General features: G+C 32.9%; 1 protein-coding gene, 1 non-coding gene and 1 pseudogene across 3 annotated transcripts; 2 read left to right on the forward strand and 1 right to left on the reverse strand.

Annotated features, from left to right (window-relative positions):
* Positions 1 to 5,901: 5,901 nt before the first annotated feature.
* Positions 5,902 to 6,008, reverse strand: LOC128042648 (small nucleolar RNA R71). The gene has a single exon (XR_008198163.1). It is a non-coding gene; the product is annotated as a small nucleolar RNA R71 (small nucleolar RNA).
* An 18,036-nt stretch (positions 6,009 to 24,044) lies between these two features.
* LOC105800286 (uncharacterized) lies at positions 24,045 to 39,631 on the forward strand. 2 transcript variants are annotated; one of them, XM_012631330.2, is made up of 17 exons: positions 24,045 to 24,278; positions 24,372 to 24,455; positions 25,349 to 25,489; positions 25,586 to 25,656; positions 26,896 to 26,989; positions 29,656 to 29,733; positions 30,557 to 30,623; positions 34,464 to 34,549; positions 34,684 to 34,734; positions 36,153 to 36,200; positions 37,155 to 37,275; positions 37,387 to 37,567; positions 38,547 to 38,684; positions 38,755 to 38,867; positions 39,111 to 39,182; positions 39,278 to 39,361; positions 39,467 to 39,631. In XM_012631330.2, exons 1-17 carry the CDS (start codon positions 24,135 to 24,137, stop codon positions 39,481 to 39,483), a joined length of 1,590 nt encoding a protein of 529 aa, XP_012486784.1. In that variant the 5' UTR covers positions 24,045 to 24,134; the 3' UTR covers positions 39,484 to 39,631. The 2 variants fall into 2 exon arrangements, with proteins under 2 accessions (XP_012486784.1, XP_012486769.1); XM_012631315.2 differs by having other exon boundaries at positions 39,278 to 39,631.
* A 17,598-nt stretch (positions 39,632 to 57,229) lies between these two features.
* Positions 57,230 to 66,381, forward strand: LOC105763497 (UTP--glucose-1-phosphate uridylyltransferase-like; annotated as a pseudogene).
* The last annotated feature ends 5,708 nt before the right edge of the window (positions 66,382 to 72,089 follow it).

Below are 72,089 nucleotides of genomic sequence, written 5' to 3' on the forward strand. Positions count from 1 at the left end.
CATGATGATAATAAATTAAGTTTAATTAAAGTAATTGTCCTAGTTTATTTATGTTATAATTGATACAAATTGTGTTAAATTTTGCTAAAATCTATTTCATTCATATAGTCCGCATATTAGGATAATTTACATTAGGGATCATTGCATCTAGTTTATACCACTTCTCAACTATATTTTGTTTTATTTTTCAAATTGTTAATATAATTTTACAAATTAAGTGACTTAGCACAAATAGAATCCCTATGGAGATGATAACTTGATACTTACTTATTACTTGATAATGGTTGTGTACACTTGCACAAACCCCAGCGTTACAGCCGGCCATAATTTTAGTAAGCTGAGCTGATTTTTCCTTGATTTTGGTCAATTTGAGCGCCACAACAACTCAGGACTGAGACTCTGTCAAGTGCATATCTTCAGGTAAAATCTCTAATTTCTCCAACTCTTTGGTAGCTGTCGTTTACGACTACAGAATTAAATCCGCTATTCAACCTACATTAACTGGTAATATAGGGTAAATAGAGAATCGTCCCATGAAGAAGCTTGCGTTAAATCTATTTGAAGAGAGTTGTGATTAAGGAAATGTAAAATGCATGCGAGAAAGAAAAAAATGGGGGTTTATGTTTCTACGTTTGCTAAAAATAATCTAAGGTAGCGAATAAGTTTTAGTTCAAATTGTGAATGCTGAAAAATTATCAAATTAAAGAGAAAGAATGCTTAGTTATCGACGCCTAATCCACCAAGCACAAGTCCTTTGTGACTTTAAATTATTTTAACAAACTAAATCAGCAGCAAGGCTGAAAAATCACTTACAAAGCGACTTCCTATCTCTAGTAAATTTTATTTAATTAGAAAACATTCCTAATTGAGAATCTACCTTTAATTATCTCTTCGTTTACTAATTAAAGGTGCATTAGTATTTTAGAGACTTCACCTTGCATTAATCAAAGAAAAAATCCTCCAGCGGCTTCTAAAATTAAATCCGTAGTTGCTTTAATTAGCTGCAGACCAATTAATCATCACCAACTCTAAGTCTAATTAAGAAATTCGATCACTCAAGTTGCACTTAGATGATTGTGAGAAAATTCCTAAATTAAATAGGTGATCAATCTAATTGATTTAGAAAAATTCCTTAAACGATAAAAACAAGCAATTCAAGAATGCCAATTTGAATTTAAAACAAAATAAATTTTCAGATTCCTTGTGCTAGGTTTCATAAGTGCCTAACTAAGCGTAAGTAATTTAGCCACTCATAGCAGGTAAAACAAGGCAAGAATCAATTGTAAACAACATGAAGTACGAACTGAATCTTGGAAGAGAAAACTTCTCAAATCGTCGAGCTTCCCTCCTCTCTACTAGCTAAAATTTTGGGCTGCTACTCCAACTGCTTGATCGGCTTTCGCTGGTCCAATGAGAGATTTTGCTTGCTCGAGTTCCATGCCCTTCTGCTCTGTTCTTCTCTGTTTTTTTTACGCCTTTTTCAGGTGTTGGTCACCTCTATTTATGGAATAATAATAACCTCCAACAATTCAAAACAAAATTTGATCTTATCCCCCTTGATCCTAGCTGAACCCGTCGCATAAAAATAGCTCCAGCCTACTAGAGTTTTACTTTAATTAAACTTCTCAAGGCTAATTTGATTCCCTTGATTCGATTAGAGTCGGCCACCGCTAGCAAGAAGGAAATTTGTAGAATTAATAATAATTCCCTTGCCGACCGGTTGTACATTCGGCCTGCTGCTCTTCTATTGGACCGAATTTTCTTCTTTTGTCCCAATGTCAATTTAATTTCTTCAAAACTAGCATATGATCATCTTCATCCAGTAGCTTTATTCATGCAAATTAAATTCTAAATTGACCCCATACGGACATCCAAATGTCTCTGACCTGCGAATGGCTTAAAATTTAACATTAAATTATTGAATTAGAGCAAAAATACATTATTACGGCATGGAATGTACTTGATGTAATTTAGACTAATTTAAAATTCAATTGCTCAAAGATTAATCAATAATTTAAATAATTTACTTGAATAAATCAAGCTAAAAATTTAACTTAACACTCTTCAAGGACCTTGTGCAATTAAACCAAAAAGTGGTTTATGGACAGCCATGTGCAGCCGAATTTTGGGTTGACTTGGTCTCCAATTTGGACGATTTTATAATCCAGCAAAGCTATCAAACCTGTCCAAAATAAATCAACAAGTTAGAGGACCAAATAATTAAATTTATTCAATTTAATTAATTAATTAATTAAAACCCAAATTATTAATGAAATATTTTAAAATGAATTATTAAATATAATTTTATATTTTATTATTTAATTTAATCATACATGGCCCACTTTATGTCTTAAAAAATATAATATATTCAAATTAATATAAAATAAGCCATTTATTGCATGAAAACTATATAATAAAGCATAAAATCATATTTTAATAATTTCTATGTCCTAATTTCATATTTTCACATATTTCATTAATTTATTAAAGAATTACTTAGTTTTAACAACAGGTTTAAGCAAAAAGGTGATAAACAACAGGTACAAATGTTGATTTTGGAGTACATGAATAAGCATTTCATAGTTACACATACTCTCAGCATGTTTACTCTCGGCATGAATAAGCATTTCATAGTTCAGTATATTACAAAGCATACAAGCATTAAGGGTCCTAAATGTAAGAATCCATCAATAAATTATACAAGTAATTTGATTATCCTGGCAGAATACAAATGGTTGTAAAAGAAATTATTTAGTATGATTTCAAATCATAAATAAGTCTACCTAGATCACATGGGGATTTTCGACTTGTAACGTTCTGAGGCTTGGGACAGGTATGAAATTCAAAAATAGTAAGCATCAAATAGTTTCAAGCACGAAAATAGTTTGACACATCATATTGTCCCCTATTCTCCCCCTTAATGACCCTTTCTCGCTCACCGCCTTATTTCTCCTTCTCTCACCTTCCTTATTTCTCCTTGTAGGAAATCTTAGCATCATATAGTAACTATGCTAGCTCACGAGTTTTTGTCCATTAATGAACGAGTTTTTTTCTACTATTTTGATTTTTTGACTTTTCTTTCTTTTTTATAGTACCTCATTCAAAAATGATTTTATCTTTCACGTACTTTTTCTACTTGTTTAATTTCCTTTTTGAATTCTTTTCTTCTTTTTGAACTTTTAGGCTAACCTATAATCACTATATGATCTGTTGTAATTCGGTGTAGCAGATTAAATTAGTTTTCGCACTTTAGGAGGTTAAAATTAAGCATTATTATTAGGATTTAATTATGTTTTAGTAAGTTTTTATTAAATCCAATAAAATGTGCAAATTGAGTCTTTTAATGACCTTAGGAGCCGAATGAGGCCTAAAGCTGAGCAAACAAAATTTATAAGTGTGCAGGAGACCATTAGAAGACATATTAAACGGATATTGGTTTGTATGTTGCAACATGGAATGCTCAATGTCGCAGCCTAGAGAGCAGAATGGAGAAATCATGAAACTACCTTCGATGTCGTTACACAGCCTAATGGTTTGGCGACATATCCCTGTAGATATCCCAAGAGGAGTATACTAACTCCTATGTCACGACACAAGTCCTGGTGTGTCTCGACATTAACTTTTTGGTCCAAACAATCAAACTTAAAGCTCGGGAACGTTAGCTAACCTAGGTTTAAGGATGAAGACCACATAAGATCTGTAAATAGGCTCCTTTATCACATGTAAAAGACACAAATTACTTAACTTAGTTTTCTGCTTTTAATTTCAATTTATTTTTTCTTCTTTTCTAGGTTTTAGAATTATTTTCAAGTTGTTCTTGTTTATATTGAAAGATCTAATTTGTGGAGACAATCAAACTCTATGGATTTGATTTATTCTTAATACAAATTAAGGGTTTTATTATACTCCACACTTTAATTTATTTATCATGTTTTCTCTATACATCAATTCCATATTGTTTATGAAAAGCATGAGGAACTAATTCTTCTGTGGGGGATTAGTGAGTGGAGGTATGATCCATTAATTGCTTTGTAGGGTTACTGAATGGATCATCTGTTTAGGAGATGAAGAACTTATAACCCTAAGCCTGACAACTCTAGGAAGTAATCAAGGTGGGAATTAACCCAAAATTGGTATGGCCTATCCATAAACACCTTCACCACAAATCAATCTGGACTTTGAGGTCAGAAGATAAGTAGTTCTTACTGACTCATTATTTGAGTGGAAGATCGAAAGATCCTGCGAAGATAGCGACTAGTTGATTGACGATGAACCCAAAGTGATAGCTAATGGGAAATAGCAAAGCGAGCTAATCACCCATAATTAGATTTGATTTATCCTATTCTTTGATCTCTTGAATTTTATTTCTTTCTGTTATTCTATTTTGTTATTATAAAAAAATCTTAAAAACTCTCCTTTATTTTACCATCATACTATTATTCAATTATAGTACTAATTAGATCCTTCGGTGTTTGAAGCGTAGATCTACTTTAAGACATAGTTTCATTCAATGGTTTTTTTTTTATAAAAATGCATGTTGACAAACTCTAAAAATAGATGAATGTACAACATGTTCATTAAATTAATCTAATTCTAACAAGGTTAGGTTAATGAGATTGAAATTGAATGATATGAGCAAGTGTTCGACCGAATACTTGTAGCAACCTCTAGACATAGAGCATCCTTCATATGGAAAGAAAAAATAATAATGCAAGGTACCGTGCTAAAGGCCTATAGACATATATCGCTTAAGGCAAGGTAACTTGAGGTCTTGTTCTCGAAAAAAGCATACCATTTTAGAACTCTTCTGAGCAGTAAATTGAGTATGGTTTTGCCGAGGCATTATTGTCAGTAAGGGTAGATTCTTAGGATCTGACCTTCCAAATCAACATTTTAGACCATCTATCCTTGGTCATTGTGTCTTTTCCATAGCATTCTTAGTTGTTTACTTGTTCGTTTGCGTATTATTCACATAATTATTCTCAAATTTGCCATTGCATTCTTATTCTTATCTGGTCATATCATTTTCCACTATTGCACACATCATTATTCCTTCAAATTACCATTGTATTATTATCATTATTATTGCCATATTCATTATCATAACTAAACCATTTTATACCTAACTGATCCCTGTGGAGACGATCCCACTTATCACTTTATTACCTGATTCAACGTGTATACTTGCACGATTCACATATCATTTCACATGACACAAGTTCTTTGTGTCGTTGTCAAAGATTGGAAATTGATGAAATTTGGTTTTGTTATTTTATTTTGTTTTCTTAGTTTTAGCTAACTTAGATGTATTTAATTTTGATAGGATTTTCATCAATGCATGTGAAGAGGCATTCTTGCTAACTAAGAGTATCCTGTTGACCCAAAGATTGAAAGAACTTTGCGAAGGGGAAGAAGGTAGTTATGTAATATGGCTAGGGAAGGGAATGATTTTGGCCTGAATGATCCTGGTCTCATTGATGATCCAATTGGTCAGGATGTTAACCCTCCTCTTCATCATGTGATAAATGATTGAGATAGACCAATTCGAGAACATGTTGTTCCAATGTTGGATAATTTGAGTCCAAGAATAGTAAGACCACGCATATAAGCTTAGCAATTCAAGTTGAAACCGGTAATGTTTCAAATGTTGCAAACAGTGGGATAATTTGATGGATTACCCACTGAAGATCCAAGACTGCATCTAAGACTTTTTCTAGAAGTCTGTGACTCGTTTAGACAACAGGGTGTTCCTGTAAATGCTTTGCGGCTTAAATTGTTCCCATATTCCTTGAGAGATCATACAAGAGAATGGGTGAATGCTCTGCCATCGGGAACATGGCATCATGGAATGATTATTGCCAGAGATTTTTTCTACGATATAACCCACCAAATATGAATGCCAAGTTTAGAAATGTCATCACATCTTTTCAGCAATCGGAGGATGAAACTCTATATGAAGCATGAGAACGATTCAAAGAATTACTTCAGAAATGTCTGATGCATGGATTGCAGCACTAGACGTAGATGGAGATATTTTGTAATGGGTTGAATGGGCATACAAGGATGGTAGTTGATGCTTCTGCCAATGGTACCTTGTTGGATAAATCTTATAATGAAGCATATGAGATTTTGGAAAAGATTGCCATCGTCTTCTTCTTTCTGTCTCTACACAACCGTTACCCTCTTTTTTTTTCTCTTTTTTTTCTATCGCCCCCTCTAAGGTTTGCTTTTTTGGCTTTTATAATCATTTTCCCTACGGAAAATCCAACAGCCCATGATTTTCTTCCCTCTTTTTCAAGTAGATATATCTGATACAAGTTCAACAAGGCTTAAAACGGGTACGCTTTGAGTGCTGACTAGGCATCGTCCCGCTTTGCCACAGCATTCATGTTGACAAACTGTTCAACCCTTTGCCCCGGCAAACCTCCACTCCTTTACTTTTTGTTCCTCATCCTGCACCTGTCAATCCACCACCACACACAACCCTTCCACAAGCAATTAAAAATAATTAACATTTAAGTACAACCCAAGCTCCTAATGTAATGTCAAAACTAGAAAAATACTAACTAAAATGCAACTAAATGTACCTAAGTACAACTAATTAGCTAGATCTAAAGCCATGAAATATGAATCTTTTCAAGAGTTATCACATGTTCCTAACCAATCACTTGTATTTCTAGAAACTCAAGCACACAATTGACAAAAAAAATCAACGAAAAGCATAAAAATTTAAAACAAATTTTCTACGTTACCCCCCACACTTTAGACCACACATTTTCCTCAATGTATAGCCCCTATAAAGATAAGGAAAGAAGTTACCTAGTTGGTCGTGATAGCTCCATAGGCTATTGGTAGGTGCCTCCTCCTTTGATTGTTGAAAGTTCACATTGTTTGTGTTTCTGCCATGTTGGGATTTTGTACAAAAATTCATAAATATATCAATTGAATTCTAGTAATTTATAAAACATAACTATTTACAAAATCTAAAGAATTAACTTAACTTTCCTAATAGAGTTTAAACCTAAAGAAATAAATCCTATTAAATTATATATCATTTTAATGTATTATTCATCTTCCTCTTGGAGTCCTCTTTTTCTCCTCTCCTCCTTTTGTTTCCTCTGTAGAATTATGTATTGCTTATAGACATAATCTCCTAGCAATTTCTTTAGGGGGTTCATCTCTTTGTCCTGTTGCTCCATAGGCACTACTGCTCTTTTACATAATTCTATGATTAGATGAGGAAAGAATGTTCCTTTTTCTGATTTCGTGCACATTCAATCATATTACGATTTATCTATGTACCAATGCATACTTGTTTCTTTTGCAAGATGACATAAACTAGAATAGCTTAAATTGGGCTAATAAAAAAAAAGATCAATTGTAGGCCAAATCCTTGACCACAAAAATTTCATCCATATTTTTGCTTTTGGAGTCATCAATTGGTTGAATGTCTCAAGTATTGTTGTTCCTGATTGATATGTCCAAACTTCTTTTCCCTCTATTAAAAATCCCAAAGTATCTTCCATATCTACGTTCTTGAATTCTTTGAGATCTGCTTTATACAAGTAATCATGATAATAATATGGAGCATCATAAAATTGACTAAAACTTCTTTCAGTTACCAAGACATTAATTCCTCTGAATTTAACAAAGGTTCGCATTGCATAGAAGGGTCCTATTGCTTCTCTTTCTTTTAGCACAAGATAAAATTCCTGTACCATGGGTATTACTGTAGGTTCTTCAGGTGGTAAACAAAAGTTATTCCACTCTCTTTCTATTGCAATCTCCCACATGCCTTTAAAATTTCTCATTAATAGATCAAAACCTTGTTCTTGGATGAATGTATAAGGTTGGAGTTGCTATAGATATTCGTCTATGCAGCTTTCCTGGAATTCAACAAATGAAGATGTTATAGAAGAATTTTTTTTCAAACCTGAATGGGTTGTAATGGCTCTTCTTTTACTTGTCACATTCTTGAATAGTGGCAAAAAAATCTTGTTTTCTCCACAATGATGTGTAGGTAATTGATCAGTCATAAATCGATGTAGCAGATTCAACTAGTTTTCACATTTAAGGAGCTCGAATATAAGCATTTTCGTTATATTTTAGTTAAGTTTCTTTAGCTTTACTTACCTTCAATAAAATGTGCAAATTAAGTCTTTTATTGACCCTAAGGGCTGAAAGAGCCTAAGGGAGAGCTAACGTACATTGCGAGTGTGCAGGAGACCATTAAACTACATTTTAGACTAATACTGGATGCTATGTCACAAAATAGGAGGCCAGATGTCGCAACATAGAGAGCAGAATGGAGAGAGTACGAAATTGCCTTCGATGTCACGACACAGGTTGAGGGTGTCGCGACATACCCCTAAAGACATCTCAAGGAGGTGTATACTACCACCTCTGTCGTGACACAGGTCTTGGTGTGTCGCGACATCGACTCTAGGATGGAAAATAAACATAAAGTAAAGGGGTTTAGGTCTAGACAATCGAACTTAAAGCTTGAGAATGTCAACTAACCTAGGGTTAAAGGATAATAGCCACCTGAAGGCTATAAATAGGCTTCTTTGGCACATGTTATAGACAACATTCCATTAGCCTAGATTCTTCCTTTAGATTTAGTTTTGTTTTCTTACTTTCTTAGGTTTTTTAGAGTTTAGTTTATTTTTCTTTGTTTTATTTCAAGAGATCTGAAACGTGAAGGAGATTAACTTTTGTGGATTCGCATTTATTATCAATATCAATCAAGCTTTTCTTAACCTTTCTACTTCAATTATTTCATTATGATTAATTCTTTCATCTATTCCATGTTGTTTATGAAAGCCATGAGGAAATAATCCATCTGAAGGGGATTAACGATCGGAGGTATGATCTATTAACTATTTTGTAGGGTTACTCAACGAATCAACTGTTTGGGAAAGGAAGAACATGAAACAAATCATGGGCCTGAAAACCTCAGGACGTCATCAAGGTGGGAATTAACTCAAAAATGGTATTGTCCATTCGTGAACACCTTCACCCCAAGCCAGTGTGGACTGTGAGGTCAGAAGATAAGTAATTCTTACTGACTCGTTATGTTAGTAGAAGATCGGAAGATCCTGCTAGGGTAGTGACTAGTTGATTGACAAGGAACCTGAAGCAATAGTTGCTGGGGATTAACGAAGCGAACTAATCACCCATAATCGAAATTTGATTTACTCTACTCTTCTATCTCTTGAGTTTTAATTATTTTATGTTATTTTAGTATTATTATAAAATCCATAAAAAAACTTTTTTATTCTTTCGTACTATAATTTATTTAAAGTACTAATTAGATCTTTTAGTGTCTAGGTTAGAATTGATCTAGTGCTCACCTCTCTTATGTATGATCCTCGGAGTATTCACATACTTCGTTGTAAAACTATACAACTGGATCCATATACTTGCGGATACTGATTTGTCATTCTATATTTTATTATAGTATTCACACTTTGGATGTTAGTACGCTCATAGGCGGTTAACTGCTCACACAAGCTGACAAGAATCTAAAAAAAATGCTAGATTCTAGCCATTGTTATGGTATCCACCACCGATACATAGGCCATGTGTCCCCTTTATGCAGATTTTTCCTTCCTTTTTAAATTGATTCATTTTAATCTGGATTAATTACCTACCTAGTTTTTACCTTTTGTAAGATTGATATTAATTCAAAATTGATTAAATTACATGCTAATTTGATTAATTATGAATTGTTGATAATTATTTGAGATTTTAAATTCTAATGTTAAGTGTTTCTATTTGCGTGTAGTGCCTTATTACTCGGGTTCGGCGATCGGACCGGGTAATGGATGTTACAGCCTATAAATACAACCCCTATTCCATGAAAAATTCTCTCATCGATATTATGTTTTTAAGTCTCTGTTCTGAACCAAGTTTGTAGCAACCAAGGTAAGCCTTTGTCCTGTTAGGGTTGATTGTGTAGAAAGCTAGGCTCGCTTGTATGTGTGAATTTCGTAAGTTTTGTCTGTTTAAGTAATATATGTGTTTATGTATGTTGCGAACTAGTCAGACCATTTACCAGTAAGGATAAAGGCAAAGAAAAACACATTTAAATTCTCAAGCTTTATCAGTGAGTGGTTAAGAATTATCATAAGTGTGCTAGCTATCATGTTTTTCCCTATGAATGCTCAGGGTTCGTAACGTGTGTGCGAATTGTTACGTTTTCCAAAAACCTTGTTTTTAAACTAAGTTCTAATGGTAAGATTTTTCTACAAAACCTTATTTTTAAAGTTCTAATACTCTGTTTTCAAAATATGTTTTCAAGTTATGTTTTTAAGCTATGTTTTAAAGATATGTTTCACGCATGCTCCTATGCCAGCCTCTGTTTTCAAGCATGTACTGAAAGTACAATTTTATAAGCTATGTTTTTGCGAGCTCTTTGATGCAAGCTCTATGTGATAAGTTTCTGCGCAAGCTCTTTTGTGAGCCCTTATGTTGGACATATTGGTATACCAAAGGATTGTGACTACTCACATATAAGTTTTGTGATTTTTGGCGTTGATGTAACAACCCGTTTTTCAGTGGTGTTGGAAATAGTGGTTTTGGAACCACAAATTCAACGAGTAAATTCATAAATTTTATTATTTAATATTTACGAGTCAAATATGGTTTTAAAAAGATTTTTGATGTGATAATTTATGCTATTTGAATAATTAATTAAGTTCAAGTGGTAAGACCCTAAACTCAAGTAGTTTTAGAAAATGAGGTATTGGGACTTCGATTCTATAAACCGAGCCATAAATATTTTTATAAATATTTACGAAGTGTTATTAAGGTTGTATTAAAGTTTCATTAAGAAATTTTAATGTCTCGATAGCTAATTAAAGAAAAATGACTAAGTTGTAAAAGATGTAAAACATAGTAATTATTACATTTAGATGATTAAATAGCTTCTTAAATAAATAAGGAAGGACCTATGTGATAATTTAGCCTTAATTAATAAGGTTGACTGACAACTTGAATGAAAATGATAAAATAAAATATGTTTAATGGCAAATTTTTAAATATGTAGAAATGTAACTTAAAACATAATGAAATTCATCAACAGTTTTCTTCATTCTTCATCTTGGATGGTCGAAACCTCCATTTTCAAAAGCTTGAAGTTTCGACAGCTTTAGGTGGACGCATGTAAGCCATTTTCACCCGTTTTTAATAATTTTTATATTTTTAAGATCGTTGCAACTAGGTCTAACTAGTCCGTACCTACGATTTTGAAATTGTTAAAGATATTGAATGTTTCCATTGATGAATCTATATAATTTTATTTATTAAATGATGAATTTGAAATGTTGGTTGATATTTAAAAGCATTTTGTTAAGTAATTTTGATGAATTTTTTGATTAGGGACTAAATTATTGAAATAGTAAAAATACAAGGATTTGATGTAAAATTGTTGCAAAAATGGGCTGTATTGGATGCCATGAATATTTGGTTGGCATGGGTTTGCATTAAAAATGATTAATTTGCATGTTTTAGGCTCAGTGACTAAATTGAATAAAAATGAAAAGTTGAGGATAATTTTGTAAAAATGTTAAAAATGACTAAATTGCATAAAATAATTTTTTTTACTATCTAATTAATGAATTGAATGAAATTATTAATTTAGATCAAGATCGAGTGAAAAATCGAGGAGAATGGAAAATTACCAAATAGCCCCTATATTTTGACATTTCTACAATTTGGCCAGGTAAGTTCGTATGGTTAAAATTTAACATTTATATACATAGGTGATTGGTATTACATGATATTATATATATATGTTCCATTGTTGGAAATGACTCATTATCTAAGTTATAATATTGAATTTGATGCTCGGTTTGAATTGAACGCGGGATAGAGTACATTCGTGTTTTGGTGTGCTATGGGGGTTTGGAGTGGAGATGGTATTGGAGGGAGATATCGGTATATTACCCATGTAAACCGAGGTTCAATGTTGTTGCAAACTCTCATGTTATACTTTCTATTTGGTGTGATTCGGGTGGATCAGCTCTTATGAGCTTCTATTGGCGTGTTTCGGGTGGACCAGCTCTTATGAGCTTTTGTTTGGCGTATTTCGATTGGATCAGCTCTTATGAGTTTCTGTTTGGTGTGTTCGGTCTATCTAACAATGTACTCTTATCCGTAAGTCGTTCTTCGAATAGAAAATCTCGGTAAGGTAATCTGTTTACTGAATTTGAAAGATTTGTTATTTACTAAATATTGATCTGAACATAAATGAATTCATCAGTTGAGATTGTGGATGATGCTTAGGTTTGTGCTAAGCTTATGGTTGCATTATATCATGTTTAATATTAATGATATACATTGAAATGGTAAGTGGACAAATAGAAATATGCTTATGTTCATGAAAAGGTGGTAAGATTCAAAAGGTGTATTTTTTTTAATAAAATGGTTTATCATGTGGTCAATTAGGTTATGTGTTGATATGGAGTTTAATTAAGGTTGTTTGGATGAAACGTGATCATTTTAATGAAAATGTAAGTATGAATGTTTTGTTGTGATTGAGGTGCCTAAATGACATATTGGTTGAATGGACTTATAGTATATTGAAATGGTCTCCTTATGCATATTTTGGCATGTTTTGGTGCCTTGATCATAGGTTCATTTGGCGTAATGGTACTTGTTGAAATTGGGTGAAAGAAAAGGCTTGATTTTGGCCTATTTCTTGTCCACACGGCCTTAGACAAAGGTGTATGTCTTAGTCGTTTGTGACACACGGTTAGGCAACATGGTCATGTGTCCCCTGTAGGTTGTTAATGTTTGCTTTTTGAAAGTTGCACGGCCTAGCACACGGCCTGGCACACATGCGTGTGAAGCCATTTTGAGAGTTACACAGCCTGGCACACGGGCATATGGCTTGGCCGTGTGACCCAAGTCAGTGAGTTACGCGGGCATGGACAAAGGCTGGGACACGGGCTAGGACACGGCCGTGTGTCCCTATTTCGAATGTTACACAGCCTGAGACACAGGCGTGTGTCTCAGCTGTGTGAGCCACACGGTTTGGTCACACAATCGTGTTTTCTAACTTTTTCCTAAACTTTCTAAATGTTTTTTATTTAGTCTCGGACTATTTCTATTGTATTTTTAGGGCCTCAAGGGCTCGATTAAGGGAAGTTATGAATTTATTTGAATAAAATTGGAATATGTATTGCATCGATGTATGAATTAAATGGTTTAGTGTTATGTTTGTTTGGTAATGCTTCGTAACCCTGTTCCAGCAATGGATACGAGTTAGGGGTGTTACAGTTGAGGCCTTGGGACATGTGGAGAGATATGGGAATGTCAAGCTATACTCCATTCAATGGGACATGTTAAGGACTCTTTGAGTCAAGCTGAGGCAATATAAGGAGATCTGCAATATCCAACAAAATAGATAAGTTAAGATAAGTAAGTTTGGGCAAGTGTGAAAACATATTTTATATTCCTCAACCATTTTGATAAGACAAGTATGTGAGCATGTTTCATGCTATACAAGATCAATTTTTAAACAAGATCAAGCTAAGTCTTTTTAAGTATGATTTTTCAACAAGCACATGGGAAACTGTTTTTACAAACTAATGTTTTCTGACAAGCAGAATCTACAAATTGGGTCTCGCACCTTCTCCACGAACCCAGCATGCGACATGATTTTTCAAGCTAAGTTCTGTTTCTGTTTTAAACTCTTTATTTTTAAGAATACTCCGACTATTCCTAATTTTCACTGACTTCGCAATGAACTGACCCACTCCTCTCTTACATTGCAGGTAAGTAGGTCACAAAAGGTAGTGGTGAGGTAGATGACTCGGTGAGACCCATTCCTAAACAGATATCGGTGAACTTGGGAAATAGGCGATGGGGTTTTATTTATGTGGGATTAGTTTGATTATAAGCTACATCTGATATTGAAACCATTTCCTTAAGTTTACTTCATTTTGATTTATTATCAGTTTTTTTGAACTATGCACTAAGATAACTGCTTGTCAATCTATCTCTTCCTGATATGAATAAATTCTGATGTTTCCATTATTTTTCCCTGCATGCGTGCAATGTTGTATTACTAATATAACATGCCAAACCCGACCCTTTAGAAGAATCTGAGTAAAACATGTCACTATAGAGAAATCATCAATCTTTAAAATTATTTTTGGCGTATACTCTGTAAACCTGGGGTTTTGTATTCAACATTTAATACAAATAATAAAATTAGTGTAAGCCATATGGCATATAAGCTTTAAAAATAAAATTTTTCATCGTATGAAATAACTGGAAAACCATTTCATATCTAAAATGAAGCTTCACAAAAACATAGTTTATCAATCATAGGTTTCGAACACAAATTCTTCTCAAATTACAATAAGACATCACCCCCCACAGTACAAAATAACAGAAGTCTCACAACAGTAGATGTCCTCTAGCGTAGTCTAACAAAATGTCTTCCTCTAGCAGTAAGCCTGAGAAGGAAAAAGGGAAATGGGGTAAGTTTAAAAGAACTTAGTGAGTTCAAAAAGAAGTCTTAACAATAACCACTAACACTTCAAGCAGATCATATCAAAGAGTCAAGCACAATCATATAGTTCACCAGATGGTGAGTACCATACACAGACAGTCTATTCGTCGATTTACTATTCTTTTGGCACATACACTACACTCATATGACCATCTAGATAAACCTTCTTCACACTAACCATGTACCCAAGTCCTTAACTAGATTCATATCATATATTCCATTCATATTCCTTTGTCTGTATCATTTGTCATGATTTGCCAATCTGGGTTGCAACATACATTTTCCCTACTAGAGGCTACACAACCATTTTCATGTATTGCGATCTACTAGTTTAATGTACATTCCATTGAAGGCATCGCCATGAATATTTTTCCTTCACATCATTTTCATGATTCAATCTGTATCATTCTTAGCAGAACCAGAAGGTAATAGCTTAAGCATGAAGAATGGTTCTTACACTTTAACACAAACATTATAGACCCGTACTGACAACTCTGAACAACCACTTTTCATATACACACACTTCACCTTTACAAATCATAAGTACTTAACTTACACGAATTATAAAACAGGAATACCACACACATGGAAGTATGAAAGAACTCCCCAGAAATACAACAGTCTATATAGCATGACCTTTTCCTTTATCACCCAGTCTACAGTGTCTTGAGCTAAAATATAAATAATTAAACTTATCAGATCATTACACCATCGAACCCAAACATGCATGCAAGAAACGTTAACATTTAACATGGAATTAAGAAACTTCCTTCCTTACATACGAATCTGATACCTATGCATGTAGAGTTAAAAATACGTAAATAACTATGAAACTAACCTAGGGTTCATCGGTATTTACTAGAAAGCTAAAACAAACGTAGGAGTTGGCTGAATACAGCGAACCCAACTTCATATAGGTTTTTGGACTTAAGCTTTTCAGAGAATGCAGAGAAAATCAAGAAGAAGATGGATGTAAAGAAAACACAATTTTTTCAGTGAAGACACTGATATCTTTAAATACCTAAGCATGGAGACAAAGTTTAGTGGAAGGATCATATTATTCCACTAACTCTCTTGATTTTTGTGGTTAAGTGCACTTACCATCATTTTAGTCTTATTAGCTACAGTATCTTAGTTACATTCTAACTAGTTCTCACTTGGCTAACTAAATTTTTTATTAAAATAATAAACAAATCTATTAACTACAAACTTAATGAATTCGCCTAAACTTCTAGGATGACGTCTACTCAACAAAAGAATCCCCCAACCCAATGATCTTGCCAAAACACAGGATTCATCAATTGGGACATACACAATATACTATACTTATACAAAATTAACACTTTACTTTCTCAGAACTACACTTAATACCATGACACAATAAAAAGTAATCAGATACAGAGACTTCACCGGGCAAGCTATTACAACTCTCGCCTAGTTAGAAAATTTCGTCCCCAAAATTCATACCTAAAAATAACTAAGGATACTGCTCTTTCATTTAGTTTTCTCTTTCCTATGTAGCTTATTTAGTACTATGATTTCTCCATAGAACTTTTACTAAGAGAATTCTTTTACTTCTCAGCTTTTTTACCTCTTTTACTAGAAAACAAACAGGTTCTTCTTCATAAGACAAGTTCAGTTCAACCTCTAATTCTTCAATCTAAACAACATGATCAGGATTGGATCTATACTTTCTCAACATAGATACATGAATCACATTGTGAATCTTTGATAGCTCAGGTGGTAGAGCCAATCTGTAAGCTATAGGCCAAACTTTTTCAAAAACTTCTTAAGGTCCTACAAACCTTGTACTTAGCTTTCCTTTCTGGCTAAAACTAATAATTTTCTTTCAAGGAGAGACTTTCATAAATACCTCATCCCCAGCTTCAAATGAGATTTCTTTTCTTTTCAAATTTTCATAAGCTTTTTGATGATCCTGTGCAGCCTTTAAATGATTTCAAATAACAGAGACTTTCTTTTCAATTTTTCATACTAATTCAGGACCCACTAATTTTCTTTCACTATGCTCTATCCAACAAATAGGTGTTCTACACCTTCTCCCATGAAAACTATTATTATAAGAAAACTTAAATAAAATAACATACATTTCCCAGTTTAGTCCAAAATCAATACACAGTTTCTCAACATATCTGTCAAAATCTGAATAACACTTTCAGAATGACCATCAGTTTGAGGATGAAATGCAGTACTAAACTGTAACCTAGTTCCCATAGATCTCTGTAACTGATTCCAAAACCTTGAGGTAAACCTTGGATATCTATCAGACACTATGGAAGAAGAAATTCTATGAAGGTGCACTATCTTAGCAATATACAATTCAGCTAACTTCTCTAAAGAATAAGTAGTATTCACAGGCAGAAAGGGAGCTGACTTAGTAATACGGTCTACTGTTACCCGTGCAAAATTCTTTTTATAAGGACTGAGAGGCAAACCTGATACAAAATCCATAGTAATTCTATATCATTTCCACTCTGAAATTTCTAGAGGATACAATTTACCTGAAGGTACCAGATGTTCAGCTTTGACTTTCTGACAAGTTACTTGAAATATACTCTGCAATTTCTCTTTTCATACCAGACCACCAATATCAGCTTTTCAAATCTTTATAAATTTTGACACTCCCAGGATGGAGTAAAAAGGTCCCTGATGAGCTTCCCTTAATAACTCTTTCCTTAGTCCATTCCCAACTAGTACACACATTCTATTAATGAATCTTAACTCACCATCATTTCCTAGACTGAAATTTGTTGCTTTGCCAAACATCATTCTCTACTTAAACATTTCACATTGAGCATCTTTCATCTGCTCTTCCAATATCTGTGAAAGAAATGTTGGTTTTACTACTAGTTCTGTTAGCAAGGATCCATTATTAGACATACTCATTTTTGCTCAAAGAGACAATAACACTACCTCAATTTTTCTACTCCAAACATCTGCCACCAGATTTGCCTTTCCTGGATGGTATTCAATGATCAAATCATAATATTTCTACAAATCTAACCATCTCATTTGATGCAAATTCAGATCCTTCTGAGTCATCAAGTACTTTAAACTTTTGTGATCAGAGAATACATGACACTTCTCTCTATACAAATAATGTCTCCAAATCTTGAATGCTAACACCACTACTGTCAATTCTAAGTCATGAGTTGGATAGTTTCTCTCATGAGGTTTAAGCTGACATGATGCATAAGCTATAACGTTTCCTTTCTACGTAAGTACACATCCTAACCTATTCAAAGATGCATCAATATAAATTGTATACTCTATCCTAGACTCTAGTTGTGCCAACACTGGAGCTTTTAACAATACTATTTTCAATTTCTCAAAACTCTATTGACATTTATCATCCCACTCAAACTTTTCTTTCTTTTTTAGTAACCGAGTCAGAGGTGATGCTATCATAGAAAAATCCTTCACAAATCTTCTGTAATAACCAGCTAATCCTAGAAAAATGCGAATGTTAGATGAATTTTTGGGCGTATTCCACCCAAGAGCTGCCTTTACCTTGATGGGGTCAACTTTAATACCATCAGAAGGGATAACATGTACCAGAAAATGTACCTCTCTAAGCTAAAAATTGCACTTGCTGAACTTAGCATATAACTGATTATCACGTAGATTTTTCAGTAAAATTCTTAAATGTTCCTCATGGCCAGTCTCATTCTTAGAGTAAACCAATATGTCATCAATAAAAACCACTACAAACTAATCTAAGTATGACTAAAATACTCTTTTCATCAAATCCATAAATATAACAGGCGGATATGTCAATCCAAAAGGCATTACCAAAAATTCATAGTGACTATACCTTGATCGAAAAGTTGTCCTAGATACATCATCACCTTTAATCCTTACTTGATAATATTTATACCTCAAATCAATTTTGGAGAAAATTGTAGCCCCACTTAACTAATCAAATAGTTTTCAGTCCATGGAAGAGTATACTTATTATTTATTATGACTTTGTTCACCTGGCAGTAATTTATACATAAGCGCATAGTTCCATTTTTCTTTTTTTACAAACAGAATTAGTGCACCCCATGATGACACGCTTGATCTAATAAAGCCCTTATTTAACAGATCTTGCAACTAATTTTTTAAATCTTTAAGTTCCAACGGTGTCATCCTACATGGAGTACAAGAAATAGGTCCTATTCCAAATTCCAGTTCAATCAAAAACTCTACCTTGCTCTCATGAAGCATTCTAGGAAGTTCCCCATGAAACACATCTACAAATTCTCTTATCGCAGAAACTTGACTAATCTCTTTTCTTGATTCAGATGAATCCATGATATAAGCTAAATAAGCATCTGTGCCCTAAACAATCATTTTCCTGGCGGACACTGCATAAATTATCAAGTTCGCCATTAGTCTATAAACCAGACATCAACATTTCTTTACCCTTAACATTTCTTAGGTGTACACTTCTAGTTTGACAATCAACCATAACATTCTGTCTCTAACCCCAATTTTTTATTAAACTCGTGGGAACTTAATAATAACAAATCTGCCAAAAATCTATATTCGCTAAAAACTAATGGACAATTTCTGATCAACTTATTCACCATAGTTCTTTGACCTAAGGGATTTGATACTAGCACATTCGTTTCAGAGTATACTACTTCAAGATTAAGACCCTCTATACCTTAGTACAAATATATGAATGAGTAGATCCTGGATCAATCAAAGCATAAATATTGTTACCATGAAAAGAAAAATTACCAGTTATTACTTCAGGCAGATCAAAATCCTCCTTAGCTTTCATCATATAGGCTCTTGTTGATGCTCAATAACTTAACTTACTAAGATTTTTCCTATGTGTTCCCTATACTGAACCAGATTTAATTGTCATTCCAAATCTACTCTCATGTTGAATCTTTTGAGAGCTTCTGACTGATTGTTCAATGCTTAATTCAATCTTTAACCATATAATCTTTAGACCCACACCCAAAACATGCCCTTAAACGCTTCTTGGATTCACCACCATGATTCCTACCATAATATTCACATTCACGTTCCATCATTCTAGAACCATCAAAACTTGCCATAGAATCAGGTGGTCTATTGAATCATTCACATTTGAAACTTATGAACTGTGAATCTTTTAAAAAGTTGAAAAAGTTTGATCTCTAGGTTTCTTAAAACTTGCTAGTGAGGGATAACTTCACCTACCTCTCTTTATCCTTTCACTTTCAAAATTCCTGCTCCTATCTCTAATGATCAATTTTATATTATGAACTTTTGCTGTCATTACTGCAAGTGTTTTACATTTAGCTGCTGCAACCAGTGCACGAATCTCATCCCTTAGTCCCCATTCAAACTTATCACAAATTTCTTTTTCAGTTTGAAACATGTTCTTTGCATAGCAACTAAGTTTAAGAAATTCCCTCTCATATTCAATAACTGACATTCTCCCTTGCCTCAAATACAAAAAATATTTCTTCATCTGTTCAACATAATCTGATTAACATATCTTTCTCTAAACTTTTCTAGAAAGAAATCTCAGTCAATCATTTGCTCAAGAGTCACATTAACCAAAGTTTCCCAGCATTGGTAAGCTTCTCCTTCTAACTGCGATATATCATATCTAAGACTATCATCAGAAGTACATTTCAATTCCTCTATCACCCTACACAAATGAGATAACCACTACTCAATCATAGTAGGATAATCACCTTATCACTAAAGAACTCATTGGCACCTCTTTTCTTACTTACTCTTACAAGGTCAACCTTAGGTGGAGCCATAGTAGGTACTAGACGAGTAGGATGTGTTAGGCGAGCCACTTTAGGCTGTGGTTGTTGTGGCTGATGTTGTTGAGGCTCTTGATTATTATGGCATCATAGTGAAAAACACATTCCTAAATGCATTCTTTACATTTTCCATATTATTAGCAGTAGTAGCTTCTTCCTGTGTAGATATATGACTTCTAGTTCTTTACACGTGGCTTCTCAAGAACCATTAGGCATTTCCTTATATTATTAAAAATAAATTCTAACTTAATACGAAAAATTAAAGACTAAGCCAAAGGTGTACTGTTCATGATGGGGTGTGACACAACCATCAGGTTTTCGAGAATCGGTTAAACCTTAGCTTTGACACCAACTTGTAACATGCCAAACCTGACCCATTAGGAGGATTCGAGTAAGACATGTCACTACAGAGAAATCATCAATCTTTAAAATCATTTTTGGCATATACTCTATAAAACTAGGGTTTTGTATTCAACATTTAATACAAATAATAAATAAGTGTAAGTCATATGGCGTATAAACTTTAAAAAGAAAAATTTTCATCATATGAAATATAACACTGGAAAACCATTTCATATCTTAAATGAAGCTTCAAAAAAATATAGTTTGTTAACCATAGGTTTTGAATACAAATTCTTCTCAATTTACAATTAGACATCACCCCCTTTAAGTCATGCATAATACAAAATAACAGAAGTCTCATAATAGTAGATGTTCTCTGGCGTAGTCTAACAAAATGTCTTCATTTAGTAGTAAGCTTGAAAAGGAAAAAGGAAACAGGGTAAGTTTACAAGAACTTAGTGAGTTAAAAAAGAAGTCTTAATGCTAACAATTGATACTTCAAGCAAATCACATTAAAGATTCAAGCACAATCATATAGTTCACCAGATGGTGAGTACCATACACAGATAGCCTATTCGCCAATTTACTATTCTTTTGGCGCATACACTATTCTCATATGACCATATAGATAAACCTTCTTCATACCAACCATGTACTCAAGTCCTTAACTAGATTCATATCATATATTCCATTCATATTCCTTTGTTTGTATCCTTTGTCACGATTTTCCAATTTGGTTTGCAACATACATTGGCCTTGCCAAAGGCTAGACAACCATTTTCATGTATTGCGATCTGCTAGTTCAATGTACATTCCATTGAAGGCATCGCCATGAATATTTTTCCTTAACATCATTTTCATGATTCAGTCTGTATCATTCTTGGTAGAACCAGAAGGTAGTAGCTTAAGCATGAAGAATGATTCTTACACTTTAACACAGACATTATTGACTCATATTGACAACTTTGAACAACCATTTTTTATATATGCACAGTTCACTTTTACAAAGCATAAGTACTTACCTTATACGAATTATAAAACACGAATACCACACACATAAAAGTATGAAGGAACTCACCAGAAATACAACAAAGTCTATATAGCAAGACCTTTGCCTTTATCACTCAGTCTACAGTGTCTTGAGTTAAAATATAAATAATTAAACTTATTAGATCATTGCACCATTGAACCTAAACATGCATGCAAGAAACATTAACGTTTAACCTAGAACCAATAAGCTTCATTCTTTACATACTAATCTGCTATTTATGCATGTAGAGTTAAAAATATGTAAATAACTATGGAACTAACCTAGGGTTCATCAATATTTACCAAAGAGGTTTGTAGGAGTTGGTTGAATATAGCGAACCCAACTTTAGACAGGTTTCTGGACTTAAGCTTTTCAGAGAATGCAGAGAAAATCAAGAAGAAGATGGATACAAAGAAAACACAAAGTTTTTCAGTGAAGACACTGATATCCTTATATACCTAAGCACGGAAACAAGGTTTAGTGGAAGGATCAGATTATTCCACTAACACTCTTGATTTTCGTGTTTAAGTGCACTTATAATCATTTAAGTCTTATCAAGTACAATATCTTAGTCTCATTCTAACCAGTTCTTACTTGGATAACTAAATTGTCTTATTAAAATAATAAATAAATCTATTAACTACAAACTTAATGAATTCACCTAAACTTCTAGGATGGCATATACTCAATAGAAGAATCTACTAACCACAAATCTCGCCAAAACACATAATTCACCAAAACACAGGATTCACCAATTAGTTCGTACACAAAATACTATACTTAAACAAAATTAACACTTTACTTTATCAGAACTACGCTTAATAGCATGACACAATAAATAATTACTAGATATAAAGACTTTGTCGGGCGGGCTGTTACAACTTAATTAGGTTAAAGAATGTTTTATTTCTATATGCGAGTCAGTTTTACTATAGAATACTGTTCATGCGAACCCAGTATGTTTGCGACCCCAACATGCATGCAAACCTTAGTTGTGATAATCTTACTATTAAGCGAACCTATAAAAGTGTGAGAACCCTTGTATGAATAAACTCTTTTATTACAAAGCTTGTTTGCATGCGAACCCATGATGTATGTATACTTGCGAACCAAGGCTTGATGTGTGCAAACTTAGGAAAATTTGCGAACCTCAGATTTTATGCGAACTTGTGTTTTGGTGTAAACTTATGCTTTATGTTGCATTGCGAACTCATATATTATTTGCGAACCTACGTTGTTGTATGAACCTTATTAATTACTTCTAAGTTTTTGTACTTTTATTTGAATTTGTTGAATTACTCTATTTATTTCATTTTTGTGAACCGTTAAGTTTTATTATTTAGATTACATGCGAACCCTACCTCTATTTGTTTAATAAGCTCGCATGTTTTACATTCTATGCATGATATTATTTCGCTGCTATGTTTTAACTTAGCACTTTATAAGTCAGATATATGTGGTGTGTTGGAGGTTAGGTGGGGAGTTAACAGAGAGTCACTTCGGTGGTTAATATAGCTCTCCAAATTCGGGTCGAACCTACTCAGTCGGGTTTGGGGTGTTACAGAAATTCTCTAAGGCGCCAAAACAAAACGGAAGCAAACTCAAAAGAGAAAAGAGCAAGAAAAGCACAGAAAAACCACAAGAAAGCAACACACACAAGGTGTTTAAGTAAATGTTCTCAAAGTATCTCCATTATTTTGAAAGATTACCACTAAGTGATTATAAATGAGGGAGAAAGCTCTATTTATTGTTAAGCTCCTCTAGATCCAATGATGATTGAATTACATCAGCAGTTGAGATTTGTGCCTATCTACAAAATGAGAGTATTAAGAGATTTAAACTCTATATTTCTTTTATCCCTTAAGATTAACAATAATTACCCTGCTAACTCTAGTTTTACTAGAGCATTTCACTGAGCCACCAAGGCATCAAGTAAATAAGATTCTCCATATGTTTCATGAATCGAACCAGTTCAAATGGGTCAAATGAGTCTTATTTAATTAATTGATCTCCATGGGACGTTCTGTGCACAATGTTCATGAGTTTTGATCTACGACCCATGACACTTGAACAAATATAAAACTAATTTTAAAGTTAAACACAAAATCAATTTATTCTATTTATTCGGTTCGGGTTATCAAAACCAAAACAAAACCTAATTAACAATTTAAACTAATATAGCTAATCAAATTAACAAAAAAATAATTTTCCAAAAAGATTTTGTTTATTCGATTCAGTTGGATAGATTTAAAATGGGTTTGGATCTATGACTAGTTAAAAAACAACCGTTATAATAAAATTAAATATTGTAACATAACACCAAAAAAAAAAAACTAAATGTAACGTTACCAATAACCCATCCAAAGGCACGATGGAAATTTTGCACACCCTTTTGCGTGACCCGACTCCCGCAGTAATATAGGCATGGGGCTAGCAGTAGGCAGGCAGATAGAGCAAACAAATGGTATCTAAGTTTCCGGCGAAAGCCACGGCTGCTTTTTGCCTAATCACTGCGGGTTGCTTCTCATCTCAAGCCAATCTTCTCCCCTTCTCCGACTCTCCCGTTTCCCAAGGCATTCTTCGCTCTTCTCGTGCAATCTGCACTGTCCGACTTCTCTCTCTTTCTCTCGACCTCTCTTACTTTTTACTTTTTCCTTTTTGAAAATTTCTAATTATGATTTGTTGATTTGTTATGCAGGTTGCTATCACCGTTGCTGACTACAAGTATTCTTTATATGGGCTTCCGAACGACTGCGATGAGTATCGTCGTCTATTATCTGAGGTTCCTTTTGATATTCGATTAAACTAAATTGAATTATTATTATCATCGTTGCCTTTCTATAAACTAGAAATTCCCTGCAAATTTACCCTAAAACCATTTTCTCCTTTTATCAAATCTGATTTTGGTTTTCCCTATTTTCTTTTACTTTTTAGCAACGTTCGAGATATCAAAAACTGAATAATAGTAAGCATATGCCTGGAGCTTTTGATGCCGAACAATGTCTTGTAATGTATGTGTTCTGTTACTCTTAGGCATGAAATTAAAAGCGAACATAAGAAATTGAATTAAGCTCCTTTAATTGTTGCCTTCATCTTCAACTGAGTTACCTCTTCGTGGGAGAATGTTTTTAAAGTGCATTTCCTCCATGACTGGATTGATAATACAGGGCTAAACTACATTTGCGATTTGATTATCCAACTTCAAAAAGTTACAAAATACTCACTAAATTATTCGAAAGTTTTCATTCAAGTCATTAGGCTATTAAAATCGCAAAATTATATACATTGATTTGAACTCTTCTGAAAAACCATTATATAGTTATTTCTGTTTTTTCCTCCACTTGTAAGAGCCAAGGAAACTGTAGTTACGAAAATATATATGTGTAAGAGCTATTGTGGTACCAAAAACTGAAATAAATTAGATACATAAAGAAGAAAAATATAACCTTGTCATACATGTTCACACTTTTATAATGTCTGTGAAAGTAATTCAAAGAAATGTTAGTTCCAGTCATCTTTATATTTTTTCCTCAAATAGTCAAAGAAACAAAATAAATTTCTTTGTATAAGATTTTTTTAGACTCCAAAGGCTGTATAGGTAAGCTTCAGCTTTGTTGAATGTTTGATCTGACGTATGCACTTTATGCTGAATATATGGTTTTTCACGCTAATTAGGTTCATTTGCGCTCAGCTAAAAGATTGCTAAAATTATGTGAAATAAACAAAGGTTTTTATGTGAAAGCTGGCCAGTTTGTTTCTTCCCTTCGTCAGATTCCTAAAGAATACTCTTTGACCCTTTCCTCGTTGCAGGATCAGGTGAGTTAATCTCATTTTCTTCTCTGCATATAATGTATCCCTAAGAGACACAACTTATAGGTTCTCATTCTAATTTCTATTCCTATGTTACTCTAGGTGGTTCCTTATGATTTTAAGGTCATAAAAGAAGTATTAGTCAGCAATCTTGGCCAGGATCCGTCAGAGCTGTAAGTTGCATTTCTTTAATCATAGTTTGGACTCATATAATTGTTTATATCTTTCCTCGAAGTTTCTCGTGTTCAATCAGCATGACCCTGTTGAGAATTAATAAATGCGTATTAGGTGCTGACATGTAGTGCAGATGGTACACTACTTGCCAGTGCTAATCATAGTTTGGACTCATATAATTGTTTATATCTTTCCTCGAAGTTTCTCGTGTTCAATCAGCATGACCCTGTTGAGAATTAATAAATGCGTATTAGGTGCTGACATGTAGTTCAGATGGTACACTACTTGCCAGTGCTGTCAAGGTGTATTTCTAGGAATTAGGGTGTAGTGCAAATCAAGAAAAGTGCAGATGGTACACTACCTGGTTTCATTACTTTTTAGTGTCTTTTTGTTAGTTGTTCTTTTAATAGTTAAAAAGGAAGAATAGCTTTCTTTATAACAACGGAAGTATGAACCTTGGGTCATGTAATGCAAAATTTTTTTATTCAGATGGAAGTGAAGGAAAACATTAAGCCTTTTGGTCCTGATTTCTTGTTAAATATGATAAATTTATCTTTTGTACACATCACGTTATGGAATGAAGTCTTTATTGTTTACTAATAAAATCATAAGTCTTATACATATACCTACATTTATGTACAGTATATATAAAATCATTAAATTATGAGTTGTCTTTATAGCAAGCCATTTAAAATCCTGAATTGTTTATATTTTTAGCCAAATGCATCTTGAATCTACTTAAGAGTCCCTTTACCATGTATCTACCTATTGCAAAGCTTCCTCAAAGAATTTGTATTATATATAAACCTTGTCTCTTTATGCAAATCTGTAACAATTTAAAATTCAAACCCTTGTAATCTCAACTATTGCTAAGCTCTCGCCTCCCTAGAAATGTGTCCTTTTGGGTAAAGTGAATTCAAAATGAAACACTATTTTGGCCTTTATATTTAGGTTGGGCCTCCCCACTTGTTTCTAATTTGGTTTTAAGTTGCAATCTTTATGGTTATTTTTTTGCCTTTGAAGGTCTGACTAGTTAAGCTTTTAAAATAGTATAACTTCTTTTGTAGGTATTTGATAGAAATAGAACTAACAGTTGATTATGGAACTGAACATCTTGCTATAAGATCCTGTAGAACAAAAAAAGAAAAAGGGAGAAGCAAAATTTTATTCATTGGTTCATCTTGTGTGTGTGTTACCTAAATATTCTGTTGACTAGAAGATTTCTGTGTAAATTTTAGATTTACTTGGTTTAATGAGCAGCCAATCGCTGCTGCATCCATTGCGCAAGTGCATCATGCAATGTTGAAAGACCATCAAGAAGTAGCTATTAAGGTTAGTTGGCATAATATTGCTAACTCTTTTGTATTAAATGCCTTTGTCTTATACTAGACATGGTAATTCATGTAGCCATGCTGGTTTGTGTATTTTGCCATGTCATAATCATATTTAAGATATTTTATATCTTTATAAATTTTGATTTGTTAATAATTTGTTCAAAAAGATTTTGAGACATTTGCGTATTTGTCATATTCATGTTACCTTTTCTTATCATGTCGTCATTTAGTTATTTTTTGTGTCATGTTCATTTCGGATAAGTGTGTAGTGTATAATTTTGTCAAGTCCATCTTATATCTAGATGGGTAGAGTGAATAGAAAGATTTTTGAAGTGATTTCATCTACTATTGAAAAAACTCTAACCACTCTCGAAAACTTGCCCAAACCAACATGGTACTTGACCTAGGTTGATTGAAAAGGTCATTGAACCTAGCCACAAAGATACTTGAAATAGAAACATCTGAACATGAAATGAGACAAATGATTAAAGTAATTGCTAGATCCTTATACTTTAGAGTCTAGTGCAATTTTTAAGTAATTATGACAAAAAAATGAGCAAATACATGCTTTTTCTTGCCGTTAATTTAATAACGTAAGTTGTTTTGACTTGTCATTGTAAGATATGGTCTCTACTATTATATAAAATGGATGGGTGAGTTGGTGTAACTAGTTAAATAGATAATAACTTACTTTATAAAGCTACTTTTAAAATCTAATGAAGTTATGATATCAAAATTAAGGCAAATGTGTAGAAAGTGCCATGAAGTCCTTTTCAATCAAACTATTTACATGTTATAAACCAAGCGATTTTGTTATTTTAAAGAATAATTAAAACAATGACAGTAGTGTCATGTGATTTATTTGGTAGCAAGAATGAGTTTGTAGGTTCTTTGTCATTGCATGTTAACATAAATAATAAGTTGTTGACTATGTTACTTATTTACTTGTTTAAACTGATAATTGAATCAATAACATTCGAAAATCAAATTTTGGGTGATTAAAGTTGAACTTTTTGATGGAGGAGTTGTGCATGCTTTACCTTTTACTTACCATGGGGAGCCAACTCATATGTGGTCTAGGTGGTTGTAAATTGCTCATAACATTTAAAAGTGAAGCTTGAATTATGAACTTGAAACTCTTCAAATTAACAGTCAAGTAGGAGCTTACCTTCAAAATGAATTGGGTACTTACTCTTGAAGATTATTAGTTGTTATTGTTACTTTCCCTTGCCAAATGGGTGATGTTAGTTTCCCATCATTATTGAAAAGAAACATTTTGAGTTTAAGATGCATTGGTAGTTGAGTTGTTAGGTTGGAATTTGTTGGCAATGATAATCCATTTTCCTTTTTCTCCGTAATCAATCTTCTCATTTACGATCAACATCTTCTGGAGTCTTTCTTGAACGAATTTTTTTCTATGGAAAAATAAAGTGTCTTGGCGAAGTCTTTTATGATGATTTTCAGAACAACCTATGGTTGTTCAAAGACCCTTTCATACATTTTATTAGGTATCAAGGAAAGTCAATTCTAGCCTCAAAGGATACGTCTCTTCTGATCAATAAGTGGAAATATCACTTTGTCGATTTATGGCAATATTATTTTTACCTGTGGTCTCAATCAGGAAGAGTCCGTATAAATCAATTATCTAAATATTCTCTCGACTTTCTGGGCTATCTTTCAAGTGTGCAATGTCATAAAAATAAAAGAAATGAGAAAGAAGGTTGCATATTGTTAAGTGGTGTTATTGCAATCTGTTAACTGTTGGGTTTCATGCTGTCTTATATTTAAGTTGGGATTCTCCACTTAGTACCATGTTGGATGCTTAACAAGGTATTAGAGTTCAGGTATGTTGTGTTCTTCTTGCCTAACCCTGTGGGAGTGTGAAGTGTTATTAGCCTACATTTATTAAGTATTGAGTTTCTTGTAGTCCTATTTTCAAGTTAGATTTCTCTAGTTATTGCTTTTTTTTTTTTTTGATTTGATGTTTAATATGACATTAGAGGCTAGAGCACTGGTGTCTTATTTGAGGTTGATAACCTCTGCAAGGTTGTTCATGTGTAAGGCCTTTATAATCTACATTTGAGGGGTAGTGTTAAGAGGTGTTATATCTATTATGTATTAGGTTTCTTGTTATTTGTTATTGTTAAAGGTTATCTAGAAAGTATGGAGGGACCATGTTCTTAGGTTAGTAGTCAAAGCTATTACTTATTTCGGTATTCTACTATCATACAAAAGTTAAGTGTAGATATATTTATTTTTTATGAAATGCATGTTTTATAGTCCATTATTGACTACATTTTCCATGCTAAGATCAAAAGGGAAAAAAGGAATTTGTTTCCTTTGCATTTAGCATCTAACCAATACCCTATGCTCTTGAAAACCTAATTAAAACTAACTTGCATCGAAGTTTGTAAAATTAATCTGTTGCCATTTTCTTTGTTATTCCATTTATAGCTTTAGTTATGTTCATTTGTCTCAAGAAAACAAAGGAATCATTGTTTTCCTTTTCCTTTTGTTGTTGTTGTTGTTGTTGTTGTTGTCTCTTAATATCTTTGGTTTTATGTCTTCTGACTTTTAGTGTTGAATACTTTTTGATTCATTTAAGATTTTTGATATGGTATTAAGGATTTGATGACAAAATACCTTTTCTTTTATGGAGGATAGGTGCAATACCCTGGAATAGAGAAGAAAATGAAGTTAGACACAAGAATTATGTATTCCCTTTCTGAATTTGTTGCATGGGTACACACTAAATTCCTTAATTTTTCTTAATATTTGTCAAATGATATTAGCTTTGTTTTTATGATTGAAGGTTGTTTTTGTCATGTTCTGTAAATTCAGTGGATTTTGTTTAAGCTATTTGAAAAAGTTCTGCATATTTGCAATTTAGCCATGACGTTCTTTCTCATCTTTATTGATGCCACTAGGACACTTTCTCTGGTTCAGATACTTACGATGTCAATATGCTATGATGAAAAGTGTATATTATATAATTTTGAGTAATTTGATCATGAGCTGTAGCTTTTTGCTGACAAGTTTAATGATTTCGCATGTAGAAATATACTTTTATTGACATGGAATTTAAGAAAAAAAATGGTAAAAGATGAAATTTTCCATGTCAACAGAAAAAGCAGTCCGCATAATTAGTTTGTGAGCTAAAAGTTGCATATTATTGATACGTCACTATTGCATCATAATAACATATTCTTTTTTGGTTTATCAGTTGTCTTCAATTACTTGCAAGTATCAAGGTACAAGGAGTAAATTATTGAAAATTGGAATAATGGGATTGAAATACATTTTTTTTATTTGTACAAGAACCTCCTAGGTACTCAAAATCATATCAATAGCTTTGCTCTCAAATAATGATGCTTACAATGTGTACCACTTAAGAGTTTTGATGGCTTATTTATTTATTTATTCCAAATGTGGTCTTTGCAATGTTAAGCTAATCTTAGATGTCTTTATTTTTCCCCTTTTACCTTATGCTTTCCTATTTAATTTTTTATAAACATATTTTAGTTATATTAGGTTGCTTAATCTCTCACTCTCTCTGGTTGTTTAGTTTTTTCCGGAATTTAGGTTTCGGTGGTTGGTCTCAGAATTCACCGAGGCAATTTCTTTGGAGCTTGGTGAGTTATACAATTGCCTTTGATAGTCATTTTATACTTCTTGTCAATCCATGCTTCAATTTTATATTTCATGGGAAACTATGATCGTCAATCAAGTTAGGCAGGTATTTATCGGTCTGTTTTAATATACTGTTTTTTATTTATCGGGATTTTGGGAAAAACAACATTTAATTTGGTTAGTATTCTGTCCACTGCCGGTGGAGTTTTTTAACTCCACAAGCAGGGTTTAGTACATGACACTTGTCTTTTTTAATTTATTTTTGATCTTTTTAATATTCCCTCAGGACACATGACAGCATTTCACCCTTGCTTGTAGAGTTTTTTTTAACTCAACTGGCAGTGCACCAAATAATTTTCCATTTAATATATTAAAATTTCAACAAATCCAAAGTAAAAAAGGAAAAAAAAATCATCCTATACAATAAACAACAAGATTATCCACAACACGATTATCTACAACAAGATTTGAACAAAAGATTGAATGATATGTAAGTTCAAATTGATGATTTGAACAAAAAGAAAGCGGTTTCAAAACTTAAGGAAGAACATGAGTCATTGACAGTAGCCAAGGATGAGTTTGAAAAAAGATTAAATGATATGCAAGTTTAAATTTATGATTGAACAGAAAGAATAAGAGCTTACATAATTCATTTTTAATGTTTTATGTGGGGCAACAAAAATTGAATAATATGCTTAAATCTCAAAAAGCTTTCTTTAATAAAAGTGGTTTGGGTTTTTTAAATCTTTAAAAATAAAGCAAATTCTAAAAGTTTTTTGAGAAACCAAACTTTATCTATGATGCCTCTCTTTTTTGTATACATAATTACAAAAAGGGTTATAATGAGAAAATTTACTACTAGGAGTGAATTTAATAGAGCATGGATTTCAAAAGGAATAAACACTGCTCAAAATGAGGATATTCTAAAGGAGTGGATTCCTAAACGAACAAAGGTTGTTAAGACTGATGCCAAAGGACCCAATAAAATTTGGGTATCAAAATCCGAAGTTAGACACCACAAAGTTGGATGTTGCACTAGAGAGTGTCAATTTGAGACGGGAGATGCTTGAGATGTTGGATTTCATCAAAAGAAAAAATCTTAGTAGAAGTTGTCTCCTTAGATGACTATAATTTTTGTCAAATTTGCTTGAGCCCTTGTAGACTTGACTCTTTTCCCACCATGCCCAAACCCAATAAAATTTGGGTATCAAAATCCAAAGTTAGACTTCACAAAGTTGGATGTTGGACTAGAGAAAGTGTCAATTTGAGACAGGAGATGGTTGAGATGTTGGATTTCATCAAAAGAAAAAATCTTAGTAGAAGTTGTCTCCTTAGGTGACTATAATTTTTGTCAAATTTGCTTGAGCCCTTGTTGACTTGACTCTTTTCCCTCCATGTCCTCTAGTGGGTTTAACATGTAACTACCAACTAGTTTCCTAGGTACCTTTGCAGAATAATCATATCGAAGATGATTTTATCAAAATTATTGGATTTCAGTTGCCCATGAGAACCACTAGTGGTCAACCCATCCTTTTCAGTTGGTGCTATGGAGAACATAGAACTTCTTTAGCTTTCTTCTTGGTGGATGTGGGAATATGCTTGCCCAAGAGAAGGAAAAAGGGTTTTTCAAAATGCTTGAACCTTGATTTGATGATACTCATTGTTCAACCTAGTTAAAATTTCAAAGACTCGCTTCTTTTCAACTTTTGAAATTTAACTGTGTCTCTATTATAGTTTGCTTGAAAGTCATGACAACAATTAAGATCTTTCCATAAGCCATTTAGTTAATAAAAATAATGGGAAATTATCATTTCACCTTGGTTTATGCTATGGATTTTATTATGAATTTTAAAGATTTAAGCATAATTCTCCACTCATGGCTAGGTGAGAGTAGGTACTTTCCATATTTTGGTTGTAGTTTCGAGCAATATGTTATGGAAATTTGGGGCTACATGGAGTTGATAAGCCATGCCATAACAAGTTGTGGTCAGTTGTCCAAGGTTTCTTGCATCACCAGTAATATGATTCTGCAATCCTCTAGTATTGATGAATAATAAATAAGACAATAACCATGCAAAGTAGTTTCCATTAAGCTTTACTAGACTTATATGCAATGAAGCGTTATCAGTACTAGTGGCAGCAATTTTCTTATCATCCACCATTTTTCAATAAAAGGTAAAGAAATATAACCAAGCCTAGCAACTAGATACAACAATTTAAAAACCCAAACCTAAAAAATCCTTAAAATGGAGTTAGCAAAAACTTACTATAACAAATAGAGTCCTTTTAGCCACCACCAAATAGAGTCAACAGCAATAAATATAGGAGGGTAACGCAGCAATGAAGCCAATGATGAGATAGAAAGAAGTCTAGTGGGGTGAGCTACACAAAGTGGCATGTGAGACGTACATGCTGGAAGTACAATGGGGTGAGAATAGAAAAAAGGCCTAAATGGGGGAAATACCAATTTTGGCTTTCTAGGGTGTAAGAGAATCTGGAAAAAGAATTCTCATTTGGAACCTTACATCAGGATTTAAGGCTCTGATAGGACCGATGAACGCACCGGTTTTCTATTGAAATTAGTACATACTAGTATTGGTTAGTTTCAATGTATCATTTTGGATTTATCGATATTTAAAATCCATATTTAATATATGTATATAAAAGTATTTACAAATATCAAATGAATGAGATTAAATAAATTTGCAATATAAAATATTCACCAATAAGTTTCACAAATAAAAATCTATTATTAAACAAATCCAAAATGAACAAGGGAAAAGAGATCATTCCATAAACAGCATGATTATCCTATATATGTAAGTTTATTTTTATTTTCAACCTTGTTCATGCACTAGCAAGTACACATTGTTCTGGTCCGTCTGACTGGAATTGGCTGGAACGAGCCAATGCGACCGGTATATGTTGAAAATTTCAACGATGCAGAAAAGAGAGTTGGATGTTTCGGTTTACTACTAGAACAGTGTACATTGGCCAATATGGCCAAAACCGGCATGGAATTGGCTACCTTGTCTGATACCATAAATATTTTTGAAGAATTCTAAAACAAGATTAAATTGATTCCCTTGTGTTTCTATTTGATCAATTTACATTGGTATGCATACAAAATGTTGAAGCCTAAAATAGGAAAGATACAATAAGTTCAATAGAATAAAATCACTAGAAAGTAGGAACTAAGAATCTACCCAAATAAACAAATTTGTAAACAGTCCGCAAGCATGAATTGTTAAGCTTTTTAAAGCAATTTTATAACAGATTGCTACTTCTTGATACATTGCTTGGATATTATATGTGCTTCAACAAAAAAACAAATAGACATTGAACAAAATGATGTGGAAATTAGAATAAAATGATTTTTTCCTTCTATTTTTAAAGATTTATATTAGTAATAAAAAAAGATAATGTGATTAGAGATAGAGATATGGTGAGAATGATGAAGCGGTGAATAAGGTAACTTATGGTGTGCTTTATTTTCTGGTTCTTGTGTCATAGGGCTTTGTTTTTGTTTGAAAGGCATTATTGGTATATAATTCCATTTGGCAATCATTAAAATATTCTAAGATAATACATGCCAAGGTATTGTGGAGATCTTTTCATTAGCCAAACTAGTGTTTCGATTCTGAATCATAATTAAACCTCAGTGACTTTTACCTAATTTACTCAGAAGATTAATGTTGAAATTGGCTGACCCAGATATCAGTTGATATCCTTCTTTCATTTTGTTTTCAACTTTAGAACCTCGAGTGCTGTAGAAGTAATTTTAAGTTGCTTACTTCCTCTGGATGCAACATTTATTGGTTTTGCGTTCTATATGTCCATAGATTTTGTTCAAGAGGCAAGAAACTTTGAGACAATGTCTAACAACTTTCGAAACAACAAAGTTGTTCGAATACCTCGTATATTTTGGGTATGAAATGGTTGTTTTACTCTTCCTTTTCTAGTTTATCATTTATTGATTATGTTTAACATTCCATGCTTCAAAATATGGTGTAACCATGTAAAAATGTTTGGTTTATGTAAAATCCACATTCTACTCTTCAGGATTTGACGACAAATCAAGTTCTCACAATGCAGTTTTGCCACGGTCACAAGGTAAGAGCATACAACTAATCAACCTTTTCTGGAGCTAATTGAAAAACAATGAAAATAACGAAATAGAAGTGTTTGTTTGAATTTTATCCTTGTTTTTTTTACCGCCTCGAGTTTTATGTATCTTTTTATTATTTTTACTGGGTTTACCTTTTGTGTCTAGGTGCAAATGTCTGTTAAGACTAACTTGCGTCAGATAGTTATAGTTAGAGGTTGGCTTTGAAAGCAGCTTAGATTAGTTTGCCAAGGAAAGATTAAGCTATTTCCAACTTGAGAAAGAACTGTATTGACTAATTGGTATAGCAGATTATTTGGGATATAGCAGATTTTTGGGATGTAATTAGCCTTTATTTTGGGATTTTGTTTCCCTTTTTCTTCCTAATTTTTGTATATAAATACCCATGTATTTTGTTTTTCAAGAAGTCAATCAACAAAGAGTGAAATTTCTTCACACTTCCACTGCCATATCTCTGTTTTTAACGAACTGCTTGCTGGAAGATAAATCCAATGAAATAGACATTACTAGCATCAACCTAGTTACTAAGCCTGAAATTTCAACGTCATGCTTCAAATATTGAAGGATTATATTAGGTTACCATGTGATTGAGCTATCATCATTCTTTACTTGACTTCAGAATGTGTTGCCAAGTTTTTACATTGTGGTTCTTAGCATGCAGAACGGAACAAGGCTATATGAGTAACAACTAGAGGTGTTAAGTACTTTTACATCACTTAAGCTTGCAATATGCAAGTGATATGAGATTCTCTGTCCACATTGTTCACCCTATTTAGTCATGGGTTCTAATCACATGGGACATCAATTTTGTTAAAAAGCTAATTAAAAAGTGGAATCTTCAGTTCTTATTCAGTGAAGGTTTGAGATATTCAATCAAGTGGGATAATTAATCGACTTGTGCTTATATTGGGTTACATTTGAGAGTTGCTTTAGTTAGTTTATGCAAACTCATTTAAATCCGCATACACTATATGTAGTATGAATTTGGAGAAGGAAGAGTTATAGAGGAAAAATGGTTTAAAATGCATTAGAAGCTTTTATTTGACCAAACAGTTACTTTTGGATTTCATTCCCCCATGTCATGTGGAAAAGCCTTTTAAAAGGCTTTAGAACTTGCAAATCCTTTCAATGAACAACTCTACAACTCTTCTTTTTGAAAATACATTCTTTTGTTTTCTCTACTTTATCTTCTAACTAGATCGCTACTTAGTAGGGCTCAATTTGTGAACTTCCTGTCATTCGAACAATGTGTTTTGGAACATGATTTTGGGTAAGGAGTTGTAGCAATAGTTTGGATATGGTGCTATATCCTCATGCATACAATTATAGAATATTTGTTGATGTTGCCCTTGTTTCATTTGCATATTATGCTTTTGGGTTGACAATAACATACTATTATTTTCAGGTTGATGATGTTGTATTTCTGAAGGGAATGAAAATAAATCCTGAGAAGGTTTCTTCTTTTTTTCTTTTTCTTTTTGAGAAATGTTTCTAAAATTTTCTTATGATAGTGATGTGGAAAATAGCAATTAGAGTGATTTTAGTGTGGAAAATATCAGTTAGTCAATTTAGGACATTATGTTTCAATTATAGTGATTTTGGGAATCATTTTACCCTTGATTTTAGTACTAATCTAGAGAACTTATTTATTGTTTCTTAGTTTATAGTCTCTGGTTGTGTATAAATCCTAGGCTTCTAATTTCTAATACGCATGCCATTCTAGAAAATATATACACTTATCTGTTTTCTACCCTTCTTGTCACATGTAGAGGTACCCATGGGCTAGACTGAGGCCCGGTTTAAAAAGAATTTCAAGCCCAAGCCGGTTTTCGGCCTAGCCTGGCCTGCCCAAAAAGCTCATTTTACTATTAAAAATTTAATAAAATATAAAAAATATATTTTAGTTGATATTTATATTTTTATAATTAATTTTAAATTTTATTATTATTTAAATTGAATTCAGGCCAGGCCACACCAACCTGATGTGAAAAATTCTTGTTGAAGCCCCGCCCAAGTCTGCCCGAGCCAAACGGGCTGGGTGGGCTACCTGACCATTGGATAGGTCTAGTCACAAAGTAGCAAAGCCAAAGTTGGCCTTTTGGGAGTTCGATTTTGGCCTTTTCTGCAGATTTTCCCCCTTTTTCGGTGTTTATTCCTGAATTTGCTGCTGCTTTACTCATTTTTTTTTTATCCTTACTTCGAATTTTAGCTTTCATTGCCGAGTTTTTCTGGGCATTTCCTTTGCTCTTCTTTTTTTAACTGAATTTCTTGTCTATGACGTCCAACATGTTTGACAGCCAAGTAATCGAGTCCTTCTGTGTAATTTGAGTAGGAGATTTACAGAATATTCATTCTATTGTAATGAGGTAGATGTGCTTGAGTTGCCTTCATTTGGTTTGTTTTGAAGGTTGCAAAAAAGTTGTTGGAAGTGTTTGCTGAAATGATATTCGTTCACGGTTTCTTGCATGGAGATCCACATCCCGGTAATATATTGGTGTCTATAGAAGGTCAGGGTGGCTTTTCTTTGGGTATGTCCTGATTGTTCACTTCTATTGTTTTCTATCTAAGATGAACATTACTAATTATGTGAGGATGTCTTTGTGGAACTTACCTTTATGATGAGAAGATTGAAAATGCAGTTCTTTTGGACCATGGAATCTGCAAAAAGTTGGATGAAGTGTTTAGGCTTGAATATTGTCAGCTTTGGAAGGCTTTGATTCTTTTAGACTCAAGAAAGATACAGCATTTAGCTGAACGGTTTGGTGTTGGGAAGTACTACAGATACTTGCCCATCATTTTCTCTGGAAGGACTATAGATAGGTGATCCACATTTCTTCTTTTCTAATTTCTTTTCTTTAATCTTGCTATTTGTCAAGGATTGTTAGTTTTTATGATCATTAAGTAGGATGCTATTAAGGTTTTCCATTAAGAATTTGAATCAAAACAATAGTTGGAAGAAATTTATAATTTGCTATAGATTATGGAATTGTCATCTTTGATAATAGCACTTGGCAAATGTAACTTTCATGATTACTATACTTCATATGATATTGGAAATCATAGATATATTTTTCAGGCTGGTCATTTTTCTAAGACAAACAGATAGTACATTTTTGGGAGGATCATAATTTCCAGCACCCGAGCTCATGTGTTGCTGTACTAATAATGATTATTGGTTTATTGCAGCACAAGCTAGTCTGTTCGAAGAGATTTTTTAGTCCCTTAAAGAAATTTCTCGTTGAGATAGTAATCCACTTATCAAAACTTGATTATTTGAATTTTGAAGAAATTTGTAGTTATTTGTCTTTAAATTAAGCATAAAGAAACTGTGTATCACCTTTATATTTTGGTCTTTTTTTGTTTTATTTCTTAAGTTATAATTATACTTTGTCAGCCAAACACGTGTGGGGAATTAGAATTTCTTATAATTATAAGAGTTCTTGGGGCAAGTAACTGGGGTGCTACGTTTATGTTTATATTTAATTCAGTGGGACTTAATAATTATAATGATTACCCACACTTGTCACGCTTATAATTATACACAATTGCACCCAAATTCAATTACAGGTGGCTTTCCAAACACATGTTTAGTAGTATTCATTTAAATGATAACTAGAAGCATAAATCTTTCTGTAGGTTCCTATCCTCCTGATATGGTGAGGCATCTTCCATTTTTCCTTCTGTGTTTTTGATTTGGGAGAGGTGTTGACTGGATAGATTGAAGGTTCAGTTTACTGACTATTATATTATAACAATTATGATACCAATCTAATTATCCCTTCTGTAATCTGATTGGCAGTAAATCTGGCATTGGGAAGGGAATGTTGGTTGAAGAGCAAAAGAAGCTGAAACAACATTTGAAGGCTCTAAAGATGGAGGACATATCTTCGTTTATGGAATCTCTTCCTTCCAACTTTCTAATAATATTGCGGACAGAGTAAGATAAATTCAGTAGCCTATTTGGAGTTCAATAGCTCCTAATCTCATTTTGGTCTTTCCTGTTTTAGTGAATTACTGAGATCTACAGTAAGCAAGCTTGGTGCTTCAAAATGGGTGAGGTTGCTAACCTATGGAAAATATGCCTCACTTGGTCTCTCTCCGAAGTCGAATCCATGCTCTGGTAAACATTGCTTCTAAACCCTTTTTTTTTTCCTTTAATTTTATTCTAAAGCAGTTGTTATCTGGCCAAGCCAGGGAGAGCTTCTAATGGATGCATCTGTTGTTGTGTCTGTACATTTATGAGTGTATAGTAAGAAAGAGATTTTTATATTCACGAGCCGTTAACGTCGGTATTCTTGGAAGGCTCTGATTTTGTGGTTGCATATTTTGTTTTAATTTACAATTTAAGGAATCGTGTGTTCAGGTTTGACATCATTCGCCCTATATACCAGATTGATAGGAAATATAGAATACATTCTTCTAAGGCTTACTATAGGTAAGGGTTTTTCTTCTCCTAAGTTCTGATATGTAGGTATGTCAGGTAATAAAAAAAAGGGTACCTAAATGATTGGAACATTTTAACATTTTCAGGGGTAATGAATCTGGTTTTGTGGATGGAGAAGCTGAAGCGATGTCTGAATAAGTTTTATGGAAAGATGAGTGCTGCTGGAAAAGGTATGTCGACACTGTTCTTCAACATCTACTTCAAAATGTAGATTCTTTTTTCTTTGTTTTTTGTCTTATGTACTTCGTTATTTACTCTAAGTAAATTTTGAGCAGAAGCCATAAGTAGATAAAGCTTCCTAAGGCTCGAGGAGCACTGTATTGTAGTTTGATATTGGCTTCTATTGTACAACTACAAAATTACTCTGAATCTGAAGAATTGTAAGAACAAGAATATTACTCAAAGCTTAAACTTGGTGTATGAAATTATTTTAAGTACCATTGACTGGGTATGGATTTTGAGTTCAAGCATTTGCAAATTTACAACAATCTTTTTACGTCAGAAAAAAAACACAAACTTAGATAAGAATTTAAAATCTAGTTTTTATATATATAGATTTATATATAAAAGCATTCATTTGGGAATATTTTTAATCACGGAAAATTTTTATTATTCATTATTGTTATATCCAGGCCAAATGGGCTAAGGCCTGTAGCAAGGCCCAAAAGAGCTCAAGTTCCAACTGGTACAAAGATCACACGAGCTTAGGCTTTATAAAGTACAAAACTTAAATGCTAACAAGAACAATGTCACGTGGCACGTAGAGGAATCATCTCTAGCTTTTACCCTACTCAAAAGCTATGCATAGTGTGACTTGTCAACATTTCTAACAAATAAGAAACATTGCATTAGCTAAAAGACTAGATAAGACTAGATTTGGGCAATTAAGGGGCAACTTAAAGCTTTATTACATATGTTAAAATTTAACTTAATTTTAGCTTTGACCACGTATATATTTGGATCCAGTCCAACCACTTACGATCCTTGTTATTCGATAGCAAGTTTTAGCCCAAATCCTATCTAATGACAACAAGTTCTGGACAACTAATCTGTTAAAAATGTCAACTTCAACTCATCGGTGTGTTTTCTCTAAGATACCACCAGTTTGTTTTACTAATCAGTTACCATTGGATAATGCCAAAATCTTTTGAGCATTGGTCCTTCGCAACCACTTCTACCATTAACGACGATTGTAACACCCCCTTACCAAGTAAGAAATGCTACATTTCCATACCAAACACATCACTCATGTTCCACTCATCTTTTAGACTTATTTGAAGCTATTTAAGGCTTCTTCAATAATTTCTAAACTTAATATGTAATCCGATTACAATCAGAGATCATTCAGGGACCCCTCGATGTAAAAAACAACATAAATTAAGAAAATAAGGTAGAGGTATCGATGCATGCCCCAATTTATCGATACCTTGACCTTGATACTATTCATTTTTACATTTTGTTTGAGCTTTATCGATACAAGTCCTCTAAGTATCAAAATTTGGGTGTATGGAAGCTAAAATCAAGCTTAAAAACACCTCAAAAAATGTCATAACTTACTCCAATTAATGCCATTCATTCTCAATCATTCTTTGACCTTAAAATACTCCTAATTATCTTTGTAAACGTCATGCAATTCATCTATTAGAGTTGTATGACCCAAGTTCTTGTTAAAAATAATAATGGCAAAATAGGGGGATCTGTGGGGGCAAAGGTCAAGGGCCGCAACCGCTGCAGATCCCTATTAAGTATAAAACTGGACTGGGGTCGCAACCAAGGGTGTGCCCCCACAATACAGTACAAGCTGTACAAGTGGAATTCGTATAGAAGTACACTTATTCTATTTGATATTGATTAGAATAAGGTGTTTCAACCTCACTACATTGCTTCTATTTGACATTGATTATAATAAGGTTTTTCAACCTATAAATAGATGCAGTCTAAACTCCCTTGTATCATTCAAATTCGACATTAGTGAATTTTCTTCTCCTCTGCCCGTGATTTTTTTCCCGAAAGGATTTCCACGTAAAATTTGTGTGTTCTTATTTTTCTTTCTTTTTTCTTTGCAATCGTTTTATATTGTCATTGTCGACGTTCAACTTTTACATCATCCATGTTCAATCTCCATCTAATGTGCCACAAAGGTTCAAAACATCTCCATTTAAACAAAACTCAACTTTGTGCCAATGCCCTAACTATCTATCACTTTCCTACTTATCGGATACCTAGGTACATGCCACACTAATTCAAAAGACAAAAAATCCATAATTCTCAATTCTTACCTTATTGATGAGTTGTGATTTGACAAACCATGCTCGACCTCTTTTTACACAAACACTTTCTGAAATCTACGTATTTGAAAACATGTTAAGCTTTATAGGAGCTTAGTAAGTTGATAAAAGAGAAAGCAGAAGAAGATTGTATTCAAGTTGTTCGACTCGAGAAAGAAATATTTGGATCGCACTTGAAAAGAAAAAAAACAAACAGATTTAGAAAAATAAGAAAAACAAAGAAAATTAAAAATAAAGGATAAATATTCAACATAATAACTAAAAAAAGAAAACAACTTGAATTTCTTATCGATCAAATTTGAGTGTTTTTGAGTTGTTTCATTATGCTAAATACTGTGTTTTTGCCTATTTTGCTTGAACAGCCTCTAAAAATTGTCTTTACCCTATTTTTTTTAAAAAAAATATTGATTTCAGTGGGTAAACGAATTCAAATCGATTTGAAATTTTGTTTACTATTTCTTGGAACTTTATTAAATGAAAAAAAATATTTCCCACAAAAAATTTAAAAAATAAAGAAAAGTAAAAAAAATTAAAGAAAATAGAAAAACATTTGTGTGTTGAATTTCGTGCCCAAAATTTCGAGATCTTATATTTATCATATAAAGAGGCTCTAGTTTAATTTTTGTGATTTTAGCACATCAGAAACACCTTGAACGAAAAATTCAAGTTATTTTCCATTGTTTCGAGTTTTTGCTGGGTAGTTTATTTTCTTTGATTCTAGCCATAGGTTTTCTTTTGTTTTTAGCTTTTCTTTATTCTATTATGCATTCTAACACATTTTCGCTTCTTGTGTTAATAGGTACAAAAAAAGTTGCCTCTCCTTTCTTTGCGCAACTTACTTCCCTTGGGGTCAAGGTTTTCTTTTTCTTTTTAGAGCATTAGGTCAGCTTTGTTAGAGAGTGATCACACATATTTTCGAATATTTTTGCGTTTGATTACTCTTTAAAAGTTATAAGTGAGAAAATCTTAACTTTTTTCTTTTGCCTCGAGTTGTTTATTTTTATGGTGAGTGCATAACGGTGAGGCTTGATTTTATTTGATCAAATTTATGTTTGAGTACTTTTACTTTCAAATTCTTAAAATGGTGTGCACACATAGTATGGAAAAAGGAGAATGATAAACCTTGGGCAAAGTATAAATGTCATATTTGTAAAAAAATCTGCATGAACATGTTGTTTCCAATGCCCAAAAATATTCTATTGTTCATGGATTTGTTAGGAAAGACATTTGAACAAAGGTCATTGCAAGATACACACACTTAAATGACCTTTTGAGGAGCATAAAAAAATGTTTGGTGATTAGAGGGATCACCAAGACTCTAAATGCCTACAAGCAAAGGAGAGTAAGATTTATCTCTCACATGTTGTGAAATGTCATTGGTGTGGTTCAAAAGATAATTATGGTTCCCAATGTTCAATTCGCTATCCATCTAGTGATGAAAGTTGAGAAGAAGAGCATACGTATGACACTGAGCCTATTGAGGACTCTTCTTTTAATGCTACCATTGACGATGATGATATGAATGAGAAAGAAACTTCGAGTGACACCATTTGTGAAGACAGTAAATGATTTTGTGCCTATTGTTGAATTGAGATCTAACATTGCACCTTGTTCCAAAGTTGATGTCAAAGAAGTTGACAGTAATAGTGAGAACTGTGATGATGATGATATTGCCTTTTGTGAACCAGAAAAAGTTGATAGTGAGAAGTTTTTCCTAGAGCTTATGGATTTGGACGATTAGACCTTTTTTGTCCTCCTAAATAGTTGTGTATTTTGATGAATTCAGTGTTCAAAATTTTGTGAAAGGTTAAAGGGAATTGATATGATTCAAGTAAAAAGACTAAGAGAAAGAGACATTGAGCAATAAAAGTCAATTTAGTGGTCCAACTTTGGTGAGCGAAAATTCTTACAAGGTAAAATTAGAGAGTTCAATTCAAATTGAAAAAGAGGCAAAGAAAGAGAGAACATATCCAAAAGAGAGGAATGATTATGTTTTCACTAACCTTAATTGGAATTTGTCTAGTGGTCTTGTTTCATTCTTTTAGAAATTTGTTGATCCTTTGAGAGGAGCTTGATTAACCCATTCCACCTATGATAAAAATTCTTTCTTATTCAGCCAAGAACAAGATTCGAGGACAAATATTTTTGAAGAAAAAGGGGATGGTACATGTATGGATGGGGTAAAATTTATTAAATTTCATTCACTGAAGCTACCAATTTTCAAGTTTGGAAAATCAATCAACTTGTAATGACTTTTTAGATGGGATCTAGACATTTTTAGGTTGAGATGGCCTTCATAGCTTTCGAATATCTATCTCTTATCTTCGAAATGTACTTTGAATCACTCGATTTTGAGTTTGTGAGCCCAAGTTATGATCATTTTAGTAAAGACTACACAAGCAGAAGTTCTAGACGGGATTATCATGAAAATTATGATTTTCAAGCTTTTAATTTGAATTTAAATTATATTGAGTTCAATTTTTAGGCTTAATTTTTATTATACATGAGTCCAATATTGTATTAATTAGGTTTTATTATTTATTTTTTCGAATTTTGGATATATGTTTTAAGTATTTTAAGTTATTTAGGAGTTTTATGTTTTTAGTCAACAAGAAATGTTAGTTTAAAACTACTTATTTAGATTAATTAGAATTTCAGTATACTTGAGAATTTTATTTGAATGTACTTAGCTAACTTATATAAAAGCCTATTCATTGTTCATTAGATACACAATTATTTTTCATTAATAAAATTTCAACTCCGGTAGTTAGTTTTTTTTGTGCAAGATTGCTTTCTTGTGATTTTTAGAAGCAGTTTTCTTCTCAATTTTCTTCAAGGAGTCGTGAGAATTCATTTTTTCATCATTCAATTTTTCAAGGATTATTTCTTGGGGTGTTGATTAGAGTCATTAATTGAGTTTATTGGTGTTTATACCTCAAATGGTTCAATTGGACACTTATCCATCTATCCATCGATTTATTTTGGTACATAAAAAACATCTTTCAAAATAATCTTCCTAAAGTTACCAAAGTAAATATGTACATCTCCCACAACTTCAGTTGCTACAGTGGTCTCATTTCTTATCCGCAATGATAAATTCTTCTCTAAGATCTTTTGTCTCCTCGAACCCCTGTTGAGAAGCATAAACATGATTAGTGATCCCCGAATCAATGACCTATTAATTTATCGGATCCTTTACTAAACAAGCTTCTACGACAAAGAGTTTCATATCTTTGCCTTTGGTGGCTAGGTTGTAACGACCAGGTTTCCAGTGGTATCGAAAATGGTGGTTTTGGAACCTTGTTTTGTGATTGTCGAGTTCGTAAATATTATTTAATAATATTTACGAGATAGATATAGTGTTATTGTGAATTTTGACTGGATATATTTTATTAATTGGTTAGTTAGTCAAGGTACGAGTGGTACGTACCGAAAGTAAATGGTTTTGGGAAATGAGGTATTGAAACCTTGTTTTCACAAACTAAGCTCTTAAGTATTATTATTAAATATTTTACTGAGTCATTTTATAAGTTAATTGAATTTTGGATAGGTAATTTAGTCAAATTAATGGTTAATTAAGGAATAAGAACTAAATTATAAAAGTGGTGAAATTTGACTATTATTAATTTTATTAGATAAAAAGCCAAATAGTATAATTAAGGCTTTAAATGGTAATAAGCCAACTTTTAAAGTTATTAGACGGTAAGTGCATAGATTTGGATGAATTATATGTTAAAAATATATTATATTATAATTGAAAGTAATGAAAATATGTTATAACATAAAATTTAAAGTAAAAGAAAGGAAAAAACATCATTTTTCTCCATATTATCTTTGTCAAAACCAAACCCAAGGAAGAAGATGAAGGCTTCCGATGTTCAAGCTTTGAGCTTCGATTGATCGAAATTAGACCAAACTGAAGAAAATCGGGGAAATGGTAAAAATTTCAGAGTAGTCATTGACATTCCTATCCTTGTTGTTTGTTCTTGGTAAGTTCATATGAGACTTACTTTATTTATTGATGATATATTTGTGTTATATTGTTTTGTTTTATAGTTGATTTGTTATTATATAATGTCTTTGACATCAAAAGGATTAAATCAAAAATATGAAATATCTATATGTGAAATAAATATTAATTAGGTAGCAATTGATTAATGATATAAAGTAATTACTATGGAATTGAATGGAAGTTAGTGGATGTTGAACTTGATTATGAAATAGATACGTATATAATGATATACATAGTTAAATGTATATGCATAATTTGAAGTTTATGGTTTGTTACTTCATAAATTAAGTCATTCAAATTTCTATGTTCTTTTATTGCTTAGTATGATCAATGGTAAAAGTAAGTTGAAAATAATTGATGGAATCAAGTTTTGTGAAATGTTGATTCTCATGATGAATGACTAAATTGTATAGGATCGAAAATAGTGTATTTGATGTAAGTATAGAATTTACCTTGTATTGGATTGAAAAATGTTATGTTATGAGATAACTTGTTGAATTGAGTTATGAATTTTGGTTGTTGGGATATAATTGAAAATTCTATAAAAAAAAATTTGTTACTTAGTTAAATGTACAATTAATGCTTTAGTTTACCTGATGAGGCACTGAGTTCCATTTAAATTGATGAGTGTTGGGCGCAATTGGATTACTTTGATTTGTCTGATGAGGCACTGGGTGCATGTCGTATCGATGAGCATCAGGAATAAATTCTTCACTTCGAAAGATAGGTATGAATTGGGGTATTTTATGTCATTAGGATATGATTAATACATATGGTATAATGTTATGTTTTAATAAAACCTTGAAAGTTCTCCTAAAATATTCTCAGATTGATATTGTTTATAATGATGCCTTTGTATGGTTACTCAATGTTCAGTTGTTTCCGTGTAGAAGTTAGATTAAGTAAGTGATCATATACATCAAATTCAGCATCCAGTGGAAATCATGAACTTAAGAGTTGGTGATAATTTTGGTTTGGTCATAGCATGTACCTAGGAGAGTTTTGTGGTTGAATATGTAATGTGTTAGATGAATTTAACATTTTGAATGTTATGTTAATATGTATATAATTATTAGTTGGTAATGATCTTGGTATTAGATAATTCTTATTGATGGCATAGGTATGTATTGTATAATGCTTATGTGGTGATAAGGTAATATGTTATAATCATGCTAGTAAATGAATGGTATGTGTATGCTAAGTTTGAATGGATTTGGTAAGGTTTGTGTATGCTTGGATGGTTGAATGGAAGCATTATTATAAGGTGCTTAAAATGGTCAAATGATAGATGTTATATTAATTGTTTTGAGGTGCTTTGGATGGCATATTAGATTTGATTGAATATAATTTTATGTTTGGACTTAAATTGTTGGATTGAGGTGCCAAATGTGACACATTGGTTAGACACTTAGCTTGATTGTTATAAGTGATATTTTTGGTATATTAATGGTTTTGAATTGGTTGAAACTTGGTATAAAATTATGCTTTTGGTATAAGTGATTTAGGGTTAGAAAGCTTGTTTTGGAAGATATCTATAGGTGGACTCGACCTAATATACGGTTTGGCACACGGTTGTGTGACATCTTTTGAGTATTTGCATTATTGACCCACACGGCCTTAGTCTTTCATAAGGTCATGGGACACGACTATGTGACCCATTGTTTGTAAATTTTTCTTATCTTTTTTTTCTTGTTTAGATTTGATCCTTGATTGATATCGAGTTGGTTTTAAGTTTTCGTAAGATTGATATAGAACCAAAATTGATTGAATTGCATGTTGCACTTGATACTATATGAACAAAGTGATATTGAATTGATATTTGGACTATGAAATGTAATCAAATGTTTCATATTTGCTTGTAGCACCTTATAGCTCGGGTCTAGCGATCAAATCGGGTATGGGATGTTACATAAGTATTCCTTCCATTCTCTACAGTTTGCCTTAAAGTGTCCTTTCTTACTATAGAAGAAGCATTTAGACTTAGATAAGTCTTTAGGCTTCCTAGTTCTCTTCCTTTTCACCTGTGGTTGCCCAAAAACCTTAGTTTTTCCTCTCTTAGTGTGCTTTCCGTTTCCCTTTCCCTTATAAGGAAGAAGTGATAGCTATGTTTGCTTCTGCTCTTCAGACCAGCAGTGATGCGATCCCGACTCAGTAGGTGAATCGAGTCGTTGATGTGCCCGATCGTAAAATGGAGAAGTATCATTCTTCTAGGAGTTGGGGTTGAAATCGGCTAAGTATGGGCTTTAAACAAGGAGTTTGGAGTATGTTAGATATTATATGTTTATAGTTTTGGCTAAATAAAGAAATAAGGTTATTTTTAAGTTGATAAATTTGGATGGAAAAGAAAGGCTCAAGGTTGAAGAAAGAACCAATACTATAGATGAGTATTGACTCGAATCTTATATTGACACTTAAGAGCGAAGTAGATGATAGAACCTTGACCCATTATCTATAGGGAAATAGGAACCACAGGTATCAAAGTGAACGCCACACCTGAGATTGAGTGATAAGTTCAAATGAATCAGATTGACGCCATAAGAATAAACTCTCAATTGTTGTATAATTCATAAAGAGTGAGTAACAAATTGTCTAACCTTTACAAAGCTTATAACCAAAGTATTTATAGACAAACTAAGGTAAAACAAATGGCCACAAATCAGTCATTAATATTGTTCTAGAATGATGAATAAAATGCTTTAAACTCTTCACTTCAGCCGAACAGCCAATATTAGCTTTTTAAATCCGTTCATTCATCCTTAGCTAGGAAGAAAGTTGTTCAAGATCCTATCCATGCACTTGAAGTAATGGTGGTGATAGAGGGTTGCGCGCGGACCAAGATCGAGTTGCCAAGTCACGAGAAACTCCTACGAAAGGTCCTAGACGAACAGATCTGAAAACAAAAACAAAGATTAAGATTAAACCGAATTAGATTTGAATTTAAAATTCCCAAATTCAATTAAAGGAGCAGCAAGAAACAAAGAAAGAGAACAATGGAATTGAACGATTCAAGAAGTGAATAAAGGATGCGATTCGGTCTAATTGAACACCCAAGATGATTTTTCCAAATTCCAGCAACCGATTGACCCCCAAACAGATTATAACCCAATCGACCAAACCCTAGAATTTGGGGATTTTTGAGGACGACTTCTTCCTGCCAACGAAGGAAGAATTAATCGATTTTTTGAGTTGGAATATGGCTGGAAAAACACAAGAATAACATAAAACAAATGAGATAAAGAATTGACACAAGAGAAAATAAATAAAGAAATCGAAATAGCAAGAAATAAAAGATAAGTCCTAAATATCCTTGAAATCCCGAAAGACTTCACAAATCCCTTCAAACGGCTCTAATCTCCCCTCCAAAGAATATCAATGGCAAGAAGAAGGTTGAAGATGGCTCCCACAATCACAAGATTGTTAAAACAACTTTTAAAGAAAGCTCAAGAGAGAATTCTTGGAGAAAACCCCAAAGAAAATTCTGCACTTTAACAAAACAAAAATTTTAATGTATTGACTAATTAATACAAGGGGGTGGCTGGCCATCACTTATATAGGCCTCAAACTAATCCTAACCTTATTAGAAAACTTAAAAATTAACCCTAAATAATAAAAATAATAAAAGAATTTCGGCCTAACACTTAAATGGGTTGTTTTGGGCCGAATTTAACATGTAATATCTCTAGAGCCTAAAAATTAAATTAACAAATAAAATGTTTACAAATTGGGCCCTTTGACATTTTGGCCTGATTTTCAACTAAGTATGTATGGATTTCTTGATTGGGCTGGGAATTTGCTTATTGGGCCTCGCCTTCAAGAATTTGGTCTTGTGATCCGTCTTTTACCGAAATTGGGTCGTTGATGCTCGTAACGGAGATCCAATTCGTTTTGGCTGCAAGATTCGGTTTCTTTGACCAAGATTTCCAAGATTTAAAATCTTGATTTTCTCGATTCTTGAAATCGCTCCAAATAGCAAAATTGGACCAAGATTCGGTTTCTTGATTTTCTTGAAAACAAGAAAGTGAATCTTGATTTTCTTGTTCTTTCATGTATGCATCTAAGGCCTTGCTCACAAACTCTTGAATGGTCCCATTTAGTTTGGAACACATTTGTCGGGCCTTTGATCTCGTTATTGGGCCTTGTGGTAATTTGAGCCCATTACGTTCTTGGGCTTGGGTTGTGCCTTTGTGACTCGTATCAGGTGGTGGCTGCACATTAATGTATGCACAAAGGGTTGCTTGGGAAAAGGAAAAAGGGGCTGTCGAATTCAATGTGAACAGTCATGTTCTTTTGTCTCCACGAAAAGGCTCCTAGGTGAGCTCAAACGAAAAGGGTTGCTTCGGTTTCTTGCTCCTTGAATCTAGTTCTCGGATTGATGACAACACTAATTGGTGTGAACTTAATTGCAAGCTAAATGGTTTAGTGTACAAGGCATAAGGCCATTGCTCTCCACGAAAAAGGTGTTTGGAGAATAGCAATCAGCGGCCTTCATCTTGAATGCAAGTCCACATTCATGTGTCCTTTGCTGTGCACGAAAAAGGTGTTTGGGAAAAACTAAATCAACAGCTCCTTTAATTCCGTCCCTTGCATGGGGAGAAGAATGCAACAGCCACTTTAATGTCGTCCCATGCTTGGAAATAGGAGAAGTCTTCAGCACCATTAATGTCGCCCAAGCATGCATCTGCACATTAAATTCGTTAATTAAAGCAGCTTTGAGACACATTTAATCAGTAGCATTAAATTCTGCTGGACATAGCAACATGAAATAAATTTGTCCTAGACACAACATTAACTACGAAACATTTATAACCACCACTTAAATATTAGCTGGAGACACATTAAAAAGCTGTACTAATTAGAACATATTTAATAGACTTAAGACATATTAATTTGTTGTACTAAATAAAACACAATTAATAAACTCAAGACACATTAAAGATGTTCAGATTAATGCATATTTAAACTTTACTTAATTTATGACACAAACTAAAGACTTAAACCATAATAACTAAAATAACTAATCTTAATTAATGTTTTATTCCAGCAACCTAAAATGCATGAAATAAAATTAAATAAAAAAATAGAATCTAGCTCAATGAGCTATCATCAAGCCGAATTGAGCTTCATTGAGCAGGTTCGAGCTTGCAAAGATGGCGAGCCTTGCTTTGTGAGCTGAACCAAGGGCGTTCTCGGGCGTAATCGTATCAGGCAGATCGCCATTCAACATCAACTAATAAGATTGTAACTCCTTCATGAGTTGTGTAAGCGTTAGGATTTTTTTTCCAAGGTTATATGTGGCTTGAAAGCCAACAAAACACTTGGATAAGCTCTTGAACGCCATCTCAATTTAAGTGTTTTGGCCCAAATTGGCCTCATTGTTTGCAGCCTAAGTAAAGTATCCCATAAGAGTGATCATATGGTGTTTGACTGGAATGATGGGCTTTTGCTGGGCATTCATCAAGCTAGTTATGAAAGATTGTCGAGCCAAGAAAGCTTGGCCTCCGAACATATCTTCTAGCTTATCTAGAATCACTTTAGCAGTCTTATAGCTCTCCAGCTGTGTATACAAAATGCTAGTCATGCTTGCCAGCATATAGCAACAAGTTATCTCATCAAACTCTTCTAAGCGTTTTCTAGCCTTAACTTGAGTGGCTGGAGGGCACTTAGTATCAAGAACTGTTTTAAGTTTCTCACAACTCAGGACAATTATTAGGTTCATTTTCCGTTTCTTATAGTTATTTCTATTCAGTTTATTTTTAGTGAGTATGTTCAATAAGGGAGTAGGTACCAATTTCAAATTGAAAATAAAATATGCATTTTTTAATATCTTGGTATAAGCAAATGTTTGAAAATTTTTTGCAACACTACAATATGCATTAAGATGATGCATGCGTCTTACATTAAACCTTGGAAAAAATTGTAATTTGTTGCAACGATAATTCTCACACCCATTGAATCAAGCAACTGTAGGGTGATCCCGACCAACTAGTAAGAATATGGATTTCTATCCAATTAGTACATGAACCTAATTCCTTAGGCATTCACACGTACTAATAATCGTGTGACGTTTGGCATCATTCTAACTTAAGTAGAGCTCCGTAGGAAGTTACTTAAGTAGAAGATCTTGAGTGTATAACCATCAACACAACACCTATCGCATCATGCACCACAAATAAGTCATTGTTGGACAATCTTACCGAGTAGCATGCTTTGACTAGTTGTCTTGTTTTGAAGATAGAATTTCTTGACCTATCGCATGATAATGCTTACCACAAGGGTCGGTCCAATTATCATTTGACCACAATAGAATTATTCTTTCTTTTAGGAAATCGCCTCAGTGAAATCCACATAGCAATCCTACTATGGGGTAGTGCACTTGCCATGCCATCATAAGAGATCATTGATGGAGGTCATAGGTCTTGTTTAGGGACTTTCCCCCACTCAATATTTTAAAAACATGTAAGGTTTTTAACCATGAATGATTAATATATGCATGAAAAGTATATGTGGAATTCTTTCCTAAACTATATGGCATTCTAATCTCATATATGCGTGACATGCTATTTCAATTTTATAATATTCACATTTATTTATTCACAAAATCAACAATTTTGACTCTCCACGATTTTTCTTTTAAGGGAAAAACTCTAAAAAGTGAGTATAAACCATGCACCAGGTAGTGTCCCAAGAAAGGAAGGTGAGTCATATTTGACTACTTAAAAACCAAGTATTTCCTTGCCAGAGCAAATCCTAGACATACACTTTCTCATTACCACAGTTTTCACAGCAATCGAATAACCCAAAGAAGTGAATGGAACAATACAACACATGTATTTTCTCATTATCACATTTCTTATCTTTAATCGATGAATTGTGAATCATCTCATACATATATATCACAATTATATCTTTAACAAATACTAAACAAATATAAAAGGATATCAGTAATTAAAATAAAATTGCTAGCCAAGGCTTCCATGGTTCTATTTCTAGAAAATAAATGAAAAACCAAAAATTACATAGCTTTCCACCACAATATATTTATTGTGTCTTCAACCACCATTCCTCCATCTTTACCTCGTCATGGACTCCTTTTGAGAAAAATTACATTTAAGTCCTATGTCTGTTTTCGGCTCTGGCTCACAAGAATTCTATATAAAAAAAAATAATCCTACATGAAGATGATAGTCCACAATCTATTTCCTAAGAACCACAACCTTGGCAAAAAATAACAATTATATAACAAATATATAATACCACATTCATTCCCATATATTCCTTAAACATGCGAATAATTACAAGAATGTCACATCTTATCAAATATCAATTGCACAAGATGAAAAGAGAAATTCGGTCTTGGTTTACACTATAAACATAGTACAAACTGGATCTTGAAACCAATTACTAGAAAAAAATTTAGTTTGAAAACGATTTTCTTGCACAGTAGAAAATTAAAAATTTGAAAACTGACTTGATTTATGATATTTATAGCAATAAACGCTAACCAAAATCATACCTGTGTTTTTGACTTAGCGGATATTTGTTATTCCCGACTTTCAACCAAATTATCTTCTCCTCTAATCTCGTACCACAAACTGCTTCGAGTGTGGGATCGAAACATAGAACTAGAAAAAAAATTTCTATTTTATTCAGGGTGAAAACAAAAATTCTCTCTTCTTTAAGAGAAATCGGTAGAATTGTTATTCTGGAAAAATATATTTATTAGTTGAGAATAAGTTCTCTTTATTTTTTGGCAGAGTAACAATCTCTCAAAATTATGTATTATGTCCTACCAATGTCATCTATTTATAAGAAGAGAAGGTAGAACCATTGTTGAGTTGTAGTGGTTTGTTTCAAATAGAAAAACAACTTCCTACTTAGAGTAGGTGTGGGGTGGACGACACACCCTAGTATTCCTACCAGGGTTGCCACCCCTTCATGTTATATGAGGGATTTTGGGCCTTTCTCTCGCACAGGGTCCAATTACAAGTATTTCTTGAGCCTTTTGACCTAGTACTCTGTAATGTGATCCAACCTGATTCGAACTTTCTATTTCCCAAAATAAACTTTAATATTTTATATTAAACAATATTCTCATCCCTATTTTACCCCTAGTAAAATTTTGACGATTTTACCCTAGTAAAATATCAAGAAAATATGTTTAATATTTCACAACTCAACATGTTCACTATGATTGAATGATTTGTTTTCATTTTCAGGATTTAAAATAGCTCAAAAACATAAACTCATTATTCCGATAATTTTTAAGTAATCCATATAGAATTGCAAATGAATCATTTCCATTTTCATTTCCATTTTGGAAGCATCCATTCATTTCCAAATGATTCCATTTTTTTCATTTCAGAAAAAACCATGGTCATCCCTGAATTTTTTCATTTCTCTTTTCCTATTCATTCCGTTTATTTCTATTCAAACACACAATTCATTTCTAGTTTCAACGAGCTAGCGGAGGGACCTATTGGATATGTGTAATTAGGGATCAAATTATTTATAATTAAGTTCCAACTTTTTGCCTATTAATTATAAACGCATTTATTCACGAAGTCATTCCAAGATAGTATCGTGATTGGACTCTCTCTAACGACATGCCATTACGAAAGCAACTAAAGCAACTACTTAGTACTTGTCCAATGACCTTGTTATAAGTGTGTTGCCCTCATAAGATATCCTTGATCTCTTTGGGATAATATCCGCTCTCCCAATATAATCCTATTTTATCTCATGGCAATCATTACATCTTCCTTCATGAAAAGTCAATTACTATCAAATAGTAATCAAGTCATTCATCACACAGACAAACGACCTGTGGCCGTAATTACTTTTCATCAACCATGTAATGCCAGTGAGAGATATCATTTACCCTTGTCTCGGGATATGAATTTCACTGTTGTGAATGACGCTACATACTGCAGAAGTCGTACACCCGATGCACCAGCTTTCAGTTCCTTATTTATTTGAACTAAGGCTTTTACTTACATCAAAGTGTACGAGTCACGCATACATAGTTTGCCATCCACTCAGGATTTAGGTATGTCACACTATGAATGTGACAAGTGAATAGGTCCATAAATGGATTCAAGATCTATTCTGCTTAGGATCTGTCCGATGTATTGTCAGTCTATTTAGTCACATCTATTTCGCTATCTTCTGGGAGTTATCTACTCCGATGCGCAAGACAAGACATCTCCCCAATTAGACTTGATAGAAAACATATTAGTCTTTCAATTGGTTTGCTCATTTTTTATTAGACAAAGGACATGTTTAGGTTCATCTGCTAATACAAGTTGTCTTTCTGTATTACGATCCGACCACTTAATACCGCTTAATATTAGTTAAACATTAGACAACCAGTAAGCAACATTTGCTTCCATTTTGCTTTGCATGCAAAAACCATGCGAGGACAATATACAAAGTATTAATGTAATTCATGAATAGTTTTTATTAACCAATCTGGTCGAAAAATTACAAGTGTACTTGGACGAAAATACTACACTTAGGTCACCAAATCCAACAATTCCTTAATGGGCTAAACTAGAAAAAAAAAGGTAAAAAGGGAATAAAAAAGAGTGTGAGAAAATGGAAAGTTTCATAAAGAGGCAAGAAGAAGTAAATATCAAATCGTCCTGGTGTGTCTACCAACGATTTGCCCAATTCAGTCAGGGGCGTCATATGAGCCAGTAGACTGTGAAGGTTACGAGTAACTAAGGGAGTTGCTTTGGCACACCCAAATCTTTATTTTCGTGTTGATACAATTTATTCATTAAAAATAAATATAATGAATCTCACTAAGTTCACCGAACTTATGAGTGGTTCTTTGATGCAAGTTTAGAGGTAGTCAGAGTAGTTATGGAATGGACCAAGCCAGACACTACCAAATTCCAGCTTTAGGTGTTGAAGTTGTTTCATGTGTATAGTAGGGCATCCTTAGAGGCTACACCTCAGGATTTATCTAGTGTGTTCAGAGACGTCTTAAACTTTAAGTCAATGTAATTTAATTACTTATGCCCAAAATTGAGATTCAAATGTAAGAACCCTAGAACTTGTAGAAAGTTTTAATTGTAGCTCAGTTTTTAATTCTGTTTCTAATCATACTTCTTTTAGAGTATAAATATGTGGCAAAGTTGAATACAATTTTTTTTGGTGAATGTTTAAGTTGTAAATAAATTAAGTTAGAACTTCGACTAAATGACTCGAGTTAATTGCAACACTAAGTGCTCAGACCCAACAATCGGGTTGGGTATAGGGTGTTACAATTATGATTTGGCCACACAATACTGCATAGTATTCGTTAAACATTAGATACTAGTGAGTCAATATTTACTTCTATTTTTCTTTACGTGCAAAAATCATTGAGGACATTATTAAACCAATTTATTTGAAAAATACAAGTATACAAAACAAATATAGTACAATTAAGACACCAAATCCTACAAGTTAGGTGACTATTTGTATAGTTTACCTTAATCTTTATATATTTTATAATTAAATTTAAAATAAAAATATTTTAAAAATTATTTAATTAAAAACCTTCAAGGGCAAAGTTTTTTTCCCAAACCTAATCCAATTTGAGCCACACCAAGTTGGCCACCTATGATAAGACTACTCCATATTTATCACTCCGACGAAACCAATCCTTATTCCTTCCCAATTCCTTTTCTGAGAAGAGAACATATTCACCACTTTATGTTACAAGCCGTGGATCAAAGCCCGTGATGAATGCACAAAGATCATCCCATAGAGGTCAATTGATTAAATGGGTTTTATCTGACCCACTTGAACTGACCCGATTCGTGGAATATGTGGAGAAACATATCTACTTGATGACCTAGTGAAGCATTGAAGGAAAATTAGGGCTACAATGGTAAATAAGGAAAGTAATATTAGAAGATTTGTATTTTGATAGGATATTATTTTGTAATATTAAAGGATTGAGTCAATCCTTAAGAATTTCAATTGTAAATAGGTTTTAATCTTGACTGTCAATGTAACTCAATATGTACCGTTGATTTTGGGAGAACTCAACTATAAATAGAAGTTTTTCTTTGTTTTATTTCTTTAGTAATAGAATACTTTGAAAGCACTTACTCAAACATTTGGCATGTTTTGGTTTCTTGTGACTTTTCTGTTCTTTTATTGCTCTTTTGTTTTGAGTTGTTTCCACTTTAATATCGGTGCCTTAGAGAATTTTTAGCGATGATTCTTACTTTATGAAAGTTAGGTTGACTTAAGCGAATTTTGATCTAAAAAATCATCTAAGGCCGCACAGATTACAAGACTAAAATTCTAGCCCGTAACATTTGAATGACGCGAATTCTCTTTTATTCAGCATATTGTCAAAGTAGACGGGGTTCATGCTTCTATTTCTCAACGTCATTTTTACTTACTATTATTATTACATGTCTCGGTCGACTAATGTTGAATAAAAGTAAAGAAAATTACAGGCATGTATGGATTAAATAAAAAAGAATGAAGTCATTAATAAGTGATACTATATGGTACAGTTTGATAATGTATTAAATACAAATTTTAAAAGAAAAAGGCAAGTTTGTTACAATCATATGCGTATTTCAGTGAGAGATAATAACTAAATATTTGCAAGTGTCTACATATATGGGATGTGCATTGCCTATTTTGGGTTCATTCTTTTCATCATTTGTGAAGAGCAGAGCAACTTCAGACTTGGCCTTGTAAATCGGAGCCGTCAGCGCATTGGCAACCTAATGGCAAAACTCAACCACCTCAAATCTTCCATCGCTTCTCTCTCTCAAATCAAGTTAACTTCTTTTCCCTTATCTGCACTTAACTATTATATTAACCAAACAAGAATAACACCAATCTTTGATTCCCTCGCAGCGAAGATGACAAAAGCAGATTCATCAACCTTGTCTCTCGCCATCTCAAGTATTATTATATATTTCTTTTCATTTACTTATGTAAGCTTCAAACTCTGATTTTGAAAATCTCATAAAAAGTGAAGAAGAACCACAGATAGAATGGAGTAAGGTCGAAATACCGACTGAATATGAGATGATTGTTCCTTATCAAATATTACCTCCATTTCTCGATGGTAAACAACTTATATCATTTTATCCCCTCTTTGATTTGATCTCAATCTCAATCTCAATCTGTGTTTGAATTTAAAAGCAGATGCAACTGAAACTAGGAGGCTTTTGGACAAACTTGTTGTCTTAAGGCTTAATGGAGATCTGGGGACAGCTATAGGAAGTGATGGTCCTAAGTATGCTCGTGCTTTTCCTCTTTATATATTTGTAAATCAAAAAATATATATGCATTGGTCAACACACAAAATCATAACCGATCTCTCATTGAAGTTCGCCATAACTACAACTTCATTGAGCTAGTTGCTATTCAGATTGAGGTCATGTATCTTCCCTCCTCTCCCCTCATAAGTTGTAAATTTCCTTTCTTTTCTGATATAGCCCAATGGATGTAACAGTTTGCTTTTGTTTTCTATTTGCTTTTGTTCAGAATTTAAATTGGAAATACGGATGTAATGTTCCCTTGGTTCTGCTGAACTCATTCAATACCCATGTAGAAACATTGAAGGTTTCCATTTTTATATAATTTTAACAATTTCTTTTCTTTTCGTTTCTTTTCTTAGACAATGCAGCACCTCGATAAGTGGGTCCGTTCAAACGTCCAGATTTACAATATTCTTCAGGTTGGTGATATCAATTTTCTAACTTCTCCAATTTCATAACAAGACATCATTTTCTTGTATTTGCATAGAGCTAATATCCTTGTATAGCTGCTGAAGATTTCACTCCATTACCATGCAAAGGCGAGACTGGCAAGGATGGATGGTAAAAACATTTTTAATATCATCTCCTAGTCCCATTCCATAACATACGGCTTCAGTATCAGCTGGGAATCACATGTGGATAATTTTCATTTTTTTTAACCTCTTCGCTTAACTTGAATCATTTACCTTTTAACACTGTGCTAACTTGGCAATATCGAAAGTTTGAAGTTGTTCACACCATAAGAAATCCATAAGGGAATTGTTAGTTTTTTTTGTTGTTTTCAAAACTCAGCTACAAGTTTATGAGAATTATATGATAAATGATTTTATGCTACTCTTGTAGTTTAAGCCATTCAAAATATGTTGAAGAGGGTCAGAGATTTTGAGAATCAAGTACACTATTTAAGTTAAATGGTGATGTCTAAGGTTCTTCAATGGATTTTGCATGGTCGTAGTTTGTGGATGAAGTTGTAAGATTGATTTAACTCAATAGTTTCTATAATGTTCTATCTTTGCACTCACATGAATGACAAGATTTCTCTATTCCATCTCTTTTATCCATCTTCATTTCCTGTAATGATTAGGTTTTAGAGAACTGCTTCGGGTCTTCTCTTTTGATTATATATTTAGAATTTTTATTTATCTATTTTGTTCATGAAGGTATTCTCCTGGTCATGGTGAAGTATTCCTGAAACACCCAAATTTTACCTGGCCCGAGCCCAAATATTAAAATCCAAATAAATAAATAAATAAAACCAAGTTCAAAGTCCATTTACATAGTCCAAGTCTAGGTTAATGCAAAATTACAGACCCAAAATCTAACCCAATTAACCTAGCCCAATATAAACAACCCATTAATCTAGCCTGACTTAAACCCGATTCTAAGCCCAGCAAATCAACTCAGCCCAAATGGCCCAACACCAGAATACACAGTAGCAAACCCTAGCAGCATTCAGCCCTAGTGCGCGCCGCAACAGTAGCCTCCTCACGCACATAGCGCCACCACGAGCCTCCAGCTGGCCTCCGTACGACTTCTGTACCCGTACCTGCAACGCAACAAAAGCAACAAAGGCAGCAAACACATAGCGACAAACAATGACAGAAAACGCAACAGAAAAGAGAAAATTTTCGGGATTTTTCTGTATTTTTTATTTTTTATTTTTGGCTATAAAAAGCCAATTGTAACACTGAAATGGGGGCTCTTTTACACGGAGAGAGATTGAATACAGAAATAAAGAAAAATATTCAAAAGGTGATTGCCAAGTTATTTTTCCATTTTCTCTGGTTATTCTCTTTCATTATAATATTCATTGATTATGTGCTAAAAAAGAAAAAAAGAGTAAGAAGAAAGCAAAGAGATTACTTGTAACCGGATCTTCAGTCACTCCGTCGTAATCGGAATTGGGCGAAGGTTCGGAGATCGGTCGAATGGTCATTAAGCGGCGTTGAGAGTTTCTTTCTTTTGCTTAAGCTTTAGAATGAATAATTCTGATGTTTTAGGGTTTTTTTTAAACCTATAAGCAGAACAATAAACGTCACCGTTTGATACCGATTTAATGGTTTCAAAACGGTGTCATTTGGAGGCTAGACCCGCGCGGTGACTCGACCTGAGGGGAGGATCCGCGCATTTTATTTCAATGGTTTATTTGCGCCATAGATCCTTTTGTGTTTTGATTTGTTTTAATTTAACTTTTATTATTATTTTGATTTATACGCTATATTTGATTTCTGTTTCAATTGAATCTGTGTGGAAACGGCACCGTTTTGAAGATTCTAATCCATATACCAAAGAAGATTTGCTGGTTAAATTTCTGTACTGGTCCTTTTGATATTAATTGGCTCTCATTTTGGTCATTTGTGCATTATTTTCAAATTTACCTTAAGATTTTTGTTTTAATTCAAAATTTGTCCATTGTTTTGTCTTTTTATTATTAAATTAACTAGTTTATTATCAATTGTTATTATCTTTATTTTTTTAAATAATAAACCTAATTTTGTTATGATTTTTATTATTTTATTATATGCTATTATCTTAAGTTTTTGTATATTATTATTTAAATTCTACAAATATTTTATTTTGGACATTTATATATATATATATATATTCATTTGAATTTAAAAAAATCACACAATAGCATTTCATGATCCTTTCATATATGTATATAATTTATATTAAAATTATTTTATTGTACATATGTATATAATATAATGTTATTAATTTCAAATCATGAATATTTTATGCACAAATATTTTATTCCTTTTAAATTTGCGTTTCTATCTTACTTATTTTAACTTATATATATTATGACTATATATATTATTATTTACATTAAGTTTTTTTTACTTATAAATCAAAACATATATCAATTTTAAAATTTATTCACTTTTATTTTCTTACATTTTTTTAGAATTTACTTAAACATTTTATTTTTAGTTCCATTATTAAATTGTTTGAAATTTTTTATTAATTATTTTTAAAATTTTGTGTATATATATATATTTTGAATCCTGAATTCATTTTTTATTTTATTTTGTGAATACGCTTTATTTCCTTTTTAGATTAATAATTCTTGAATGTTAATGTTGATATTGGCCCAATGTATGATTGAAACTATTATTATTATACTTGATTATGTTGATTTATTCATCGGTGTATATTTACTATTCAAATTCCGCATAATTCATAGTTTATTTAATCATTGCATTTTTTATATATTTCAATAAAAGCATTAGAGTCATCTTATTTCGCAATTTATCAAAGTACCCGGTATTCACGACTCTCGAGAGAATTGCACCCTAACTTACTGAGCTTCAATTCTTCCGATGAATTTAAATAGCCGAGTATCTCTTTTAAAACCACATGATTTTTAAATAAAGCTTGTTGGGAATTCAAAATGTTTCATCCTAACTTACTGGATATAACATTTTGTTATCTCGGATTAAGGATTTTAAAATAAAGGCAATATTCGGTGTTCAGGAATGACGAAAAATTGAACCCTAACTTACTGGATTCTGATTTCTCGATTGACCCAAATAACCAAATATCCTTCTCGAAATACATTTTAAAATTTAAAAAGATAAACTTAATCCCAAAGATTAAACAGCTGCACCCTAACTCACTGAGTGTGACAGTTATTTCTTTGAGATGAGTATGTCTTGTCATCCAATTCATTTTATTCGAGTTTTCTTTTCAAAGGATCATATTTTTAAAATCTTTTCAAATTTGACATTAAGACATTAAACAATCAATTCGGTACCAATCTTGGGCGTCACGAGGGTGCTAACCCTTCCTCGTGCGTAACCGACTCCCGAACCTATTTTCTCAAATTCGCAGACCTAAAATTATTTTCAAGGTGATCCGATCACACCTCAATAAAAGATCGATGACGACTCCCATTTTAAAAGTCGATCCCAGTTTTTTAAAATAAAAAAATGGTTTCGACAGTTCCAATGTCTAAGGAATAGTGGCATGCTTGATGAATTCATATCACAGGTTATGCTTTTTTCTATTTTCTGTAAAAAACACAAAAAAACATTGGATGTATAAAATTAGAAATTCTAGTTGGTAATTCATTTAAGTTTGCAGGAAAAGGAGATTTTGTTTTTTGCGAACATAGACAACTTAGGTGCTCTCCTTGACTTCAGTATCCTTGTTCCGATTTCTAATGAACTCATAATTCTAGTGGCTATGTTCACACACATACACATCAAAGGTGCCAACGTTTTTATGGTAGTTGTAGTCCTTGACTGGTAATAGGAATCTTAAAGCATATGGTCGAAAACCAGAAGGAATTTTGTATGGAGGTAAAAGGAAGAAAATGTTATATTACCCTGTTATTTTGCTCCATGATTATTTTGACATGTATTTGTGTAGCTTACAACCAAAACCTCACATGACCAAATGACTGGTACTCTTATTTCATATGAAGGAAAGGTCTTTATTTTCTTTTAGAATTCAACTTGTTATTGTTAATCCAAAAGAATATCATTTGGATAATGATGTCAATCTTTTGTAAAGTTAACAGTGAGACATTGACTAACACTCCTTTTATTTATATTATTTAGTTCATTCAAAGAGCACGAGTTCCTGAGAAACATGCAAGTCATCCATTTCTCCAACTTCAGCTTCTTGTGCTATATATTTATTTTTTCAATATTAGAATTTAAATGGTAATTTGACTGCTAGGTAGGATGTTATCATTACGCTATACATTTTTGTGAAAAAAAAAGCTAAAGCTGTATGTGGTGATTGATAAAATTAGTGAGTCACACATCAACCAGTAGTAAACTAAAAATCACTCAACAAATATAAAGTTAAGGCAATCGCTACAGCTCAAATTATAGCTAGTTGGGAGTTTGGATTGTAGTTTTATTTTTCCCTTGGTCTGTTTCAGGTCTTTTCCTTTTTTACAACCACCACCAAAGCCTTTTTATCTTCTATAATCCAACTTAAACCCTTAAAATAATAATTATGTATTTTCATTCTATATTATCACAACTCAGTTGGACATTACTTTAATTAGAAAATGACGAAATACTAAATATATAAGTATGAGAAACCATAAACTTCAAAGCTTTTAATAAGTTTAGCCCTTGCATTTATTAGAAGCTATTTTATTTAGCATTTTGTCTTTTGGTTTCTAAGTTATATGAATTAAACTTGTGTTTACTTGTTTTAGTTCACTGCTTACGCTGCTCTTGTAATTTATTTTGAACTAAAGTTGAATATTAATTTTCTAAAATCATTTTTTAACGAAAATCTTGACTAAAACATTAAATTTTTAAACGATGTTTTGTGGCGATCCACGTACTAACACTATTTATCTTATATGCTACACATCAACAATTAATCTATAAATTATAAAAATATTTATAAGAATAATAAATCCAAAATTTAAAAAATTTGAACATTCATAAAAACTTAAAAGTTAGCACGAAGTACATATGGATTGTCATGCAAGTTTTAATATTTAAAAATTTAACGTTTTAATTAGTATTTCTAATAAAAAATAATTCGACTCTTTTGAAAAGCTTAACTCTTCTTAAAAATTGAGAATCAAATTTAACTTAAAAGAAGAATAAAAGCTAGATTAATAAAAAAATATAAACGTTAAAAACTAAATTTATCATTATACAAAATATAATATTCATGTTCGAATACAAATTTACTTATACAAATAAAATTTTATTTTGGTTCTTGTATTCTCATCTTAAATGAATTTAATCTTCACATTTCTTTTAAATTAAGGATAATAAATAACAGTGTGAAACTTTTCACCAAAAGAATAATGAGTTCTTTTGTCGATAACATAACTGTTAACACATTAGCATAGGAAAGAATATATTTGTAAATTATGAAATATTAAAATTGTTTTCTTATATTTCACAATACATTTTCAAAGGTATAATGTTAAATTTAGTTTTTATGTTTATATCTTTGTCAATTTAATTCTTATAATTATTGTTTTAGATAAATTTAACCCTTAACCTTAACAAAAGAGTCAAATTATGTTTTTTAATGAAAATACTAACTAAAATATTAATTTTTTAACAATATTTACATGACAACCTACGTGACAATTCATATATACTTCATGCTAACATGTCACTATTTATCTTATATGACATACCAAAAATAATTTGAAGTTTATAAAATATTCAAAAAATTAAGAAAATTTCAAAATAAAATAAAAATTCATAAAATTCAAGAAAAGTACATGTGAATTGTTATATGGATTGTCATTTTTAAAAGATAACAATTATAGATATAATCACAATTAATGCATGTTCAAAATTTTACTAAATATATCGAGATAGTACGGTGAAATTGACACCGAGAATAAATATAAGAGGATCTACATATTGTATTTACGCAACTTGAAATAGTAAGGTTTCGTTTGGTTTCAAGAAATATAGGCTATTTTTTATTTCGTTTTCCTTCTCTTAGAAAATGAAAAACATTTAAAATATATATTTGATTGAAAATTAAAAAAATTGAAAATGAAAATATGTGAAAACTAAAAAAAATGAAAAAATATTTTCATTATTTTCACTAAAAATATTTTGTAAAACTGAAAAGGTAGAAAATATTTATTTTTAACTTTAAATTAATTTACTTTGGTTCAAACATATATAAACAAAAAAAATTCAACAATTTTTAAACATCAAGCCTGTTACCCTGATTGGAATCCATATAAATGTGGAATATTTTTTTCATAGACATAATTATAAATTTAGCCCTCAACATCTTTGTCAATTTGGCACTTTTTTTTTAGCTAAATTCGACTCTCAACCCTCTAAAAATAATTGAATATGACCATTAACCGTTCAAATATCAGACAAGTTGTTGTTTTTTCTAATGGAAATACTAATTAAAACGTTAACTTTTTAAATATGGTAGCTCGCATGAAAATCACGAGTACTTCAGGCTAATTCTTTGAATTTTTTTTTATAATTTGATTTTTCATTTTTAAATACTTTTTATAATTTTAAATTATTTGTTGATGTGACGATAATACAAATAATGTTATGTCGCAAGAAGTACACATGGACTATTAGCATGATGTCACGTTAAAAATTAAAGTTTAAATTACCATTTCATTAAAATAATAATTTGACTCTTTTAAAAAGTTAATGATCAGTTTTAGCTTAAAATAATAATCAAATTGATAAAAGATATAAATATTTATTATTCCATCTAAAAACATATATGTATGTGACAGGGTTTGAACCTAGAGACCTTAATATTCATCCCTTTCAATTTATTATTCGAATCAAACCTTTAATAGATTTATTATATAATTAATTTTGTAAATAATGGTTAGGATTTAATTATTCATTACTTATTTCTTGAGTTAAAATATGGTATGTCAGATAGGATATTTTAATATTTTAGATTTTTTGTTTGAACTGAAAATTTTGTTATTCATTTCTTCAAAAAAATTTCTCTGACTTTTGTTGTGCATTACTCATTGAGGTTGACATGATTATGACTTTGTAACAGGTCAAGGAATTCGATTCAGCGGAAAAACTTAAACCTTCCCATACTAATACTATGAAAGAAGACGCTTCCTAACTGCATATCAGTTTAGAACTAATGGTTTACGATACAGGTGGATGGACCTAAACGCAATTAAAAGGCTTACGGACGCTGATGCACTTACGTTGCACATCTTTGAAAATCCAAAGGTTTGTATCTTTTTCTCTTCTATACATGTTGCTTCAAATACATTTATGACTTCCAAATAATTGTAGGAGGTCCAAGGAACCAAAGTTGTTCAATTTGAAACAGTGGCTGGTGATGCAATTAAGGTATAAATTATACCGGTTATTGGACTAAAATTTTGAAACAAGGGGGGCCTAATTGTGTTATTTTTTGCATGTGTGAACAAGTTCTTTGATCGTGCTATTGGTATCAATGTACCGCGAGCACGATACCTTCCCCTGAGGACTACGGTAGATTTGTTTCTTTATCCGCTTATATTCTTTCCCCCTTCACAATATCAAACTCCTTCAACATGTCCTCATATAAATTTTCCTTTTGCAGTGTGACATTTATACCCTAGTTGGCTACGTTTTCAAGAGAAAATCTAAAGCAAATTCTCTAGACCCAGTCGTTGAATTTGGGTCTGAATTCTTTAAGGTTTCTATCTTCCTTTAAATATAGATCAATGCTATTCCCATAATGATCTTGACATATATAATTTAATTTTCTCAATAACCGACTGACTTCTTAACTCGATTCAAGACAATGCCAAGCATCATTGAACTTGATAGCCTTAAAGTGACTGGGGAGGTAAAGTTTGGATCTAGAGTTGTTCTCAAGGTATTTTATGGATGCTCTTAGCTTTAAGCATGCATATCATGTACAAATTTACAGCAGACATAGGTTATCTCGAAGCTCTGTTATCATGCTTCAATCTTTCTCCAGGGTAAAGTGAGTATTGCTGCAAAACCTGGGGAAAAGTTGCAGATTCCTGATAAAAAAGTAATTGAAGATAAGGTAAAGACATCATTAGAATATTAACACGATGGGGTTGGTTTGGTTTGTTTTTTGTAATTGAGAATGATTTTTAACCGTAGGAAATTAACGGCCCCGAAGATCTCTGAGAGTTCACTGCCAGAGTTCCTGGTCTGCCATAGTTTCACTGAGAGTGAATAAAAAACAATATTATTGGGCTATTTTCTGTTAACTGATTTTGTTTTCTTCCCTGCTCTTATTTCTACCTTTTGACGTTAGCATTACTCTGTTTTAGCTAAGCAACCACATCATTTTGATTCATATACTATTTTATCAAATCTAACAATGTTATATGGTACCCATCAACCATGGAATATTCACTACTGCATCTTGAATTTTAATCAATCCAAATTGAAATTATCTTTTTAAACCAACTTTTCAAATCAAAACCACCTAAGTTTACATTTAGTATTTGATATTTGAGATCTATGGCGTTTAAAAACCATATTACATTTATCATTTAAAATGATTACTACTACTTTTTTTTTGGTTACATAAGAAAGCTAAACTTTTCAACTTCAACCAGAAATTACACATTAAATCGTATGGCTCTGTCCTCCCGCAATGATCTATTCCACCTGCAGAATTGGTTGTGCAAAAATGTGAACCCTACTGCATATCTTTGGGCCACCTTTCACAGAGCATCTGCTGGCTTATTTGCCTCTCGTGGCACATGCCTGAAGTTTAGCCTCCAATCTTCCGTCATCCACCTTCATATCTCCATTACCAACTCTGGAACCCCCCTTTCTCCTGTGATGCAAGCATAACCAAAGAAATTGCCGAATCCTTTGTCGTGCCTGGACCTTCCATATCATTTTCCTCCAGCCATGATTCTTGATGAAGCGCTTGATATCCCTTGGACATTGTGAAGTTGCCCGAACCCAAAGCCTTCCATATACAACTATCTTTCACACATGTGTCCATGTTTGGCTTTGATTCAAAAAAAAAGTGGATAATATCTACTGACAACTCTCCCAAGAAACAATACCAATTCCAGTTCCCATCGTTCGTCACCATCCATAAATCAAAGCATCCAGGAATGATGGTTGCGCTTTTGTGCAATAATTAATAAGAGGTCTCAAACCTCTGAACCAATCAGTTCAGAATTTCACATCACGTCCATCGCCAATCCTCCACGCTACATTTTCCCTCAAAGTTTCCCACACACTCATCAAAGATCTCCATACATAACTACTATAACTCACAAAAATACATTGTGAAAACCGATCCACCACCCTATATTTAGTTTGCAGTACTTTCACCCAAAGATCATCCACCTTATTAATGAGATTTATTCCCAACTTCAGCATGAATGCTTTATTCTAGCTGTTTATGTGTCTAAACCCAAGATCACCTCTATTTGTTGGTAACTAGACTTTGTCCCATCCAATCAACAATATTTTCGTTTGTCGTTCGGAGCACCCCATATAAACTTTTTGATCAACATCCCATTTCTCAACACACTCTTTTTGGAAGGAGAGCAGATCGCATAAAATAACATGGGATGGCCACGAGCACCGACTTCGCTAAAGTAACATGTCCCGCAAGTGATAGCAATCTAGCATTCCGTCCATTTGGATGCTTCCTAATATTCTCAATGATGAAAGAATAAGTAGCATTAGATACTCTTTTATGAAACACAAGGATACCAAGATATTTACCCAAGTCGGTGACCTTCTCCAAGCTAAGAATGTTTGTTATTTTTCTGCTAATTCTGTTTTCACCGCCGATGAAAAAAAGACTTGGGACTTTGATTTATTAACCCTATGGCCCGAAGTCTTCCCAAACCTCTATAAGATACCATTCACCACATTTGCTTGTTGCAAATCGGTCTCACAGAACATATTTAGATCATCTGTAAAAAAATGTGTGAGAAATAATGGGGCCATCTTTTACCAACTGGATCGGCTTCAATATTACATCCTCCATAGCCTTTTGAATACAGTGACCTAGTCTCTCCATGCATAACACAAATAGGTCAGAAGATAACGGATCCCCTTAACGAACCCCTGTTGGAACATTGGCAGCAACAAAAGAAGAGAACAGAGAGCACAAAACAATGAAGCAAGATGCAAGAAGTATTTTTACTTGCTCGCAAATGTGCAGCAAGGGAGCTTATGGCTGATAGCTCATTCAGCCCATTCATTCAACTAGAAAAACAATACATTTATAGCCAAATACATCACCAAATACTACCTACTACCACTAAGTAGCCTAGTAACTTGATAAACATTACTTGTACACATAAACAAGCCACCTAAACTAGTCATTCAACACCTAATGCATCAAGTTGTCATCAACTTGTTCATTTTCAACTAGTTTAATTAGAATGAAACTAACGAGAAAACCTTGTTGTTACAGCAAGCATACGTGCTGCAGTATGTTATCAAGCTGCATGCACTTCAACCAAAAAATGTAACAGCAGCATGGTTGGCCAATTTCCAACACTCCTCCTTGGACTCCATGCTGCAAATACAAATCATTCATCAGGTTTTTTTTTTTTTTGAACTTGACAATCCTTAGATGCTTTGTTTCAAGCTGACTCTGTTCAAACAATTCATTTTCAACATTGGCTTCATTCTCAACCAAATTTGACTTACACACTTGACTATACCAGTCTTTTGCGCCAAAGATTTGTTCATCAAATGGAGTATTCTCCTCCTTCACAGCCTTGGTTGACAACTTGACTTCAAACACATCTTTTCTTTCTTGCCTTATTTCTTTATTCATTACAATCCTGTTTCTTCTCGCACAAACAGTTCATGAGTATAGTTTGCTTGCCTTCAGTCTGCCATTTTGGCTTGCAGTTTGATAGGCCCACACTTTGGTTACTCTCTTCAACAAGCTCACACTTTGCTTACTGTCTTCAACAGGCTTGCAGGTATATAGGGCTCTCACCTTTTGATGAGCTTGCACCACTTGCTGAGCTCATAGCTCGCACTTCTCGCTGAGCTAGAGCTTTGACATCTTGTTAAGCTTGTAGCTTGCACATTGGAAAGCTCACATACTTTCAGTGAAACTCCTCCTTCAGCTTATTCAAGCTTGTTTGGGGGTCTCATAAGTTTGAGCTGATGCTGTCTTCTCTACAAGTAGTCCTTAATGACTTGCTTGTGCTTTGACAGCTTCTTTCTTTTTAACAAGCAGCGGAAGTAAAATCAATGGCCCTCTAAGACTTAGGCTCATGATACCAATTGTTAGAACATTGGCAGTAGCAAAAGAAGAGAACAGAGAGCACAGAACAATAAAGCAAGATGCAAGAAGTATTTTTACTTGCTCGCAAATGTGCAGCAAGGGAGCTTATGGCTGATAGCTCATTCAGCTCATTCATTCAACTAGAAAAACAATACATTTATAGTCAAATATATCACCAAATACTACCTACTACCACTAAGTAGCCTAGTAACTTGATAAACATTGCTTGTACACATAAACAAGCCACCTAAACTAGTCATTCAACACCTAATGCATCAAGTTGTCATCAACTTGTTCATTTTCAACTAGTTTAATTAGAATGAAACTAACGAGAAAACCTTGTTATTACAGAAAGCATACGTGCTGCAGCATGTCATCAAGCTGCATGCACTTCAACCAAAAAATGTAACAGCAGCATGGTTGGCCAATTTCCAACAACCCTCTTAAAAGGTTAAAATTTTCTCGTATAATCTCCATTCTAAGAAATCTACATTTTTGATGTCATGACACAATTCATTATCAATATTATCCATTGGGAAGGTAAGTGCATGTACCTTAAAGTTTATTCAAGAAACTACTAGTGAATACGATCGTATGCTTTCTTCAGGTCGACCTTTATTGCCATCCATTTAGGTTTCCTTCTATTCGTTCGCATTGCATGGACCACTTCCTGAGTCACCAAAATATTGTTTGCAATAGAACGACCAACTACAAAACTCACTTAGTTAGGAGCCACAAGCACAGGCATAATATATTTCATTATCTGCACTGTCGTTTTGGTTATGATCTTATAAGCCACTGTGTACAAACTGATTGGTCAAAATTGTGCCAGAGTTTTGGGTCCGTCCACCTTAGGAATAAGAATGAGAACTATTTTATTAATCCCTGTGTCTAACTAATTCCCTTCAAAAGCTTCAGAAACCATTTGTATACCTCATATCCTACTATTTCCCATTTACTTTGAAAGAATTTGACATGAATCTCGTCAATCCTCGCGGCTTTCAACGGTGCCATCAAATCCAAAGCATCATTTACTTCCTATTAATTAACCCTAGATAGCAGTGTTTGTTTCACATCAACAGATAAATCCTTGAAAAAACCATAGCCCGGCAATGGTTCCAACTCATCAATTTCAGTTAAGTATATGTGTTGATAATACACAACCGCCTCCTTCTTAAGGATTTCAATACCATAGCACCATTCTTCATTTGCTACACGTAACCCCTCAATTCTAATGTGTTTTTGCCTTGCTCACACAAGATTATGAAAATACTTAGTATTACGGTCTCCATCTATAATCCAATCACTTCTCGACCATTGTTTCCATCGCAATTCCCTTATGATAATACCCTTTGAAGCCCGATTACTAACTTTACCTAATTTCACCTGTTGAGTATGACTCATATTTCAGTCAAATTTGAGAAATAATCTTTCAGTTAAACTCTGTTTATTTATTTCAATCAAACTCTAATTAGTCTAGATTATTTTTTTATTATTTGACCTATGAATTTAGTATATAAATAGGCTTTTTTTTACAACCTTAAAAAATACACCCATTAGAGATTAGAACTCATAACACATTTAGAGAATTTTGTGTTTACGTTTTGAGTGTTCTTTGTTTTCGGGGTTTAGTTTTTATCTCTATCTTTTGTACTCTTCGTTCTTTTGCCATTATAGTAAAATTATCTTTGCCCGTAGTTTTTTATCCTCTTTGGAGGGGTTTTTTCACGTTAAATTTGTGTGTTTAATTTCTCAATTTATTCTGCTATTTTTACTTGTTCGTTGCTTAACCGAGTTGATTTCCAACAAATGGTATCAGAGCTAGTTCAATTTTCATAGATCAGCCCTTTCAAAGATGGCAACAACAATGTTTGAAATTGAAAAGTTTGATGGTAAGAAAATTTTGAATCTGTGGCAAGTTCGGATGATGGCAATTATAGTTCAAACCGATTTGAAAAAGGTTGTTACCTAGAAAAAGCCTGAGAATCTAAATCAAACAAAGTGGGAAGAGCTTGATGAAAAGGCCTTGTCTGCAATCCAATTGTACCTCATGAATGTAGTATTGCAGAAGGTATTGATGGAGAAAACCTCATCCACCTTGTGGAAAAGGTTAGAAACTCTTTATACGACCAAGTCTCTAGGTAATCGTTTAGTGTTAAAACAACGTCTATTTACGTTTCGCATGAACGAATGTGAGCTTCTTAGAGATAACATCAGTCAATTCATTACTCTTTTAAATTATTTAAAGAACGTTGAGGTTCATATTGACGATAAAGATCAAGCTATGCTATTATTGTGCTCTTTACCCCCTTCATACAGGCCTTTTAGGAAGACCCTGGTTTATGGCAGAGGCAAACTCTCATTCAAAGATGTGAAGGGTCATTTGTTGAGTAGAGACAAACTCAACAATGAGTTTGGTTTGAATAGCAAGGCAGATAAGCAAGCTTCCGTTTTGGTAGCATCAAAGAAACGAGACAAAAGGTGTGGTTATTGTAAAAAGTTAGGTCACGTCAAAGCAGATTGTTATAAACTGCAAAATAAAAGAGCTGCTGAAAGTAACGAGGAAGATATAGCTGGTGCTAATTTGGCCGATGAAAGCGGTGAT

This window comes from Gossypium raimondii, chromosome 7, assembly GCF_025698545.1.
Source record: "Gossypium raimondii isolate GPD5lz chromosome 7, ASM2569854v1, whole genome shotgun sequence".
In the NCBI taxonomy this organism is placed as follows: domain Eukaryota; kingdom Viridiplantae; phylum Streptophyta; class Magnoliopsida; order Malvales; family Malvaceae; genus Gossypium; species Gossypium raimondii.

Bases quoted from the DNA above. Each gene is read 5' to 3' on its own strand.
- LOC105800286 (XM_012631315.2), top strand. From the start codon at position 24,135: ATGGTATCTAAGTTTCCGGCGAAAGCCACGGCTGCTTTTTGCCTAATC. The intron at 29,734-30,556 runs GTACACACTAAA...CTGGTTGTTTAG, and splicing joins TTTCTGAATTTGTTGCATGG to TTTTTTCCGGAATTTAGGTT. The intron at 36,201-37,154 runs GTTTCTTCTTTT...TTTGTTTTGAAG, and splicing joins TGAAAATAAATCCTGAGAAG to GTTGCAAAAAAGTTGTTGGA.